Source organism: Aegilops tauschii, chromosome 7, assembly GCF_002575655.3.
Source record: "Aegilops tauschii subsp. strangulata cultivar AL8/78 chromosome 7, Aet v6.0, whole genome shotgun sequence".
Taxonomy (NCBI): Eukaryota; Viridiplantae; Streptophyta; class Magnoliopsida; order Poales; family Poaceae; genus Aegilops; species Aegilops tauschii.
In genome coordinates, this window is record NC_053041.3 from 617,177,870 (window position 1) to 617,249,194 (window position 71,325).

The 71,325-nt window shown below is 46.5% G+C and overlaps 2 protein-coding genes, 6 non-coding genes and 1 pseudogene across 8 annotated transcripts; 8 read left to right on the forward strand and 1 right to left on the reverse strand.

The window, feature by feature from the left end:
• Nucleotides 1-13,836: 13,836 nt before the first annotated feature.
• LOC120970044 (U2 spliceosomal RNA) lies at nt 13,837-14,006 on the forward strand (annotated as a pseudogene).
• A 4,130-nt stretch (nt 14,007-18,136) lies between these two features.
• Nucleotides 18,137-18,334, forward strand: LOC120970034 (U2 spliceosomal RNA). The gene has a single exon (XR_005764805.1). It is a non-coding gene; the product is annotated as a U2 spliceosomal RNA (small nuclear RNA).
• Nucleotides 18,335-22,308: 3,974 nt separating this feature from the next.
• LOC120970036 (U2 spliceosomal RNA) lies at nt 22,309-22,509 on the forward strand. Its single transcript, XR_005764807.1, has one exon. It is a non-coding gene; the product is annotated as a U2 spliceosomal RNA (small nuclear RNA).
• Nucleotides 22,510-23,048: 539 nt separating this feature from the next.
• LOC109784324 (protein TORMOZ EMBRYO DEFECTIVE) lies at nt 23,049-29,046 on the reverse strand. Its single transcript, XM_020342920.4, has 14 exons — nt 28,537-29,046; nt 27,844-28,026; nt 27,505-27,654; nt 26,956-27,161; nt 26,580-26,865; nt 26,368-26,502; nt 26,131-26,249; nt 25,485-25,641; nt 25,152-25,398; nt 24,989-25,065; nt 24,387-24,506; nt 23,907-24,037; nt 23,655-23,829; nt 23,049-23,557 (listed from the first exon to the last, which is right to left on the reverse strand). The coding sequence occupies exons 1-14, from the start codon at nt 28,861-28,863 to the stop codon at nt 23,222-23,224; spliced, it is 2,649 nt and encodes an 882-aa protein (XP_020198509.1). The 5' UTR covers nt 28,864-29,046; the 3' UTR covers nt 23,049-23,221.
• A 4,306-nt stretch (nt 29,047-33,352) lies between these two features.
• On the forward strand, nt 33,353-33,552 carry LOC120970035 (U2 spliceosomal RNA). The gene has a single exon (XR_005764806.1). It is a non-coding gene; the product is annotated as a U2 spliceosomal RNA (small nuclear RNA).
• Nucleotides 33,553-38,107: 4,555 nt separating this feature from the next.
• LOC120970033 (U2 spliceosomal RNA) lies at nt 38,108-38,307 on the forward strand. The gene has a single exon (XR_005764804.1). It is a non-coding gene; the product is annotated as a U2 spliceosomal RNA (small nuclear RNA).
• Nucleotides 38,308-43,460: 5,153 nt separating this feature from the next.
• Nucleotides 43,461-43,658, forward strand: LOC120970038 (U2 spliceosomal RNA). Its single transcript, XR_005764809.1, has one exon. It is a non-coding gene; the product is annotated as a U2 spliceosomal RNA (small nuclear RNA).
• A 4,780-nt stretch (nt 43,659-48,438) lies between these two features.
• On the forward strand, nt 48,439-51,015 carry LOC109784323 (receptor-like serine/threonine-protein kinase At2g45590). The gene has a single exon (XM_020342919.4). It carries the CDS (start codon nt 48,706-48,708, stop codon nt 50,818-50,820), a length of 2,115 nt encoding a protein of 704 aa, XP_020198508.1. The 5' UTR covers nt 48,439-48,705; the 3' UTR covers nt 50,821-51,015.
• Nucleotides 51,016-53,274: 2,259 nt separating this feature from the next.
• On the forward strand, nt 53,275-53,463 carry LOC120970029 (U2 spliceosomal RNA). The gene has a single exon (XR_005764800.1). It is a non-coding gene; the product is annotated as a U2 spliceosomal RNA (small nuclear RNA).
• The last annotated feature ends 17,862 nt before the right edge of the window (nt 53,464-71,325 follow it).

Below are 71,325 nucleotides of genomic sequence, written 5' to 3' on the forward strand. Positions count from 1 at the left end.
TTTCAGAATTCTCGAGCCAACTTTCCCTCTCTAGTTTCATTTTCACGAGCATTTTGTAAACCGAGCTAACTGAAAATCTCCCGCGGGGATCAGCACCCCAAGCCCAGAAATCAGCAACCCTACGAGTACACAGTGGTATCCTCAGTATACTATGGGCGTCATAAGGATTAAAGGTTGCCCGAATCAGATCTTCTTTCCAAGTGGCTGAAGTGACATCAATTAATTCTGAAACTAGTTCAGGCGGGTGAGCAACCATCGCGTTCAAAGGTCGTTTTACTCCCTCTCGGGGGAGCCAGTTATGCTCCCAGATCCTCGTTTCTTCTCCAGTTCCAACTCTTCGGATGATGCCCTGGGACAAGATATCCCGCCCGTCTAGGATCGCGCGCCATACCTGAGATGGGTGACCGCCGAGGCCTGCTTCTAAAATGCTCGTGTCGGGATAATAAGCTGCCTTCAAATTTTTTGCACTGAGTGTCATTGGCTCCTGAAGGAGCCGCCACGCCTGCCTTGCCAAAAGAGACAGGTTGAACAGCTCCATGTCACGGAAACCTAGGCCTCCCAGATATTTCGGTTTCGTGCACACGTCCCAAGCGACCCAGCATGGCTTTCTCCTTCCTCTCTTACTGCCCCACCAAAACTGTCTGATTAGAGATGTTATGCTTTCACAAACTCCTCTTGATAATCTGAAACAGGCCATCGAGTAGACCGGGATAGCTTGTGCGATTGCCTTAATCAGAACCTCTTTGCCAGCATAAGATAGCAACTTTTCCATCCACCCTTTAATCTTCTCCCAAACTCTATATTTCAAATATTTGAAAGTGCCATTTTTGAGTGTCCCACATCAGTGGGCATACCCAAATACCTCTCGCTAAGTTGTTCATTGTGAACGTTGAGTTTCCCCTTTATGCCATCCCGCACTGTTTGAGGGCACCCCTTACTGAAAAAAATAGAAGATTTGTCATTGTTCACCCTTTGGCCAGACGCATTACAATAGATATCCAACAAGTTTGACACTGCAACTGCTCCATCATTACTTGCCCTGAATAGCAGCAGGCTATCATCAACAAAGAGAAGGTGGTTGACAACCGGGGCTGTCGGCGCCACCTTAACTCCCACAACACTAGATGACTGAAAACTGAATTTCAAAAGGCACGAAAGGCCCTCCGCTGCAATCAAGAAAAGATAAGGAGAAATTGGGTCTCCCTGTCGAATCCCTCTAGAAGGTTTAAACTGATCAAGTTTTTCACCATTGAACAACACCTCAAAAGAAACTGATTTCACCATTCCCATCACCAACTTTATCCATTCTGGGGCAAAACCCAGTTTGCCCATTATTGCTTCCAAATATGTCCATTCCAGCCTATCATAAGCCTTCATCATGTCCAACTTTAGGGCACAGTGGCTATTGACCTTTGACCTGCTTCTTTTCATAAAATGTAAACATTCATAAGCAGATATGATGTTATCAGTAATGAGTCTCCCTGGGACAAATGCTGACTGCTCCTCTGATATGATGTCTGGAAGGCTACCTTCGAAGCTATTTTGTATAACACATTGCATAAACTTATTGGTGTAAATTGAGTCAGGAGAGTTGGATTCATTACCTTTGGGATCAAGACCAAAAAAGTGTCATTAATGCATTCGGGGCTCTCTTCCCCTCTCACTATTCTCAGCACTGCCTTCGTTACCTCTTCCCCACAGACGTCCCAATGCCGCTGGTAAAAGTGTGCTGGGAACCCGTCCGGTCCTGGTGATTTAGTCGGAAACATTTGAAATAAAGCTGTTTTTACCTCCTCACCCGTGTATGTAGCACATAAGATATCATTCATATGATCCGTGACTTTCCTTGGCACATGCTCTAGTACTCCCTCCATGTTTGTAACTCCCTCTGAAGTGTATAAATCCTTATAAAAATTTGAGACCAGAATCTTTAATTCAGCCGGATCATCAACCACAACTCCAAGGGAGTTAGATAGTGCTTTTATCATATTTTTCCTTCTCCTCATACTGGCTCGGATATGAAAAAAATTTGTGTTTCTGTCCCCCTCCGCTAGCCAGTTGATTCTCGATCGTTGCCTCCATAGCATCTCCTCTCTATGGTATAACTCAACTAGTCTTTTATTTATCTGCATCTCCTCCTGACTCGGTCCCACCCTCTGCGGCGCATTTCTGAGTTTTTCAAGCTCTTTCTTTAAGCCTTTGATTTCTTTGCGGATTGACCCAAAGGTGTCGACGTTCCAGCTCTGAAGTCTAATCGCGAGAGAGGAGAGATTTTGCTTTATATCTTCCACCCTCCCACTATGTTGGTTTGCATCCCACTCTTCCACTATAGTTTCTTTCAGATTTCCATGAGATTCCCAGGCTGTCTCATATCGGAAAACAGGAGGAGCTCTGAACCAGTTGCTCTCCCCCTCGAGCTGCAGTAAGATAGGCCCATGATCTGAGGTCGCAGCTGTCAAATGACTGAGACAAGCCAAAGGAAACTAGGCGCCCCACTCAGCCGACCCTAGAGCTCGGTCAAGTCTAACTCTAGTGTATGTACCTCCTGTAACTTTCTTTTCGAAAGTCCAAAACCTGCCTTTGAAGCCAATATCCATCAGGTTGCAGCTATCCACCATGTCTCTGAAACCTTGCATTTGTGCATTGCTCCGCTGCCCAACCCCCTCGTGCTCATCAGGCCTCAACACCTCATTAAAATCTCCCATACAGAGCCATGGGAGGTCATATAATCCACATATTGCTCTGGTTACCCTCTCGATTAGGGTTTAGGCGACTCCGCTGGCGACTCCTCCGCCGGCGGGAGATCTCGTCTTGGAAATTATTTACCGAATCAGGGGATCCCGAGGGAGTAGGGAGAGGGCTCACACTGTGAAGGACCGTCGTTTCATTCGCCATGGCGGTTTCGAGCTCGGCAACAGCGCCTGGGGCGAAAGAAGAGATAGATCTGGAGGAGATGCTCAAGAACATGGAACTGATGGATGAGGAACTAGACGACGTTGTGATTGGGGCAGAGGAGGCGAAGTCTTTCAACGAGAAGGCGGGGTGGATGGCAATTGCTAGGGTTAACACCAATCGGAACTTCAGTCCGACAGCCTTTTCAGATAATATGAACTTCATATGGGGATTGGCTCAGACTCCGGAATTCAGAGAGGCTGGAGAAAACTTATTCATCTTTAAGTTCTTCTGCCTAGGGGACTAGAAGAAGGTAGTCCATAGAGGGCCATGGCTGTTCAGAGGATTGGCGGTGGTAATCGAGGACTACGATGGGAAGGTGGATCCAGAATCGGTGGTGCTAGATGGATTGTATGTTTGGGCACAGATCCATAAGATCCCAGAAGTTTACCGCCATGAACCGGTGGTGGATCAGCTTGCCCGGAGAATAGGGAAAGTCAAGGAGGTTCAGATGAAACCAACGCTCTTCTACGAGGGGGACTATGTGAGGGTTAGAGCTAGGGTTCTTACTGATAAACCCTTGACTCGTTTCACCCCTTTGACTGTGGCGGGAGAAGGAACCCGGATGCTTGTGGTGAAGTACGAGAAGATTCCGTTTTTCTGCAAGGTGTGTGGAATCATGGGGCACAGTCATGAGGAATGTGGCAGGGGTATTTGGAAAGAAGAGGACAAGAAGTGGGGCTCTTGGATGATCGCAAAGCGCAGGACTGTCACATACTCGCAGCCTTCTGGGAGAGGTTTTTTCAGAGGGGGAGAGGGTATGGCAATGGTGGTACATCAGGTCAATCAAGAGGTGGGGGTAGAGGAGGAGCTGCGGCAGAATTTCAGCAGGACAAGGAGGAAGAGGGTGCAGACCCGAAGCAGCAACCTGACCATACTGGAGTAAAATCAAACTTCAAGAGATCATCACAGGATAACACTTTGTTGGTGGCTGCGGCGTCCCCTGCCGATCAGCGTCCCATGGAAGGCGGAGAAAACAATGCTATGGTGGTCCTCCCGAATCCATCGGGGGTCCCTCCGTTGCCCCCTGTTTATGTGTCACCAAGGAAAGTAAACAAGAGGTTGAAGAACTCGCTGACTGAGCGGGGAGAAGGCACCAACGCAGGAGGGACAGATAACACAGTTGCACAATCGGCGGGCTCCCCCGAGGAGCACCGCCGGGCACAATGAATATCATATGTTGGAACTGTCGAGGTGCGGGTAAAGCCTCGACAGTTCGCGAACTTCATGAGTTAGCGAAGATATTTACCCCTACTGTGCTTTGTATTGTTGAAACTCAATTGGAGAAAGCAAGAGTAGAAGGTTTAGCTAGCTCCATAGGTTATGATAAAGCCTATGCAATAAGTAGTAGTGGTAGGAGTGGAGGTATTGGAATTTTTTGGAATAACTCAATAAATGTGGAGATTTTGGGCTACTGTGTGTATCATGTTGATTGCAAGGTAGATGGTGGGTGGAGGCTAACAGTAGTATACGGGGAGGCGCAGACTCACCTTCGATCAACTGCTAATTGTGATGCTCAGAGCAGCCCGCTCTCCCAACGCCCACACCCCGGAGGGTGGCACAAGCGGCGGGATGTAGCAAGCAATTGGGCTAGCAGTCAACCGGCTAGCTGAAGAAACAACCGGCGAGCAGTCAACCTGCTAGCCAACTTGCAAAGGTATATTTTTTCTGAATTATTGTGTTCGCGTTGTGGATTTTCCAAAACTATTTTGGTGAATTTTATGTTGGAAATATGCCCTAGAGGCAATAATAAATGGTTATTATTATATTTCTTTGTTCATGGTAATTGTCTATTATTCATGCTATAATTGTATTGTCCGGAAATCGTAATACATGTGTGAATACATAGACCACAACCTGTCCCTAGTAAGCCTCTAGTTGACTAGCTCGTTGATCAACAGATAGTCATGGTTTCCTGACTATGGACATTGGATGTCATTGATAACGGGATCACATCATTAGGAGAATGATGTGATGGACAAGACCCAACTTAAGCATAGCATAAAAGATCGTGTAGTTTCGTTTGCTAGAGCTTTTCCAATGTCAAGTATCTTTTCCTTAGACCATGAGATCGTGCAACTCCCGGATACCGTAGGAGTGCTTTGGGTGTGCCAAACGTCACAACGTAACTGGGTGACTATAAAGGTGCATTACGGGTATCTCCGAAAGTGTCTGTTGGGTTGGCACGGATCGAGACTGGGATTTGTCACTCCGTGTAAACGGAGAGGTATCTCTGGGCCCACTCGGTAATGCATCATCATAATGAGCTCAATGTGACTAAGGCGTTAGTCACGGGATCATGCATTGCGGTACGAGTAAAGAGACTTGCCGGTAACGAGATTGAACTAGGTATTGGGATACCGACGATCGAATCTCGGGCAAGTAACATACCGATTGACAAAGGGAATTGCATACGGATTGATTGAATCCTCGACACCGTGGTTCATCCGATGATATCATCGTGGAGCATGTGGGAGCCAACATGGGTATCCAGATCCCGCTGTTGGTTATTGACCGGAGAGGCGTCTCGGTCATGTCTGCATGTCTCCCGAACCCGTAGGGTCTACACACTTAAGGTCCGGTGACGCTAGGGTTGTAGAGATATATGTATGCGGAAACCCGAAAGTTGTTCGGAGTCCCGGATGAGATCCCGGACGTCACGAGAGGTTCCGGAATGGTCCGGAGGTAAAGATTTATATATGGGAAGTCTTATTTTGGTCGCCGGAAAAGTTTCGCACTTTATCGGTATTGTACCGGGAGTGCCGAAAGGGGTCCGGGGGTCCACCAAGGGGGCCCACCAGCCCCGGGGGGCCACATGGGCTGTAAGGGGTGCGCCTTGGCCTATATGGGCCAAGGGCACCAGCCCCAAGAGGCCCATGCGCAAGAGATAAGAAAAAAGGGAGAGTCCTAAAGGGGGAAGGCACCTCCGAGGTGCCTTGGGGGGGAAGGACTCCCCCCTGGCCGCACCCTTCCTTGGAGGAAGGGGCAATGCTGCGCCCCCCCTCTCCCTTGGCCCTATATATAGTGGGGGGAAGGGAGGGCAGCAATATCACAGCCTTGGGCGCCTCCCTCCTCCCCTGCAACACCTCTCTCTCTCTCGCAGAAGCTTGCGAAGCCCTGCCGGAGAGCCGCTACATCCACCACCACGCCGTCGTGCTGTTGGATCTCCATCAACCTCTCCTTCCCCCTTGCTGGATCAAGAAGGAGGAGACGTCGCTGCACCATACGTGTGTTGAACGCGGAGGTGCCGTACGTTCGGCACTCGGTCATCGGTGATTTGGATCACGGCGAGTACGACTCCGTCATCCACGTTCATTGGAACGCTTCCGCTCGCGATCTACAAGGGTATGTAGATCCACTCCTTTCCCCTCGTTGCTAGTAGACTCCATAGATGCATCTTGGTGAGCGTAGGAAAATTTTAAATTATGCTACGATTCCCAACAGTGGCATCATGAGCCAGGTCTATGCGTAGTTACTATGCACGAGTAGAACACAAAGTAGTTGTGGGCGTTGAGTTTGCCAATTCTTCTTGCCGCTACTAGTCTTTTCTTGTTTCGGCGGCATTGTAGGATGAAGCGGCCCGGACCGACCTTACACGTACTCTTATGTGAGACAGGTTCCACCGACTGACATGCACTAGATGCATAAGGTGGCTAGCGGGTGTCTGTCTCTCCTACTTTAGTCGGAACAGATTCGATGAAAAGGGTCCTTATGAAGGGTAAATAGAAATTGGCAAATCACGTTGTGGTCATACGTAGGTAAGAAACGTTCTTGCTAGAAACCTACAAACCACGTAAAAAACTTGCAACAACAATTAGAGGACGTCTAACTTGTTTTTGTAGCAAGTGCTATGTGATGTGATATGGCCAGAAGATGTGATGAATGATATATGTGATGTATGAGATTGGTCATATTGTTGTAATAGGAATCACGACTTGCATGTCGATGAGAATGACAACCGGCAGGAGCCATAGGAGTTGTCTTTATTTTGTATGACCTGCGTGCCATTGAATAACGCCATGTAAATTACTTTACTTTGTTGCTAAACGCGTTAGCCATAGAAGTAGAAGTAATCGTTGGCGTGACGACTTCATGAAGACACAATGATGGAGATCATGATGATGGAGATCATGGTGTCATGCCGGTGACAAAGATGATCATGGTGCCCCGAAGATGGAGATCAAAGGAGCATAATGATATTGGCCATATCATGTCACTATTTGATTGCATGTGATGTTTATCATGTTTTAGCATCTTATTTGCTTAGAACGACGGTAGCAAGTAGGATGATCCCTTATAATAATTTCAAGAAAGTGTTCACCCTAACTGTGCACCGTTGCGAAGGTTCGTCGTTTCGAAGCACCACGTGATGATCGGGTGTGATAGATTCTTACGTTCGAATACAACGGGTGTTGACGAGCCTAGCATGTACAGACATGGCCTCGGAACACACGCAATACACTTAGGTTGACTTGACGAGCCTAGCATGTACAGACATGGCCTCGGAACACGGAGGACCGAAAGGTCGAGCATGAGTCGTATAGAAGATACGATCAACATGGAGATGTTCACCGATCTTGACTAGTCCGTCTCACGTGATGATCGGACACGGCCTAGTTGAACTCGGATCATGTTTCACTTAGATGACTAGAGGGATGTCTATCTGAGTGGGAGTTCATAATCAGATGAACTTCATTATCATGAACATAGTCAAATAGGTATTTGCAAATTATGTCATAGCTTGCGCTTTAGTTCTACTGATTAAGATATGTTCCTAGAGAAAATTTAGTTGAAAGTTGGTAGTAGCAATTATGCGGACTGGGTCCGTAAACTGAGGATTGTCCTCATTGCTGCACAGAAGGCTTATGTCCTTAATGCACCGCTCGGTGTGCTGAACCTCAGCGTCGTCTGTAGATGTTACGAAACATCTGACATACACGTTTTGATGACTACGTGATAGTTCAGTGCGGTTTAGAATTGTGGCACCAAAGATGTTCTTGAAACGTCGCAGAACATGTGAGATGTTCCGAAGACTGAAATTGGGATTTCAGACTAGTGCCCACGTCAAGAGGTATGAGACCTCTGACAAGTTCTTAAGCCTGCAAACTAAGGGAGAAAAGCTCAATCGTTGAGCATGTGCTCAGATTGTCTGAGTGCCACAATCGCTTGAATCGAGTGGGAGTTAATCTCCCAGATGAGATAGTGATAGTTCCCCATAGTCATTGCCACCAAGCTAGTAGAGCTTCGTGATGAACTATAACATATCAAGGATAGTTATGATGATCCTTGAGCTATTCGCGATGTTTGACACCGCGAGAGTAGAAATCAAGAAGGAGCATCAATTGTTGATGGTTAGTAAAACCACTAGTTTAAGAAGGGCAAGGGCAAAAGGGATACTTCATGAAACAGCAAGTCGTTTGCTGCTCTAGTGTAGAATCCCAAGGTTGAACCCAAACCCGAGACTAAGTGCTTCTATGAGAGGAACGGTCACTGAAGCAGTAATACCCTAGATATTTGGTAGATGAGAAGGCAGGCAAGGTCGACAGAAGTATATTGGATATACGTTATACGAATGTGTACTTTACTAGTACTCCTAGCAGCACCAGGGTATTAGATACTGGTTCGGTTGCTAAGTGTTAGTAACTCGAAATAAAAGCTGCGGAATAAATGGAGACTAGCTAAAGGTGAGATGACGATATGTATTGGAAGTGTTTCCAAGGTTGATGTGATCAAGCATCGCATGCTCCCTCTACTATCGAGATTTGGTGTTTACGTTGAACATGATTGGATTATGTTTACCGCAAAACGGTTATTCATTTAAGGAGAATAATGGTTACTCTGTTTATTTGAATAATACCTTCAATGGTCTTGCACCTAAAATGAATCTCGATCGTAGTGATACACATGTTCATGCCAAAAAGATATAAGATAGTAATGATAGTACCACATACTTGTGGCACTGCCACTTGAGTCATATTGGTATAGAACGCATGAGGAAGCTCCATGTGGATGGATCTTTGGACTCACTCATTTTGAAAAGATTGAGACATGCGAACCATGTCTATTGGTATATATGCATGAAGAAACTCCATGCAGATGGATCGTTTAGACTCACTTGATTATGAATCACTTGAGACATGCAAATCATACCACATGGGCAAGATGACTGAAAGACCTCGTTTTCAGTAAGATGGAACAAGAGAGCAACTTATTGGAAGTAATACATTTTGATGTACGCAGTCCAATGAGTGCTGAGGCATGCAGTGGATATCGTTGTGTTCTTACTTCACAGATGATTTGAGTAGATGTTGAGTGTATTTACTTGATGAAACACAAGTCTGAATTATTGAAATGTTCAAGTAATTTCAGAGTGAAGTTGAAGATCATCGTGACAAGAGGATAAAATGTCTGTGATATGATCATAGAGATGAGTATCTGAGTTACGAGTTTGGCACACAATTGAGACATTGTGGAAAGTGTTTCACAATTAATACCGCCTGGAACACCATAGTGTGATGGTGTGTCCGAACGTCATAACTGCACCCTATTGGATATGGTGCATACCATGATGTTTCTTATCAAATTACCACTATCGTTTATGGGTTAGGCATTAGAGACAACCGCATTCACTTTAAAAGGGGCACCACGCAATTCCGTTGAGACGACACCGTTTATAGAAACCTAAGTTGTCGTTTCTTAAAAGTTTGGGGCTGCGATGCTTATGTGAAAAAGTTTCAGGTGATAAGCTTGAACCCAAAGCGGATAAATGCATCTTCATAGAATACCCAAAAACAGTTGGGTATACCTCCTATTTCAGATCTGGAAGCAAAAGTAATTGCTTCTAGAAACGAGTCCTTTCTCGAGGAAAAGTTTCTCTCGAAAGAATTGAGTGGGAGGATGGTGGAGACTTGATAAGTTTATTGAACCGTCGCTTCAACTGGTGTGTAGCAGGGCACAGGAAGTTGTTCCTGTGGCACCTACACCAATTGAAGTGGAAGCTTATGATAGTGATCATGAAACTTCGGATCAAGTCACTACCAAACCTCGTAGGATGACGAGGATGCGCACTACTTCAGAGTAATGCGTGATCCTGTCTTGGAGGTCATGTTGCTAGACAACAATGAACCTACGAGCTATGGAGAAGCGATGGTGGGCCCATATTCCGACGAATGGCTCGAGGCCATGAAATCTGAGATAGAATCCATGTATCAGAACAAAGCATGGACTTTGGTGAGCTTGCCCGATGATCGGCAAGCCATTGAGATAAATGGATCTTTAAGAAGAAGACGGACATGGACGGTAATGTTACCGTCTATGAAGCTCGACTTGTGGCAAAGAGTATTTTCACAAGTTCAAGGAGTTGACTACGATGAGTTTTTCTCATCCGTAGCGATGCTTGGGTCCGTCGGAATCATGTTAGCATTAGCTACATTTATGAAATCTGGCAGATGGATGTCAAAACAAGTTTCCTTACCAGTTTTCGTAAGGAAAGGTTGTATGTGATACAATCAGAAAGGTTTTGTCGATCCTAAGGATGCTAAAAGGTATGCTAGCTCCAGCGATCCTTCCATGGATTAGAGCAAGCATCTCGGAGTCAGAATATACGCTTTGATGGAGTGATCAAAGTTTTTGGGTTTATACAAAGTTTGTTAGAAACTTGTATTTACAATAAAGTGAGTGGGAGCGCTACAACATTTCTGATAAGTATATGTGAATGACATATTGTTGATCCGAAATGATGTAAAATTTCTGGAAAGCATAAAGGGTTGTTTGAAAGGAGTTTTTCAAAGGAAGACCTGGATAAAGCTGTTTACATATTGGGCATCAAGATCCATAGAGATAGATCAAGACGCCTGATGATACTTTCAAAAGACAGCACACCTTGACATGATTTTGAAAGAGTTCAAAATAGATCAGCAAAGAAGGAGTTCTTGGCTGTGTTACAAGGTGTGAGTATTGAGTGAGACTCAAGACCTGACCACAGCAGAAGATAGAGAAAGGACGAAGGTCGTCCCCTATGCTTTAGACATAGGCTCTATAGTATGCTATGCTGTGTACTGCACATGTAGTGTGCCTTGCCATGAGTTGGTCAAGAGGGTACAATGGTGATCCGGGAAAGGATCTCATGACAGCGGTCGAACTTATCCTTAGCACCTAGTGGATTAAGGAATTTTCTCGATTATGGAGGTGGAAAGGAGTTCGTCGTAAAGGGTTACGTCGATGCGAACTTTGACACTAATCCGGATGACTCTGAGTAGTAAACCGGATTCGTATAGTAGAGCAATTATTTGAAATGGCTCCAAATAGCGCGTGGTAGCATCCACAAGATGACATAGATATTCGTAAAGTACACGGTTCTGAAAGGTTCAGACCCGTTGACTAATAACCTCTCTCACAAGCATAACATGACCAAACCAGAACACATTGAGTGATAATCACATGGTGATGTGAACTAGATTGTTGACTCTAGTAAACTCTTTAGATGTTGGTCACATGGTGATGTGACCAGTGAGTGTTAATCACATGGTGATGTGAACTAGATTATTGACTCTAGTGCAAGTGGGAGACTGTTGGAAATATGCCCTAGAGGCAATAATAAATGGTTATTATTATATTTCTTTGTTCATGGTAATTGTCTATTATTCATGCTATAATTGTATTGTCCGGAAATCGTAATACATGTGTGAATACATAGACCACAACCTGTCCCTAGTAAGCCTCTAGTTGACTAGCTCGTTGATCAACAGATAGTCATGGTTTCCTGACTATGGACATTGGATGTCATTGATAACGGGATCACATCATTAGGAGAATGATGTGATGGACAAGACCCAACTTAAGCATAGCATAAAAGATCGTGTAGTTTCGTTTGCTAGAGCTTTTCCAATGTCAAGTATCTTTTCCTTAGACCATGAGATCGTGCAACTCCCGGATACCGTAGGAGTGCTTTGGGTGTGCCAAACGTCACAACGTAACTGGGTGACTATAAAGGTGCATTACGGGTATCTCCGAAAGTGTCTGTTGGGTTGGCACGGATCGAGACTGGGATTTGTCACTCCGTGTAAACGGAGAGGTATCTCTGGGCCCACTCGGTAATGCATCATCATAATGAGCTCAATGTGACTAAGGCGTTAGTCACGGGATCATGCATTGCGGTACGAGTAAAGAGACTTGCCGGTAACGAGATTGAACTAGGTATTGGGATACCGACGATCGAATCTCGGGCAAGTAACATACCGATTGACAAAGGGAATTGCATACGGATTGATTGAATCCTCGACACCGTGGTTCATCCGATGATATCATCGTGGAGCATGTGGGAGCCAACATGGGTATCCAGATCCCGCTGTTGGTTATTGACCGGAGAGGCGTCTCGGTCATGTCTGCATGTCTCCCGAACCCGTAGGGTCTACACACTTAAGGTCCGGTGACGCTAGGGTTGTAGAGATATATGTATGCGGAAACCCGAAAGTTGTTCGGAGTCCCGGATGAGATCCCGGACGTCACGAGAGGTTCCGGAATGGTCCGGAGGTAAAGATTTATATATGGGAAGTCTTATTTTGGTCGCCGGAAAAGTTTCGCACTTTATCGGTATTGTACCGGGAGTGCCGAAAGGGGTCCGGGGGTCCACCAAGGGGGCCCACCAGCCCCGGGGGGCCACATGGGCTGTAAGGGGTGCGCCTTGGCCTATATGGGCCAAGGGCACCAGCCCCAAGAGGCCCATGCGCAAGAGATAAGAAAAAAGGGAGAGTCCTAAAGGGGGAAGGCACCTCCGAGGTGCCTTGGGGGGGAAGGACTCCCCCCTGGCCGCACCCTTCCTTGGAGGAAGGGGCAATGCTGCGCCCCCCCTCTCCCTTGGCCCTATATATAGTGGGGGGAAGGGAGGGCAGCAATATCACAGCCTTGGGCGCCTCCCTCCTCCCCTGCAACACCTCTCTCTCTCTCGCAGAAGCTTGCGAAGCCCTGCCGGAGAGCCGCTACATCCACCACCACGCCGTCGTGCTGTTGGATCTCCATCAACCTCTCCTTCCCCCTTGCTGGATCAAGAAGGAGGAGACGTCGCTGCACCATACGTGTGTTGAACGCGGAGGTGCCGTACGTTCGGCACTCGGTCATCGGTGATTTGGATCACGGCGAGTACGACTCCGTCATCCACGTTCATTGGAACGCTTCCGCTCGCGATCTACAAGGGTATGTAGATCCACTCCTTTCCCCTCGTTGCTAGTAGACTCCATAGATGCATCTTGGTGAGCGTAGGAAAATTTTAAATTATGCTACGATTCCCAACATTTTAATGGATCAAAGACATGAATTGCATATCATATAAATTATTAGTGTGTATAGACTATAGAATTATGTACTACTTTGAATTTTGCATCATTATTTGCTCGAGTTCGCCCCACCTCAATTTTTAATTTAAGAAAATGCATGCATTGCTCATGTGTGATGTTAAACAAAAGGAGGGTTAAGCCTAATGAAGTTTTTGATTGAATATATTCTTCATAGCATGACCTTTTTTTTTGACATCATTCTTAATATCATGACCTAAATATATCACCCATGCATACATAATATTTTCCCGATGTAACGCATGGGCACTTACCTAGTGATATAATATGATTAAGACCATCTTACCGGCGACCATAAATTAGGCCATGGAGGACATATATGGGCCATCACGTCCTTCTGACCCGCACACGCAGGTTCGGCTACCCAACCCGCATTGAGCTAAAAAAAACCTACCTAGGCCCGCGGCGCTAGTTGAGCGGGCCAACAATATAATAGGCTTTGACTCATCGGTGGAATGAATCCCACATCGCATGCCCAGGGACTTGAGGCGGCTCACCAAGAAATAAATAGGGAACCAAGGGCATGTTTTAGAGTATACTTTTCTTGGCATCTTGGCTAAGATCAAGTGTAGTATCTGTTTTTATAAGTTTAGTATCTGATATACATGGGTTTAATTTAATTTCTTGGCCAAAAAATGTAGCTTGCTGCATGGGTCCTCGTTTGTTGTCCAAGCGTTGCACTATTGTTTGGAACAGACACACCAAAACCAAAACATTATAAAATCTTTCTAGTTTCCTGCCCATGCAACTGGGAAACCTTATTTACTGCACGAGGCGGCAAATAATCGATGTTTCGCATAGGGCGCCAAAGATTGGGCGTGCCTGTTTTCATTTTTTTTCTCTGTTCTGTTTCTATTTTTCTTTTCCTTTCTCCTTTTCTTTGCTCTTTCCTTTTTCTTTTTTCTCCTTCATGTTTATTATTCTTTTCCCCTTTTTCCATAAGTTCACCTTTTCATTTTATTACTATTCCAGTTTATGTTTAAATTTTCATAAAATCTTCAGAATTTGTTCCAATTTTGAAAAATATTTGAAACTTTTAATTTTTATTCTCTTTCAAAATTTGTTCAAAACTAGAAAAAATGTCTGCATTTTTAAAAAAATGTTTGAGGTTTTCAAAATAAACTGCATTTTAGAAAATAATACAAATTCAAAAAATATTCATGTTTATTAAAATGAATTCAAAGTAATGTTTGTGTTTAAAGAATATGTTTTTGAAAATGTTTTCAATGTTCGAAACATGTTTCCATTTCAAAATTTGTTCACATATTCAAAAAAGGTTCGTTTTCTTATAAAAGGTTCGTGTTTTCAAAAAACGTTTGTGAATTTCAAAAAATCCGTTTCAAGTTTTGTTGGTCTTTTTCCAAAAGTTAACGAAATTTTCAAAAAAATGTTGGCATTCTGTAGATAAAAAATTGGGATTGCAAAATTTGTTCACGTTTCGAAGAATATTCAGAATTTCATAATTGTTACTTTATTTTTGAAAAGTTCAAAAAAGATCAGAAAAATCAAAAAATGTTTCGAATGTTACGCTACAGTATGTTCTTAAACATTCGCGCTGGCCATATTTTAGCAAGAGTTGTTTGTTCGAATGCCTAGCAGCATGTGGTTGAGTTTTTGAGGTCGTGAGTTTGTTCCTTTAACTCAACGGTTGTTTTGGATTTTAATTCCCGCCTTACAAACACATGTCGTTTTGGTGCCTACCAGTGGCCTGGCCCTTGTGCATCCCACACGCTATTTGACGATAAAAGAGAATATGTTGGTTGGCTATAATTAAAAGAAATTGTGGGCACATGCCAATAAAAGAGGATATACTGGTTTTGCTCTAATTAAAAAAATGTGGGCAAGTGAGCGCTAGAAAATTTGAAGAGAATAAACCCTGGTAAAGCAGGGACTACGTGGTTATGCGCCGGTTATGCCAGTGAAACGGGAATCACTACAATTAGTAATACATCCGGTTACATCAACATAGGAGGGAGTGGTCGAAGCAACTATGCCTCGAAGGTCGCCGTGCAGCCACAAAATAAGGAGGCAACCACTACCTAGACACGGAGGCGGACCCGGAGGAAAAAAAGGCACGAGTTCGGTGGTCGCCAACACTCCGACCAACCCCACAACTATCAGGATCTTGCGGGCCAAACATGATCCACGAGAACACCTCAGCTCCTCGCTCTGTCGCCCCACCGCTGCGGAGACCGTTTTGATGGACACAACAATTATCTCTCCAGATGCTTCTCGTAAAATAATATCTCTTCCGTTGCAACGCACGGGCATATGTGTTAGTATATTCTCATTTGCATAGTACGGAGCATAACTCTATGCGGACGAGAAGCCTCTCCTCCACACTCCCTGTCAAGCATGCTAGTACCACCTCTGTCAAAATGCGCTGGGAGTGGGTTGATGCCACTAAAAGAAGACCATTGGAGCTGTACCAAACGGACATCTATTTACGGGAACGCAACGCACACTAATTCTACCCACTTGAAGCAAGAAAAGAGAATGAGGAAAGGCCACAGCTGTGAGCGAAAACGATGGTGCTGATGTTGATGCGGCGGTGCCGGTAGGCCCGACAGGCGACAGAAAGATGGAACCTCGAACTATCCGACTAGCACGGCGTCGAGGAGGATCATGCTCATCAGGAGCCAAATGCCCATGGGTGGGGCTGCGTGCGGGCCCGTACTCAGGGATGGAGGGAGCTGGTGGTGTTGCCGCTCGCCCCAACATCTCCATTGGAGCGGAGCGGAGGAGATCCTGCTCTTTACCCTTTGCTTTGCCAGCTTCCTCGCGGGTGGCGCAATCATCGTCGTCGCCATGGTTGGACGGATGGATCGCCTTTTATTTTTTTCTTTCCTATAACGACCCCCGGAGGCCGGAGCAGTAGTATATTCGGGATGACTCCGCGCCGGCGATATACTAATGAGCACTGTACGATGTTGCCGGGAGGGCTCGGAGCGCGTATTGTATTCTTCTCGTTGGCTCTGGATTTTTTTCACATAGATTAAATCTTGCTTCCACTGTGGTTACGGTGCAGCAGGATTCGTGTGTTCCCAGCCGGGCTCAGATAGTCGTTCGTCGACAAGGAAAATAGACGAAGAGATTAATAATGTTATTTTCCTTGCTAATAATAACCTGACAAGGTGGTAACCGGAGGGAGATGTATATCGTCGAAAAACAGACCTAGCACTACCATCATAGTCTTTTTGGTAGAGGTTAACGTTGCTGGTTTAGTGGTGTTGGCACTGGTCCAGGCCGTGTGGCGTTAAGAACACATAGCATCTCCGGCCGCCCGGGTGCATGTACAGCGTCGCTGTAAGATTCCTCGTACACGGACGCACATTTTGCAGTTTCGTCGTCGGAGGAGGAAGAACTGATGATCTGATCGCCCTCCGTTGAGCCAGCGGAGTTCAGTTCAGACCGTTGCAGAAAGAAAGAAGGAACGTGCTGCATCTGCATGCATGCACGCAACGGCGGACGTGTCCTGCGCGCGAGGCTGCGATAGCTGACTGCTCGCCCGGTCGCAATCCCAGGCTGCGATAGCTGACTGCGTGTGCGTGCCTCCGTCCTCTCTAGATCATCGATCGCCCGGTACCAGTTGGAGGGAATCCAGCTCGCATAGTCGCAGCCTTGCCGCCGGTACTTGCGCCACCATGCCTGCTTGCATGGAACTCCCAACCCCATCAACGGCGGACTGCCCTCAACGGTAGCACTTCTGTAGTTCTGTAGTACTGCAGCTCCAGCTCGCCATTTTCTGCTTATCATACTCCCTTTCCTCAATGCTAGCAGTACCCTCGCCCCTTTCCCATGTCGGCATGCATGCATCCCGTCGACGCGCGCTAGTTGGATCTGCATGCTCCAGTTTTCTTTGTTCCCAGCATGCATGCGTCTTTGACTGGGCATATATATCTGGAGAACTATTTGCTGCTGCTGCCACTTGTTTTTTTTTCAGGTTTTGTGCGAGGATCTAGCGAGCGCAGTAGCGCTTGTGTGCAGTCTCCTTCGTGTCATCGTGTGGTCTCCTCCTTCGTGTATGGATTGCGCGCATTTACTCCGTTCCATGTGCGGCAGGAATGAGGCTTGCTACTTGTTTACCAAGAGCAGCAGCCTTTGGTTGGCAGGTGGAACTGCAACGCACGCAGATCTTGGCTCAGGTTCAACCGAATCTCAGTTTTACAGAGAACGGAAAAAAGCTTCTCTTTTCTCTTTTCTCTCAACGGGCTTCGTCTATGATTCTATATATGCTTCTGGGCCATGCATCATCTCCATAATCCTGCCTTGAATTAATAATATAAGCAAGCAAGCGCACTACGGACCCATTTGTGCCACCGCTAGTCGTAGCAGCCCATGAGGCGTTCGCCACCACCTCCAACCTATAGAGTACCAAAAAGGAAAACATGTGAAGATTTTCTATTTTTTTAGGATGGTCAAGAATTTTTATAATCTAGACTAGGGAAGAAGAAATCTCTCGCTTCCAAGCCCGAGAGCGTAAAAGGAGAATGAAACTGGATACTGTAAAAAAAAATTGAGGGGTAACTGGATACTGTAATTTATTTATTTTTTGAGACAAACTGGATACTGTAATTAAGACCATCTTAGCGACTTATTGGGCCATGGAGCACGTGGGCCGTCACGCCCTTGCTGATCATCGAAGGAAAAACCTACCCCGGCCGGCAGCGCTGGTTGAGCGGGCAAACAAACGCAGCTCTGACTTGTTGTATACAGAATTCTGAAACAGAAAATAGGATTTGACTCGGCGCTGGAATTAATCCCACATCGCGTGCCCAGATACCTAAGGCGGTTCAGGAAGAAATAAAAAGGGAGCCAAGGGCCCGATTTAGGGTATTCCTTTCCCGGCCTTTTGGCTAAGATCAAGTGTAGTATCTGTTCTTGTCAATTTAATATCTGATACGTGGATCTTCGGATCCACCCTATAAATTAATTTAATTTTTTGGGGGAGGACCTATAAAATGTAGCTTGCTGCATGGGTCCTCATGTGTCGTTCAAGCGTTGCACTGTTGTTTTGAACAGGCACACCCCAACCAAAACATAATAAAATCTTTATAGTTTCCTTTTTTGATGGATGAGTATTAACTTCAAGGTGAGTTTAGTGCCGATTAGAAACCTCTCCTCCACACTCCCTTCTCAAGCACGCAACCATCTTTGTTCAAAATATTCAGAGTTTTAATTTTATCCTAGCAAAATATTATGTAGATTTCTCAAAATTCTGTAGATTTGACAAGTCTATAAATAACATAAAAACATCCACAACATCAAATTAGTTTCATTAGATTTATCATAAAAGTATATTTTCATACTATATATTTTTTGAAGTTGTGGATATTAGTAAATGTTTCCATAGTCAAACATAATGAAGTTTAACTTATGATAAATCTAAAACTTACAACGGAATTTATAAATTCCGAACGTTCGGAGTTAGGTAGGGAATAGATCCGAACGATCTGATTGCCGTTCGATCCGGATTCCCCGCGCGATAATTTCTCCCTCGCTCGCCGCCCGATCCGTTTCTGGCGCGGGCCCAACCACCAGTTCTGCTTCCCGCGCGTGAAAAGATATGGCAGAGAAAAAAGTGCGCTTGTAGGGAGTCGAACACACGCGCTGCTCCATGGGATACCTGTGCACCACCACTTGCGCTAAGACTGGCTTTTGCATTTTAGGTACAGGTTAGCTGATATTTATTTATTCAAACGTGGGAAAACAGCAATGCTTTCCACAATGAGAAGAACCATCTGGACCAAGTTTTTTAAGGAACGATGTGTTGTGTTTGTACTTGTCTCCTTTTTGTACAGATGATCATTTTTTAGAGAAATAAATGTTTCGCCTCCTAGACTTACATAACTTCTTTCTGTAAATATGATGATAATTTACGCACAACAAGACTGATAACTTAGATACAAATATTGTGATAAACTTTGAACGAGGGACGGGGTGTTGTTGAAATAGAGTTGATAACTCATGTGTATTAGCATGGTAATGTACGCACATCAGAGCTGATAACTTACTTAGTCCAGACGTGGTAACTATTTTGACTCGTGGAAAAAAATTATTGAGAAAAACCCCGTGACTCATGTGTGCTAGCACGGTAATATATGCACAACAGATCTGATCATTTATTTAGCCCGGACGTGGTAACTATTTGACTCGGGAAAAAGTTATTGAAAAGCACCATCGATAACTCATGTGTATTAGCATGATAATATAAGCAGAGCAGAGCCGATAACTTACTTAGCCAAGGCGTGGTAACTTTTTGATCTGGAAAAAAGTTGTTAAAAAACATCATGACAGCTCACGTGTAAATAACATGGTAATATATGCACGACAAAGCTGATAAATTACTTAATCCAAGCCTGGTAACTTATTTACCAAAATAACTCATCGGGGATATACCAACATGGAACCTACTTTCGAATTTCCTGTCGCGTAAGATTTTTTATGTTAAAACGACTTTTTGATCAGACCAACGGTTTTTTGGGTAAAAAAATTGAGTTTCGAAATAGGAGAATGTAGGACGACATTAGCTTTTTATGTCCTCTGGTGTATGCATGCATGTGGGGAGAAGGTAAAAGAAATCATTTTTATGCCCCGGTAGTTTTTGTGGAAACAAGCTGATAACTTATGTACCACAGATATGATAATTTACGTAGTATAAGCATGGTAACTTTTTGTCCGAAAAAAGTCGTCGAAATATACCGGGGAAAAATGTTGTTAAAAAATACCTCCATAACTCATGTGTAAACAACATGATAATACACGCACATAAGAGCTGATAACTCATATAGAAATATCATGGTAATTTTTTGACCGAAGGAATGAAAATTGTCGAAAAATATACCCCGATAACTTTTGTGCAACATGGTAATATAAACAACAAAGCCGATAACTCACTGCAAACATCATAATCACTTTTAACCCTGAGATAAAAGTTTGTTGAAAACATATCACGAAAAACTTTTGTGTAAATGACACGGTAACTTATGTATGACAGAAGTGATAACTTGCGTAGTCCAAATGTGGTAACTTTTGGTCTGAAAAAAAGTCGTCAGAACATATCAACATGGGATCTAGTTTCGAAGATCTCGTCGAGACGTTTTTTTTTTGGTGAAGACGGTTTTTCAATCGGAGCAACGATTTGAGCTACAAAACATTTTAAAGTTTGAAAAAAAAATCTAGGATGACATCACCTTTTCGTCCTTTAGTGCATATTTGCATGTAATTAGAGGGAGGAGTGCACGTGAAAGAAAAATTAGTCATTGTAATGCATGCATGTATATAATTAAAGTGAAATAAGAATCGTTCTTGCCTATTGCTAAAATCCGAATGTTCGATAGTTATAAAAGTCCAACTTACAATATTTTTGAAGGGGGAAGTAGCTCCCCTCGTGTTGGTCAAAATCTGTGCGTGGCGTGTCCGTTTTCTATGAGAGCGGTGTCTTCGTGTTGCCCCCCGGATTGTCCGGATTTATAGAAGGACCAACATGAGATTTATCTACACGGTTGCACATGCCAGATGACACCCACGCCGCCATCAACCAACCACCACGCCGCCCGTCACTCCATCTCTCCGCCTCCCTCAAAGAGGCAATGGTCGATGACGACTACGCATACGGTCTGAAGAAGCAGAGAATGCAGGAGCCCCGGGCGGCCGCTAAGGCCCTCACCCTACGCCAAGTTTCAATCAAGGATGCACTGTGGTGACGCTAGACGGGGACGTTCGCCACCTTAGTGTCTGACACACCAAAACCAATCACATGCATTTGTGTGTCAGAGCATATCTACCAGTACCCATGTCGATGTATTGCAAACCTGTGGCAGAGCATATTTTTTAGGGGAAATAAGTATGGAAGAGTCTAGAATAGATGAGATGTGTCTATGATGTGAGGCATGTGCATATTGTTCATTGCAAATCGTAATAAAGTAAAAAAAAAGGACTGGCTATTTAGAAGAAAAAAGTTTGGATAGTTAAAGTATGGAAGTTTCCAGACCAACGAAAAAGAGTTAGTGTTTTGAGTCTTTTTTTGGCATAATCCGTTGGAGTGAATATGATACCCAGTGACCAGTAGTGCTCGAATATGCCACCTCTGTACTGTCGGATTGGCTTCATCGAACGGCCAACATTTAATATTATTCACACAATATATAAGGGTATAGATTACTGGAATTCAGTCAAAATCTCGCTAAAAATGAAAACCTGCACTATGGGTCATCGATCGCCTAGTTGGAATCCACCTCGCTCGAATAGTCGCATGCATGGAAATACTTGCGCCTCCATGGATGCATGGAGCACCCAACCTCATCCATCGCCACTAGCACTTGCGCTGTAATACTGCTTCGGCTCGCCATTTTCTGCTTATCATACTCCTCCCTTTCCTCAATGCTGCGCCCTCGGCCCGCTCCCATGTCGGCATCCCCGCGTCGACTCGCGGCGGCAACTGGATTTCCTTCTGTTTTTCTTTTTTATATTACCAGCACGCATGTATGTGGACCATCATCTCCCATCCCGTCTTGGACTAAGCAAAGTGCGTGCACTACCGATTCGTGTCGCTGCTGGTGGTACCAGCCCATGAGGCGTACGTGACCACCTCGAACTTAAAATACGAAAAGATGGACGCATCTGAAGAGCTTTTTTCAGTCTACGCGAGAAGAAAGAAAGCTCGAGAGTGCAAATGGAGAAACACATCGATAATTTATTTTCTCGACAAACAAATCGATAATTAAGGCCACCTCTGTGTGATGACAAATTGGGCCAAGGAGCACGTGGCCCGCCACGTCCTTGCTGGCTGGGCTCTCGACCCGCCGTCGCGCGGTCGGGTTCACCTTGGCAGGCCCGCATCGCGGGGTTGGACGAGCGCAGACGAACAAACATAAGATTCGGCCTCTTGTTTTTCAAACGAAAAAACGTAGCTTTGGCTCGTTGGAATAGTCCCATATCGCTTTTGCACCTGCTCATAGGCGGTTCGCAGGCCAACAAAAGGGCACGCACGGTCATCCTTCAAGGCGTACCTTTCTCGGCCTCTTGGCTAAGATCAAGTGTAGTATCTGTTCTTATCAGTTTAATATCTGATACGTGTATCTACGGATCCATGAGATATTAATTTATTTATTTTGTGGGGGAGAAACCGTCTATGTAGCTCGCTGCATGGACGGGTCTCGTGCGTCGTCCAAGTGTTGCACTTCTGCTTGGAACAGGCGCGCCCCTACCAAAACAAAAATAAATTGAGTATAATCTTGATCTCAATTCAATTCAAATTTGTGTTGAAAGCCCCTGCTGTTGGAGGTTCAGTCAAGCTGTGTTAAGATCAGGGGGAAGATTTTGACGCAAAATTAAGGCCAGACACGGATCTCACTACCCTGCTTCCATTTGATCTGATTAGTTGTCCTAATGGTGGAGTAGTTGTGCAGTCTGGATAGTAGCAGCGACACAATTAGCGCACCGCGCCTCTGTTGGAGATGCTCTAAACATAAGATGCTTTTCCCCCCAAAGGCTTACGTTATACAACTGCTATGGAATTTTATATCAGAACTTGCAAGACACAATTGTTCCACCTCACTTCCCACTCAGCCACAAAAAGAACTTCAAGATGACTAGGACGGGAATTATGAAGCATGTATAACGGCGTCCAGATCGCAGATCCAAAAATTGCAAGTGGAGCAAGCAACTTTGTGGCTGGGCGCACTGCCTCCGTGGAAGACAACCAAGGCGGCAAACCAACCCAGCGGATAAGATGGCCCGCGGCGATTTCTGAAACAAAAGCTTAGCTATGAATTCCATCGGAAATTTTTAACGGATTACTCCTACACGCCTCAAGCGAGCATGTCTTTTCGACTCGGCAAAGAATACATTATGTACAGTGTTTGTCATGAAGCTACAAAATTGGTGGTGCAAAGAGAGAACCGGTCAGTGTTAACTGTTTACGCCTCAACAGAAACAGCAGCGCTCGAATAAGAAGCCTTCACCTTCTTACTACTTTTCTTGCTTGATTGGGTTGTTTTGCTGGATTTTCTCTTCCTGCCCGGCTTCTCCGGGGTCTCCTGCGCAGGCTCTGCAGGCGCGATCTCAGCATTGTTCATTGACGAGTCGTTTGTAACATCTTTGGTTGCGCCCGCATCTACGTCTGGGTCTACGACAGACATTCGGGTCAAGGTGTAGTCCAATAAAAATGTGCTGCGCACTAGTCTATCGACTCTGCTGAAGTGCCTTTGCGAATATGGAATGAGGCCCTCGAGGAGCTCACTGATGCCTTTTGTCTGCACAAACCAATGAAACATCTCAGGAAAAGTCTAACAGTTTGTCATAGATAGATTATCATCAATACAACTCTTCAGAAAGCGAAAAAGTAATTACCTCCAGGATATCAGTGGGAGGCAAGCTCCTCAACACCTGAAAAAGTACAAACTGTGCAACATGACAAAACTTGGGCTTTGTGTTCCATTCACGTATATACTCAAGAAGCACGCGAAGCCCTTCCTTTGGGAGACCAACAAGGGCTTTTTCTATAGGGTCCTCTGGATCAGCTTTCCTGCACAGCCAATAATATATCAATCAAATTTATACAAGAAAAAGCAAAGTGACCTGACCACCTTCAAAGACGAGTACCTGCAAAGCTGTGAGAATAACTCAAGAAGCCTGCGTGGTCTTCTAAGCTCAAATGCGAGTTGAATTGCTCTTGTATAGTCAGAATCTGACACTGCATTTTCCAATTCCTGGCCTCTTAAAACTTCCTCCTCCTGCAACAATGGTGAATGCAGATAAGCACTGTACATAGATCCAAGGAGCCATAGGCACTCACACAAGGAAACATGTACGAAAAATGGCATCCATCAAGACTCGAGAGTATGGTAAATACATAAAACAAAATGACAGAAGCCAGGATCCAATTACCAGACCACTGACTGCAATTGTTTAATGGATTCGAGGTTACATCCATTTATAAGAACCAACGATCATGTTTCCAGTGTTGTTATATTCTGGAAAAAAGATGTATTCGGTGTTGTTTGCCAAAGAAATTATACAAAGACAAGCATCTCGCATGCCAAGCTTTTTTATCCTGAAAGTATAGTAGAATATTGCACTTGCCTTCTTAAGGAAATCCTCCTGCTTATCTTCCATCGTGCAATCGTGCCAAAGGTTAAGATCAGAATCAGTTCCGCCAGTAGCAAGCATTTCAGTTTTCTTGCCAACAGCCAGTGCCCAAACCTGTTGAATAACTGACAGTCAGCTGGGGAATCCTTACTAAGCATTCAGCAAGCGAAAAATACATGTATTGCCTAAAAATAGTATTCGGAATTTACTAATGAACTAACTTTCCAAAGTTTATGTTAGATAGTAAGGTGGATATTAGAAAGTTTTCATAAAATCATACATTTTGTCAAAAGATGAACTTCTTAGTAAAGCTAAGTAAGTCGTAAATTAACAAAAAAAATGATAGCAAATGACGAGGCTGATGAATCGCACAGCGAAACTGCACACTATCTCTCTAATGAAACGGAACACCGGCAGTTTTTGTTTGACTGAACACAAGTCAGGTTCATTACTAAACTCTCTTACAAACTGCTAACAGCAGGTCAACATAGTGTTTTAGCTGCCAATGCCCCATAAAGATTGCAATATCATAAAATGTGGATGATCTACTGAGCTCAGATTACAGATGATAAATAGAGCAGAGCTAGATAGCATACCTTCCCATCGTGCTTGTCATACGTAGCAATGCATTCATTCGTTTTTATCGTCCATAGCTTCACTAGACCATCGCTTCCTAAAGTAAGGACATCACAACAAGGGAGTCAGTGCCACCACCCAACACCCTAAAAATAATAACAATACGTGTTTATTTCTTATTACCACAAGAAACAAACTGAGTTCCACGTGAAAGGAATGAAGCTCTTAAAACACTTGACGTATGACCCTCAAATGTCTTCAGGCATGAGCCATCAGCAACATGCCATATTTTGACAGTTTTGTCACCAGATGATGTTATGACACATTGTTCAACAGGGGAAAACTCAACTGACCAAATGCCCCTTTTATGCCCTTTAAGGACAACAGAGGACACTAGGTTAGGGAGTTTCCATATGCTTGCAGTTCGGTCCTACAGAATCATGGTAATGAGATCTGACAGTTCAATGAGGCAAGTCAAAAGAGCCTTCAAGATAAGTAGCATATACTCAGTCTCACCTCCGAACCACTGCAAACAAGGCCGTCATTAGGTGAGACAGACAGAGAATTAATATCTTTATCATGTGCAGCTACACCAGCCTTTGCTTTGAGAGGAACTTCACCGCCAGCATCAATGAGTGTATCATCCCAGGTCCAAACCTTGATGGTTCGGTCACTAATGATAAGGCAAGACTTATTTTAGAAGAACATTAGCAAACGGATAGAGGGAAATGGACAAGGAAACTATCATTCTTATAAGAAACTGCGGTGAAGAAAGACTGAAAGTGTTGAATAGTTCCACTCATTCCAGAATTTGGACTTGAGCATTGGTTCACTTCGACATGTATGCATCCACAAGTAAAACTAGTGAGGTTCTCTAGTACCGATGAACGAATCACCAAGACAGTCTCGAGTTGCCTACATATATTCCCATGGCTAGTTGACTAATTGGGCAGTTCAATGCCTACACTGCTACATACAATAACTCAATATAAAAAGGCAAAGTCAATTTCCTTAGAACACCCACCCGCCCATAGACATGCAAAACCCACCCACCCGCTCAAGACTGACTGATAACTATACGTCTAGAAGAGTCACAATTGATCATTGAGGAATTGAATATCACTCAGCTCTGAAATGGAACAGTTATGATTTTCAAACTAACCTGCTACCACTTACAAAAAAGTTCTTCGACTTCTTTGAGAAAGCAACACAACCAATAGCTCCTAGATGGCCTTTACCAGTACCAATACAGCTTCTCTTTTCCATATCCCACAATCTTACCTGTGAGATACCAAATGTTACATCCAAAATGGGAAGAATGACAAAGGAGTAATAATAGTTAACCCACAAAAAATGTATGTTAATTCAGCAATATCTTTAGGCAGGAAATCACACTTACAGTATTATCTTTGCTCCCAGTTACAACAAGTGTCTTCCCAGAAGCAGACACACAAGTATCAAGGCAAACAACAATTTCAGTGTGACCCGCCAGCACATAAGAACATGACATTGATGCAACGTCATAAACACGGACCTGCAAATGCAGGAAATGATGTGAGAAATTGGTTACAAAAAGTCCACAAGAACCGTAATATAAAACTATTCACGCACCTGCTCCAAGTTAGTGGCTACGGCAAGATATTGTTCCTCTTCCCCAACAAACTTCAAATCAAGAATCTCATCATTATAACCTATTAGACGTTTATATAGGTTCAACTGGAAAGTCCCTTCATCAGTTCTTGTACAAGAATAGAACAAAAATTGTTGATCAGCAGTGACACATAGAATTCCTTGATCATCTGGCAACATATTAGTAGCTGTAAAGCCCCTTCTAGATTCCTCGTTTTCTGAGTTGATGGTTACATCAGATGACTGCTGCTCAAACACGCAGACAGCGCTGTGGAATGACCAGAAAAGCAATTGAGAAATGCATTCTAGATGGACAAGAATTTAGTATTTAAGAACTGTATATGCAAGACCAATGTACCTTTCCAAGCACCATATGCGCACGATTCCACGTTCACCAACCGTAAGAAAATAACCATCCGTTTTTTCCTTCAACTTTGCCGCTTCGACACCCAAACAAGCCAAGATGCCGCTCCCTGGTCCAATGAAGGAAACACCTTCTATCATTTCATATGCTGGTATTGTCTTCTTCGAGGCGTACTTCCGAAGATCCCACACATTCACAACCTACAGACGTTTCATCCACTCAAAATGTTGGTAGCTCAGGACAGAAATATGCATTGCAAATTTACAATTTTTATACTGATGAATATCGGAATGCTAGCCATGCAAAAGTATCTAGTCTAGATAAATAAAAAGCATGATCGTAACTAGCCCCATCCCCCATGAGGCCATGAAGATCATCTATTTTATGAATCAATTTCAAACCCCAGCTTTTCCAGTGTCTAGCAATGACAAACCAGTGGAACTCATGCATCATCAAAGTATATACTAGCACACATATAAATATGAAAAATCAACTTATAAACATAGGAGAAATTTAAGCCAGATTTCAATCCTCCCGCTATACCTTATCCCTTCCTGCACTGAGCAATGTTAGCCCATCTTCTGATAATGCCAACGAAGTCACTGTTGAAAAATGTGCGTTAAGCACTGCAATGCATTTTTTGCTTTCAAGGTTCCAAACGCGCACTGTGCCATCATCACTTCCTGAAAATAACTAGACATCGAGAAAATAATGAGGCTATAAATACCACGAATACAATGAGAAATAGAAGGCATATATCACTAAAACCAACAACAGCTCAGTGGGGCTAATGCTGAGTTACTTGCACCAACAAGAAAAAAGTTCGATTTCAACTGATCATGTTTTCACATGTAAGCAATTTATCTCCAAAATCATACTCACCAGAAGGCGCTTTGGATCTTTGTGGAACATTATGGTCGTGACAACAGCTGTATGACCTCTAAAGAAATGTGTGCAAAATCCACCATCCACATCCCACACGCAAACCTTCTTGTCTGCTCCGGCAGTTGCAAGCAACCCACCAGAAGCATGGCATGACATGGCCATAACAGGACCATCATGTCCCTGTAAGTCATAACAAAAAACAAATGAGCATACCTCAGATATTGAGGAACAAAAAGAAGGCAGTACTAATACGATCAAATGAAAAATTTATAGCTGCAGAAGATGTTAACATTTATATGTGTAAATCCTCCATTCTGTCACTGCTGTCGCCACTATTAAAGATGAATTGATGCACAGCCCTTCATGAAAGATGTAGCAAAAGCTATGTTTAAAAATATGCATGCCTTATAACACTGCAACGGAAAGCATCAACTAATAGACTGCCAGGTATCAGGATATGAAGCTCCCTGAGAGTCTAGGGCCTATGCTTGCAACATTATTGCAATACTTCCAAGAACACAAGCTAGGTAAATTTTCTAGAACAAACTATTACGACCTCGGGTTTGCTGTACGACCTCGGAGCTAGGCATTATTAGGATTAGGATGCAACATTTCAGTTCAGATTGGGGCAGCACGCACGCGGAAGCAAGCACCACAGAAGAGACGACGAAGATTAGAAAAAGCACCTGCCTTCCAGCTGCGGATGCAAGTGCGAGACGCGAGGTCCCAGACCCTAATAAGCTTGCTGTGGCCAGCAGCAAAGAGCAGGCGGGAGTCGGGGGACAGCGCAATCCCCGTGACGGCCTCGGAGTCGCCGTCGATGGGCTCCCCTATGGCGGAGGCGTCGGTGGCGGACACCACACGCAGCTCGCTGCCGCAGGCACACGCGAGGAACGCCTCCTCGCCTTCGCCTTGGCCGCGGGGGGCTCGCCCGACGGCGAAAGGCCCGCCCGTGTAGAACTGCTGCAGCGAGCGGTCGCAGCGGTAATTGTTCTTGGGCCCCTGCGACAGAGCCATGGCGTTGCGCGTCGGCGGCGGGTCGTCGGAGCTAGGGTTTTGCAGCGGTGGCGGCGCGAGAAGGGGGGGGAAGGGTTTAAGTCGGCGGCGTGGCCGCGTGGGACAGTGGGCGGCGGCGGCTTGAGGATGGGAGAGTGCGGCGGCTAGGTTCGGTTGGCTTCTCTGCTCGTTTTTTTTTTTTTTGAGACATGGCTTCTCTGCTCGTAAAACCTAATGTGCTGACTTACTGGACTGGGCCGGGGACGGTGGGCTGGCAGGCAAAGCTGGACTGCGGGAGGCTACTACTATTTTTAAAAATATAAAGGGCCCACATGTCAGCTAATCGGGCGACCCACCGAGTGACCCACGGGCAGGACCTCATGCCCATACCCACCCATGACCAATCGGGTTACCCATTCGGGTCGGGTGCCCATGGGTCGGATTGCCGGGTTGAGGCGGCAATGCGTTTATGCAGGAGGGAGAGAAGCCTAAGGCGTCGACACGTGGGTCCCTGACGCGGCGACGTTGAGGGCCGTGGCCCTATTGGGCTCACTTTTAATTTTGTTTTCAGCAAATATTCTGGGCTCACTAAGCGGGGTGGGTGTGTGGGCGGATGCTATCCCCGCATAGGCCGGGGAATAGCGATCAAAACACCAACCCCGCGTGCCTCGTCTTCAGTGTAGGCCGGCCCATTTTGGGTTTTTCTCCATCGATTTTGAGAAGCTTCTAGAACCTTCCTGAACCGGATTTCCTTATTCTTTCTCCGTTGCTTTTTCTCTGGTTTTCTGTCCTTTTTCCTTTATTTTATTTTATGTTTTTACCTCTTTCTTTTTAGTTTAAGTCATCATGTGTGCCTCATGAAACCTGATTAGTTAATTAGGCATGGGCTTTAAATTTTATCTTTGTTGAATATATTTTCTTGATTGTTGTATCCATGCAATACTAATCAAATATCTATATTTTAGCTAGATTTTTGTTTATTAGGTTTTAGATGGTTTCCCTGGTACCTTGGAACATTTTGAATGTTATCTCTTTAGGTTCTCATATTTAGCCCGCGGCTCCAACCTTTGTTGAAGGGAAACTCAAGGTTCCAACTTGATAGGCCCTCTCTTTCATGTGGTTTATTGGAGCATATAATTGGTAAGTTTGGTGACCTAAAAGCAGTTTTAGGTATAGGACATAGAAATTGAGGGGAATCTTTTTTCCTCTTCTCCAACGAATGCATTAATTTGGACCATGAACTAGGCATGTGCGCCCGAGGGAGGGAAGAGGAGAGAAACTCTGACATTTTTCATGCTTTGGATGAATATATCTATTCATAGCTTTCCTTTTCCATGGCAATGCATGAGCGTGGCGCCATCGTGGTAGAGCCCGGGATGAATGGTGGGTCCAATATATAACTAGGAGGTAGGAGAACTAAGATAGGAAGGCGGTTGTTGCCCCTGTCCCTTGTTTCCGGCCTACCATGCACTGTCGATTACTGGCTCACTTAGAACACGAGTTAGTAGATTTTTTGTGATAAGAGTAAGGAGGATGGTACCATAGAAAATGTGGAAAACTGCATTTTATTAGAGATGACTTCGCAACAAATTGCATGAGCGAGTGGTTTACATATTTTCTTCTTCAATTCGTACAACTTTTTGGTTAGGACAGAGGGGTAAATGCATTGGTGGTTGCTTCAAGAGTTAATAACGGACACGATGGCGTACCAGTTGCATGTTGAACAACCGGCATCATTTTTTTGTTTCATGGTAATGCACGACATTCAGCTATATGTTACAACGTGGCAATGTCTCAGGGGACATCAGGTCTGTCTTCTTGGGCGTCACAGGCGTTACACACCTCGTTCCCCCTGATGGCGGTGGCAGATAGCACGGACAGGGGGGAGGGGATCAGGGACGATTGGCAGGGGACTCTGCCTGGACATTCCATGGGGTAGTACGGTGTGAAGGAGAAAGGACGCCATGGCGAAGGTGAGGTGGGCGTCATCCGGTATTAAAGGAGAGGGCACCAGCAAGAAATGTCCCTCTATAGCGGAAAATTGAGCGAGAAGGGGGTGGTCCGGCAGGAAAAGGGAAGGGTGCATCGTCAGGTGGAGTTTTTGTGTTGAGACCACGTGTTGAAGGTAACATGGAGGATAATCTGGAAAATCACATATCTTCCTCACATATGGGCTGGATTTTGGTGAGCCCCGACCATCCAAATGGTTGGATTTTTGGCCACCCTCTACAGAAGTTCAGAATGAGGAAAAATGATACATTCTATTATGGACAGTAGATTAAAAACCGGTTTGGTCTATGTATCAAGAAAAAAACGCTGCTAGAGTTCAACAAGTAAAACATTGCTCAAGAACTGATGTGTGATTTATAATATTCTGAAGATTACGTGAAACAGAACCTTGCTGGAGCGACACTGTTCCGCATACAAATGGAAATACCCACCTTGGATAATCTTTCTGTGAAACCATCCCATAGCTTCTTATTTAATTCATATGTGCTGTCACTGAATTGGAATCCATTAACTCTCTCTAGTGTTCTAAGCCCCCAAAAGATGCATATATTAGAGTTTCAGAGAAGAAAATAAGTTTGTACCCATAATGACATACGTTGCAAGGACTCTATTGAACATAGAAGCTTCCACAAAATTTAATTTAAAAAGGGTGTCCTCTAAATCTAGCGTAGATGCATAACAACTGAAAGTGGAAAGAGTAACAAACATACACGCGCCATGATTTTACTAATAACTACTTGCCTAGACATAATGGGAGTCATTGACAAAGGAGATGGATCCAGATCTCGGTATATATGTATGAGAGGAACATCAACTATGAAATTTACCTTGGAGATACTTCCATCCTATACAAGCTAAAAATAAATACTCGTCGACACACCTTTGACTTGAATTAGCATGGCTCTTACAATACAGTGTTCACTATTTTTCCGAAACCTACTTTTCTGAACCAATTAATAATACAGAGTGTTCACTATTGAGTACTGAACTGCACATAGTTTGCAATTGACGAAAAGCTCATTCATCGAAGTATATCTGTATATGTAGACGCGGCCAAGGAGAGTACTCTGGCGAGAGCGTACGGCATGTGGCGAGCCGGCACGCGGCGCAATGGAGCTTGCCCCCGGCAGAGCTGATCTCCGAGTCCCACATGACGCCCTGGCAGACTACGATCTCGTGTCGCGTCGAAGAGGACGGACCATGGCGGTGGGGGGCTGGTAGGGCATGGCGGGGCCGAGACGTCCGCCCAGGATGCGGTTTCGTCGGCCGGCGAGAGCCGGTCGGAGGTGGCTGGCATCGACGAGAACGGCAGGGTGCCGTCCCGATCGGACCCGGCCGTCGAAAGGAAGGAACACGCCGGCAAGGCGATCCGACACGAAAGAAAGGAAGCATGGGAAGAATTTTTTGAGTCTACATTTTTTTAACGCTTTTAGTCTATACCTACAGATAAGGATGAAAATGGAGTGAAAACTTTCTGCTTTTCCGGCAGAAAAACGGAAACAGAGATGAAAAATGGAAGTGGAAATGAACATTCGCAAAACAAAAATGGAAACGGAATTTTTTTTATGCGAAAATGGAAATGAAAACGGAACCATGTTTTCCGATGCAACAGGCGCGGAAACAAAAATTTTTGTTTATGTTAACATGAAACTTTCTGTTTTGAACATGAGCACACGATTATTTTGCAGCCCAACAAACACACAATTAGGCCATACACACGATAAGTAGAATGACCCAGATAGCCCAATTTCTATGGTACTACTACTACATCAGCATGGCAACACGCGAGCCGAATCCCTAAGCAAGCACACCTCCGTCGCTAACATATCCTATTATATAGCCATGATATATCATAATATTTAGTAGTCACCTTTTAAATTGAACAACTTTGTTGGTTTCTTGTTTTTTGTCTTTGGTTCAGGGGTCGCTAATTCCAAGGAACACTCCACTTTCGCCTATGTGGATGTGCCGCATTCGCTTCGTTTTCATTTCCGGTAGTATTCATTTATGTATTTGTTTTCAGGGTTTCTGTATTCGTTTCCGCTTCCGCAAAAAAATATGAAAACAAATGTGGTGGCACCCACTTCCGTCCGTTTTCACTCTGTTTTTATGACTACCTAGAGAAGAATAAAGCTACTTAGTTTTTAGCACAAATAAAGCTCATGAGTGTAAAAGGAGAAACAGATCGGCAATCTTATACTCTCATTAAGGTCACCTTTTTTTAGCAACTCTAATTAAGGTCATGTCTGCTCTGTGGAGAATTTGGGCCATGGGTCACGTGGGCCATCACGTCCTCCTTGGGCTCCCGACCCAGACGGGACAGACAGGTTCACCTGCTCGGCTCGCGTCGCTGGTTGGACGAGCGGCACGCAAGGCCTTTTGTTTTTCTTGCCGGAATACGCATCTTCGACTTTTTTTGAGTAATCCCACATCGCCTTTGCAACTGAGCAGAGGCGGTTCGTAAAGCAATATAATCAGACGCAGGGTCACCGTCCAAACCATACCTTTCTCGGCCTCTTGGCTAAGATCAAGTGTAGTATCTGTTCTTATCAGTTTAATATCTGATACGTGGATCTACGGATCCATGAGATATTAAGTTAATCTTTTGTGGGGAAGAATTTGTCTATGTAGCTCTCTATATGGACGGTTCTCATGCGTCGGTCAAGCGTTGCACTATTGCTTGGATCAGATGCACCCCAACCAAAACAAAAGAAAATGGAACCATAATCTTGACCTCAATGTCCATAGCATTTGTCGTGGAGGGTTCATTCATAATTTTAAATTTGAGCCAGCAACATAGTAAGTCGCAATCTGTGGCTTCTTGATCCCCTGGATAATTCAATTTCAAGTGTATGAATCATAATTAACAAGGGTTGCTTTGATTCATTGGATTTCCATAGAATTTTTGTGGGATTGTGATCTTATGGATTTTTCCTTGTGGTAGGTGTATGATTTGCAGGAATCCAGCTCTTATGAATTATTCTAATTTAGAACTTTCCCTAGTGTATTTCATAGGAAATTTTCCATGAGGTCCCTTTGAAAGAGTCCTACGATTTTTCTATGCTGTCATCGAACACCCACTTGTGTTAGTTCCTATTTGTTCCAATTCTATATGATTCAAGTGAGCAGGTCATAGCAATCTAATTTTTCTTTCTATTCCTTCGTTTTTCTCTATAAATCAAAGGAGCTGTAAAGGTCTCAGAATTCCTAAACATAGAAGCAAGCAACACCCAAAGCTTGAGGGTTTAGACCTGAATACCCAAAAGCTTAAGTGTTCACACCGAAGTTACCTGAAAAATAAGACGAATTATAGGCTATAGTCTCATTTGTACGGTCAGAACGACATGGCAACTGCAAGTCTCCTCGCAGTCACGCCCTCCTCTCAAGCCCTAGTTCCTACCGCTGCACAAGAGCGCCGTGTCACATATCTGATTAGTATGGTACGCGTTCTTTTTAGTTTTTTTTTGGTTTTGCTATCCGTCAGGTACCTATTTTTACCGCTCAGTGAATACTGCACTTGCCAGAGCGGGTCATATATATATTTCCTTGTGTGTTGTGCATGTGGATTTTTTGTGTGCTCATGTGCGTGCGCGCCTGCGCATGCACCGGCGGTTACTAGTGTTTTTTAAAACGGGCACTTGCGCCGGCCCATGTAACATTTTTTTCTGTGATTTAAAATGCAAAAAAGCACGTTTAGAATTGAACCAGCAACCTCCCTCATCAAAGGTAAGCTGGTGTAAGTGTTGAACCACCTGGCCAACCAACGCGGATGTGCTAACCTTTAATTTTTCTTTCTTTTATTTGTTCTTTATCTTTTTTTTCTATTTTCTTTTTTGTTTTTGTTCTTCCTGGACTGATGAATTGTTCACAAATACGTGAACCTTTTTTCCAAATCGGTGAACTTTTTTCAAAATCCATGATTGTTTTGAATTTCGATGATTTTTTTCTCAAAATCAATGAACTTTTTAAATTTAGATGAACTTTTTTTTTCAAAAGCGTTCAACTTTTTGCAAAATTGATAAACCTTTTTTCTAAAATCTTTTTTCCAAATTTTGGTGAATGTTTTTTCAAATTTGATGGACGTTTCTAGAATTGATGAACTTTGTTTTTTAAATCCGTAAGTGTGTGTGCCCATGTGCATGTCCAATGTTTCTGCTCTCTTGCCAGCCCAATGTTTTTTGGTGGCTCTGCCACTGCATGTGTGTGTGTCCGTGTGCATGTCTATGCATGGGCATGCATTCGTGTGTATTCCCTCTGTTCCTAAATATTTGTCTTTCTAAATATTTCAACAAATGACTACATACGGAGCAAAATAAGTGAATCTACACTCTAAAATATGTCTACATACATACGTATATAGTAGTCCATTTGAAATGCCTAGAAAGACAAATATTTAGGAACGGAGGGAGTACATTTGTTCGTGCGTGCTTGCGGGGAGGAGCGACAGTATTATCAAGATGTGTTTTATTTTGGGCGTGTCGAGATAATTAATTGTAACGTAAGCACTAAGTATAATATCGCCATTACATACTCAAGTTATATGCAATCAATGTGACAATTATTCTGTTGCGTGAAAATTGCACTGCTATATACTTATTTTTTATATTATAAAACAATACAAATTTTGTACCAATTGTACCAGTTTTTTGTGCCATCATTTGTTTTATGTTTCTTATTTCATTCTTGTCACAATCTTTTTGTTTTTGTCTTTGCTTTTTAGTTTTTTATTTGTCTTTGTTTTTTAGTTTTGATTCCTTCTTTTTTTCAGTTGATTTTCTATTATTGTGTGTGTGTGCGCGCGCGCGCGCACGCGGCGGGGGGGGGGGGGGTATTAGGTATTCATTTCTCAAGTTCAGCCAATTTATTGTTCTTGTGTTCAGGCTTCGTGCATGTTCTTGTTTGCGCGTGCGTGTGCGTGCATTCGTGCATGTTCTTTTTTGTGTACGCCCGAGCGTGGCACGTACGTACGAACGTCTGCACGTGCGCATGCGAGAGAGAGATGGAAGATACGACACCAATAATGTGAGATTGAGTTCATGTATGGCATGCAGAGAGACGATTAGTTTCGATTGCTGTTGTCATGCTATCTGAAACACCCAATATAGCATGGTCATATACATGTAGTTTCATGCAATATGTGTGCAGATTGTAATGTCATTTTTTCCCGCAAAAAAAGGGATTGTAATGTCATTTTAAAATTGCACTACTATAGTTTCATTTTTAGATATTATGGAATAGTGCAAGTTCTACGAAATCTATGGGCAAGTTTTCATAATCATTTATTTTAAATTTTCTTTCTTAGATTTTTTTCTCTCCTTTAGGGTAATACTAAAATTCTGAATTCGTTTGACCTTAGAAAATAATGGTGTTGTTGTAATATATGACTTTATTCACTGACAAGGGAAAAATGTCTTGCATAAAAGTTATTTTTATTTTCTCCTATATTCTAATTTTAATTTTGCACTTTTTGTTGTTGCTTAGACGATTTTGACTGTTAGATTTTCTCATATAAGATAACTACCTGCCATGCTTGCAAATTCTTTAAAATAAAGTTGAAGCCCTAGAAAAAACTCTGAAAATTTGAGTCATCTTTTTTTTGGGAGAAACTTTCGATCTATTCATAATCAATCATGGTAGTGCAGAGAACAGTAGTTATAAAAAATTACAATCAGATCCGCGGACCACCTAGTGACAACTACAAACACTGAAGCAGACTGATGACACTTCGCCGTTATTGTCCCTCCCTCTCTGGAGCCAGGCAAACTTTGTTGTAGTAAATAATCAAAAAGCCGTCGTGCTAATACCCCACAGGACCAACACACCAGAGCAACAACCATCGATGATGAAGAAAGTCGTAGATTAGAAGGATAAACTTGTAAAGTCCCAAATGAAGATGAACGAAAACTGCATACAAACAAATCCACCGAATAGGAGTAGCGACCAAATCCCATGATATCTGGCGGAGACACACCTCCACATGCCCTCTGACGATGCTAGACACGCCATTGGGACGTGATTCAAATGTGGGAGACATTATTCCTACCGAGGGACATCGTCGCCGACACACGACCTCTAACCATGACATTGAACCTATCAAGAACAAGAGCGGCGTCTAGCTCCCACCGATCGGAGGCCGAGGTCCTTCCCACCTCCACGGCCCAAAGGCCATCAGAGATGGGGCGGATCGGCAGCGGTGCCGACGAGAGGAGGAGGAAACCTGATCGGTTGAGGTCTCGGGCCTGCTTGAAAGTGACGTCATCTTATACCCTCTCTCTATTTTTTTAAAAATTGGATGGGTTAGTTCATATGCGTCTGGACCATAATCATCTTTTTTTTTGCGTGTGGGGCCATAATCACCTTCCATCATGCCCTGATCATAATGATACGGGAAAAAATAAGCATGTGAAGATTTTTTTGTCCATATATTTCTTTTAGTGCTTTTAGTCTACAACCTCGAGAATCCCGCAAAAAAAAAAAGACTACATCTTGAGAAGAATAAAGCCCGTGACTTCTTTTTAGCACAAAATAAAGCTCGTGAGTCTAAAAGGAGATGTAGTTTAAAAAAAAACAGAATTTTTAGGGGATTTTGTACAGATCGGTAATACTTTTCTTTTTTGTAAAACAAATCAGTAATCCTTTTTTTTCTTTGAGGACTGATGGTCGAGTTATCTAAGCTTATATCAGTACCTGCTAATTGCTCCTGCGAGAGTTTGTGTTTCTGCTCTTTTGTGAGCTTTTGGGTTTATCTGAGCGTGATAGATCAATCTGTCCGCTATGTGGTTGGTTAGTTCTTTGGTGTCTTTGGGTTTTTGCCCCACGGTGAGCTGCTCGATGACAAGTGCTCACAGTGGGCTTCCCAAAATGTGTTGAACTCGCTATCTCCTTTCTAATTTCCAAAATGTGTTGAACTCCCAAAATGTGTTGAACTCTGCTGAAACTTATGTATTTCCGTTATGATAAGTAATGGAAAGGGGTTATGCATGGTTCAATAAAAATCTTTTTCTTTTTATAAGATCGGTAATCTAATTAAGGTCATGGGTCATGGGTCATGTGGGCCGTCACGTCCTGCTTGGGCTCCACACCCCAAATCACTCAGGTCCCGCGTAGCTGCTGGTTGGACGACGAGCTGATTCGGCCTTCTGGTTTTGTTGCGAGAATACGTCACTTCCACTTATTCGAATAACCCCACATCGCTTTTGGAACCCAGCTCCGTTCGTAAAGCAATAAAATCGGACATAGGTTTACCGTTCAAAGCATACCTTTCTCGGCCTTTTGGCTAAGATCAAATGTAGTATCTGTTTTTATCAGTTTAATATCTGATACGTGGATCTGCGGGTCCATGAGATATTAAGTTATTTTTGTGTGGAGGAGAATTTGTCTATGTAGCTCGCTGCATGATCGATTCTCATGTGTCGGCCAAGCGTTGCACTATTGCTTGGAACAGGCGCACCGCAACCAAAACAAAATAAAACAAAGTATAGATCATAAATCTTGACCTCGGTTTCGGTCCAAATCCGTATCTACAACGCTTGTGTTCATTTGTCACCATGGATTAAAATCGCGGGAGAAATGATTTCGCGGCGGCCTCCCCCAGCAGCTATAGCGGCCGCCATAGCGGGCAATAGCGGCAAATGGCGGAAAATTTTCTGGTGGGAGAGATGATTTCTGGAAGGTTTTACCGATTTTTTAGCCATTTAGAGGGATATGTTGAGGTTTTCGCGGCAACAGCCATAGCTTAGCGGCGAGGCTCCCAGGCAGCTATAGCGCAGCTATCGCGGCTATTTCGCGGGCTATTTTAATCTATGTTTGTCACACAGATGTAAGAAATCTTTGCCATTCAATCTGATTAGAATATCATAAAGTAAAAGTATAAGTGGCAGAATTTTTAAGAAGATTATAATGGGAGGAGGAATACCCAAAAGCTTCAGGGTTCACACCCGAGTTTCTTGAGAAGATAATAAACGAATTATAGGCCACGGTCTCATTTACACAGTCCGGACCGACATGGCTACTGCAGCGTTGCTTCAGGGTTCAGAGACCAGAAGTACTCATACAGTAGAGGGGCATGTCATATGTTCGGAGCGAGACGCCCGATCAGTCCAGTCCAGCTCGCTTGCTTTGCTGCACCCGGCCGGAGTGAAGTCTGTTTTAAACCTTGAATTCGTAGAGGTGGTCGTAATCAGACCCTGAACTCTGAATCCCTGAAATCGGTACCCTGTATTCAATGATCCCGGTCAATCTCAACCCAGAATCTGTTTGATGTTGTTTGGCGCACCATGAAAAAGGCGATCCCAGTCGGCATCCCATACTACCCTCACTGACTATTTTGGCCCACATGTCATACCTATCTTCTTCCCTCAGCGGCTCAGCCCGATAAATAACTCCATTAAGAGGGGAAAATAGGCCACGCTGGTCCTAAGAGGATGCGGCTGTAGCTGGTCTCTTCGCCCGCGCCCGCTTGCATCAGCCGTGCTACAGCCTCGGCGGCGAGACAGGACCCTGCACCGCACCGCACCGCACCAGTCTTCATCAACTACAGGGGACAGATAAGTAGCAGCAGTGTTGCCCGTGTCGTGTGTTCTCCAATGCGATCTATCGATCTACACCAGGCGTATATGTGCAGTTGGCTAGTGCAAAGCTAGCTACATACGTGTGCCTGTGTTTCGTAGCTAGGAAATCCATCCAGCTGCTTAGGCAGTAGGCACTACTCACTAGTTAGGCACTATGCAAAGGCGGCGGCGAGCGTCTGGTCCGAGCGTGTCTTGCGCCAACATCGGCGCTCGCGGCCAGCCCAAGCACACGCGCGCGCCCTTCGCTGCCCGTCGTCGTGCTGACCATAAAGGCTGAGACGTACACCTCGACGTCAAGCTGCCGCGGGGGCGTAGGGCGGGAAGCACGCCCCGACATTCCTCTCCGGCAACAGCCGCACCTCATCGGCGCTCTTTTCCTCTCTTCATCAGCGCTCCTCTCAGGCCACAGCCGCACACCGGCTCCCGCTGAGCCACCTCTCTAGCTACCACGCCCGCGCCAGACCCGAGCACGCGTGTACACAGCACACGTTATTCCTAATGTAGGAAGATTTTTAGATGAATCTGTTGTCTGGTGAGAGAAAAGGGGAAGAAGACGAATATGACGTGTGGGTCCGAATAGCCAGTGAGATAAGCTAGGTATCCCGGTCGGGATTGTCACTTTCCCGGTGCGACAAATAGGCCTAGGGTCGAAATTGGCTGGAATCGTTGAATACAGGGTGCCAAATTCAGGGATTTGAAGTTGAAGGTTTAATTCCGACAACGTCTACAAATACAAGGTTTAAAATAGACTTTACTCCACCCGGGCCGCAACCTCCGCCGGTACCCGTACCTGCACGCATAGATAATGGAGCTAGTTCTTCAGCTCACCATTTTTTTATTACAACACTTCCGTTCCGTTTCCGCACCGTCACGCCCGCATGTCGGCTCGGCGTCCCGTCCACCCACGCTAGCTGGACTTGCTCCGATTTTCTTCGTTTCCACCCAGCGTGCATCGATCTTCGACTGAGAATGTAAGATGGTGGGTTTTTCTGCTACTTTTTAAGTACAAGTTTTATTCAAGCTTTGTTTGGATCTTAGGCTGCATTTTCCTTCCACGTGCCATAAGGGATTGGGTCGCTCCATGCTTACCAAGAACAGGAGTTTTGGCACGGGAGCCCGTCAGATTTAACCGAGTCTCAGGCTCTCAGTTCATCGTTTCACAAAAGAAAATACCAAAAAAAAGAACAAAGTATGTGCCATGGTCTCATTTGCGCGGCAGTCGACCGGCATGGTTGAAAAAGAAATGGTTCAGGCAAATGGAGCGGCCGTTCAGATAGAGCAGAGATAGGCCCAAGCACACGAAAATAAGAGACAGAAGATAGGATGCCACACGAAAATTGTTCTGTATTGATCAGCACGAAGCACGAACGTGCAACTCTATCGTGGCTAACCAACCCCCTGTTAAAGGACCAGCTCATTAGCTGAAGACTAGATAGGGAGATTCTGTTACACTGTAGTACAACGGCTGCAGCAGTACAGTCAGCTTCGTTTACATTCAGGGTTCAGAGTTCAGACCGGAGTGAAGTGCAGACGAGAGACCTCTCCTGTCCTCAGTCGCATTCACACAACCCCGTTTCGCCTCGGTTCCTCGCCTCATATCCATCGCACATCTGCGCAAGAGCCGCCGCAGCCTAGTGTGGAGCGAGGCGCTCGAATCCAGCTTGCTTTGCTGCATCCAGCCGCAACCGCAACCTCGCCTGTACTATCTGAGAGTCTGGCCAGGTCCGCTCGTCGTCCCGTCCACCCTGGGGCCTGGGCTTGCTCCGGTTTTTCTTCGTTCCGATCCAGCGTGCATGTGCATCGATATTTGACTGGGCATATGTATAAGATGATGATTGGATTTATCTGCCACTACTTGGCACTAGTTTTACTCGGGCTTTTGTCTGGATCTTCCCGATGGTACCATGCTTCGAAAGAGCAGCCGTTTAGCACGTGAACCTACAAAGCTCGCGACAGATCCCAATTGAATCTCACTTTGTCCATGATGAGAAAAGAATATACTTCGGGACACAAGTACGATTCCCACATCACTAGCAGCCCGATGAAACGAAGCATGAAGGCGTTGGCTATCTACTACGAGGAGACGAAAGCATGAGGAGCTTGTTGGTAATTAATCTCCATGACAAGAAGAAATGTTCTTTGCTTATTTCCGAAAAATACTTAGGCTTACCTTTCGCAACTCTGACAAGAAATTTTTTCTACCCTACAGAAAAGATGGGTTGGAACCTCTAAGTTTTTTCTAGGGCGACAAGATAATCTTGTAGTATTTAGGAAAGGAATTCATCATTTTTTTCTGCCTAGCCTAGGACCCGCGTCGCTCCCATGGGTGGCTCGAGAGGTGAAACTCTAGACGCCACCATCGTCCCCTCCCCCGCCGTACTGTCCTCCGCATCCCCTTTTTGTTGCCGGAGGATGCCGGCCGACAAAGTCCTCAACTATGAACCGCAGCGATGGGAATCTCTTCATAAGCACATTTCGGGGGCGGCGACACATTGTTCGCGTGCTCGACGACAACGAGTTGGCTTCGCGAGGCGGGCGTATCTTGAAGGTGCGGAAACTCTTTTGTGTAGGTGTTGCGTGCCATGGCGACGAACGGGCTGTTGCGTAAGGAAGCGGGCCGATGGTGGTTTCTCCGTGCGGTAGTTGTTGTGTCGATTTTGGTGGCGTGGTGGGAATAGAGAGTGCACACAATATTTGTTTGTGATTTCGGTCCTTGATCTAGAGTAGCGTGGCGGTGCGTGGTGCATGGCGGCGCTATAGCATTAATCGAATATAGTTAAATGGCAATGCTCCGAAACATGCGGGGCTTGCTGGTGCAAGTGTGAGATGGTTCATTGGTTTGGGTCGATTACTCCTCTAGATTGATAGAAGCTTATTTTGTAGCCTGGGTGAAACTGAGTTCCACCATGGGCAATGCCGACGATGATGATGCCCGTGGGCATTGTTCACCTCATGGAGGTGTTGACGCAATACTCCTTGCACTCTTCTAGGTGCTCCGTGGGAAGTTTCATACATGGGGCATTCCCGGACATGTCAACATCGAAATCTTTGTATCATTTTCACCATTTGAAGGCACCGTTCTAAGCCCTTTACCAGTGTCGGTACCAAGCTTGTGCTAAGTTCCGCTCATGATCTACTGGGCAGCAGGTCTCCCAATAAGGCTAGGGATTAGTAGTAAACGACTCATGTAAAAGAGCGCAACATAAAACCTCCATGTCGTGTCTCTAGAATAATGCTCAACAGAGGAACAACGTTAAGGACACCATCATCGCCGATCTGAATCCGAATCTAGGCTTTCACCTGAAGACAACCAACCAAGTCAGGAAGAGCCAAGTGACGACACACCAGAGCAACGTCTGCAAGAAGGAAATACGACACCCACGGGAGCCGTTGCGAATGGCATCGACGAAATATATATATGCATCTGAGCCCACCTTTTATTGCGTGTCGGACCATCTTCCATCATGCCCGGATCATAAATAAAGAATTGCATGCATAACCTCTTCCTGTCACGACTAGTCGCATCCATGAGGCTTAGATCATCACCTTGTAATCAATACAGAAAAATGAAAGCATGCGAAGAATTTTTCGAGTCTATATTTTTTTAACGCTTTTAGTCTACATCTAGAGAAGAATAAAGCTCCTGAGTTTTTAGCACAAAATAAAGCTCGTGAGTGTAAAAGGAGAAACAGACCGGCAATCTTATACTCTAATTAAGGCCACCTTTTTTTTGAGAAACTCTAATTTTTTTTAGGGTATTTGAGAAACTCTAATTATGGTCATCTCTTCTCTGTGGAGAATTTGGGCCATGGGTCATGTGGGCCATCACGTCCTCCTTGGGCTCCCGACCACAGACGGGGACAGCCATGTTCACCTGACCGGCCCGCGTCGCTGGTTGGACGAGCAGTACGCGAGGCCTTTTGTTTTTCTTGCGGGAACACGCATCATCAACTTATTTGAATAATCCCACATCGCCTTTGCAACTGAGCAGAGGCGGTTCGTAAAGCAATATAATCAGACGCAGGGTCACGGTAAACCATACCTTTCTCGGCCTCTTGGCTAAGATCAAGTGTAGTATTTGTTCTTATCAGTTTAATATCTGATACGTGAATCTACGGGTTCATGAGATATTAAGTTTTTTTTTATGGGGGGGAATTTATCTGCGTAGCTCGCTACATGGATGGTTTTCATGTGCCGGTCAAGTGTTGCACTATTGCTTGGAACCGGTTAGGAGGGAATTTAGGAAGTATGAGACGGTCATCTTGTACATATTACGGGAGTAGAAGATCGATTAGGATGGAATTTAGGAAGACTGATGAGAGAAAGAAGACCCAAAAGGCTTCAGGGTTCACACCGGAGTCCCCTAAAAAAGATACGCAAATTCTAGGAAACAGTCTTATTTGCACTGTCCAGACCGACATGGCTACTGCAGCGTTGCTTCAGGATTCAGAGACCAGAGTGAAGCACTCGTGTAGAAGAGGGACATGTCCTCGCCGTCAGTCACGCCCCCCTCTCAAGCACGCGAGCGCCTTCCATTGCTGGAGAGCTCCGTGTCATATGTGATTGTTGTTTGGAGCTTTGCTTTGCTGCACCCGGCCGCAACCTCGTGCCTCCACGCAGCATAGATGATGGAACTAGTTCTTCAGCTCACCATTTTCTTATTACAGCACTTCCGTTCCGTTTCCGCACCGTCACACCCGCATGTCGGCTCGGCGTCCCGTCCACCCACGCTATCTGGACTTCCTCCGCTTCTTCTTCGTTTCCATCCATCGTGCATCCATCTTTGACTCGGAATGCGAAACTACTATGCGGACGACACTTCACGGCACGAACTTTGGACGACGGAGGAATTAACGGTGCTATCCACTGTTTGGTCTATGCATGGACGGCTTGATGTACTATGTCGTCTGAAAATCGTTCGGATTTGTTGTGTGTGTAGCAGCGTTGCTCGGAATGTAAGAGCATCTACAACCGCACACGCGTCGGACAGTGATCGTGCACGCTCCAAAAGTGCATTTCACATTCGGATATCTTAAATTAGAAACCTCAAATCCATATTATTACATGCAACGTGAAACCTAATCTAAACGGAGCTCGCCCGGCTTCACCCTGGCCATATCCGGCGGCCGGCTGCGCTCCTCGGAATGTTGGTCCGGTCGCCAGCAAGGTAGAGTAGGGCATGGGAGACGAGCCGGCTCACGGGACTCAATGCGTCGTCGTTTCCCACGCCCTACTCTTCCTCGTCGGAGCCCGAAACCCGCTGGGTGCCTTTGGACGTCAGATCCGTCCGGGGACAAGCTGCCGACGTCCACAACGATGCGATTGCGTCGCCCGGAGTGATGCCCCATACGCGGCGCCGGAGAATGGGGCTCCACCTCGCCGACATCTGCCGCCGCGAGGGCTGCTGCCGCCTCCCGCGCCCGACGCCTTGCACGGCGGGGCACGCCGTGCCATGGACTCGTGGGACGATGGTGTGTGCGAATATCGGCGCGCCAACGAAGGGATTGCGCGTTTGGACGCCAGACACCGCAGGGCCTCCGGCGAGGCAGCTACGATTGGCCTAGCGCCGGACTCATGTGCCATTTGGACAGAAGCAATAGATTCCCGACGGATGGAGTCCGAGCGCAGCCATGCACGGGCCTCCTGCCGGGTTCGGCGGAGCGGAAGCCGTACGGCCATCTCCTCCTCGGGGCCCACGTGAACGTATGAGGCGGGTTTAAGGTGCCCGGCTGTAGATGCTTTAAGACGATGGATTTATCTGCCAGTTGGTAGAAATTTCATTGACGATTCGTTTGGCTCTCGGGCTGCAGCTCTTGTACGTGCCAAAGGGACAGGAGTTTTGGCACTGAACCCGTCAGGTTTAACCGAGTCTCAGACTCTCGGCTGATCGTTTCACAAAAAGAAAGTACATGGACCATGGTCTCATTTGCACAGCAGTTCGACCCACATGGTTGGAAAAAAAGGTTCAGACAAATGGAGCTGCCGTTCATATAGAGCAGAGATAGGCCCAAGCACGTTGGTTCAGTGTAAGAGACAAAAGATAGGAGAAAATTGCACTGTATTGATCAGCACGAACGCGCAGCTCTATCGTGGCTAACCAACTCCCTGTTAAAGGACCAGCTCATTAGCTGAAGACTAGCTAGGGAGATTCCATGGCACATCTGCGCAAGAGCTCATCATCGTACGGCCGCAGCCTAGTGTGGAGCGCGCGACGCTCGAACCCCAGCTTGCTTTGCTGCATCCGGCCGCAGCCTCTCGTGTGTACTCGCGCCTCCCCTCACCGCCAGCGGTTCTAACGTGCTCCGGCTTTTCTTCGGTCCGATCCAACGTGCATCGATCTTTCACTGGGCATATTATTATAATATAAGACAATCTATGGATGGATGGATTTGTCTGCTACTACTACTTGAGAGTCGGGCTTTTGTTTGCTTCTTGGCGATAGTACGATGCTTGGAAAGAGCAGCCGTTTAGCACGTGAACCTACAAAGCTGGCGACACATCCAATTGAATCTCCCTTTGTCGATGAGAAAAAGAATATACTATGGACAAGAGTACGATTCCCACATCATCATTAGAAACGAAGAGAAAGCATGGGGAGTTTGTTGGTAAATATGAATGACAAGTTCGTGACAAGTGATGCTTTCTTTTCTTTCCGTAGTAAACTCTGAAACATCCCCGCAAAAAAATAAAAATAAAGTAAACTCCGAAACAAGAAATTAAGCTCACATTTCGCAGTTTCGAGTGTACAGGGGAAACAAAAAAGGGGTTGGAACCCAAGTCTTTTTTAGGGCAACGAGATAATCTTGTACACTACTTAGGAAATGAATTTGTCTTTTGTTTCGGCCTAGGCACCGCGACACTCCCATGGGTGACTCCGAAGGTGGAACTCTAGCTGCCACCATCCTCCTCGTTTCCTTTTTGTTGTCGGCGGATGCCGCCCAACAAAGTCATCAACAATGGACCGCGGCAATGGGAGTATCTCCACAAGCACATTTCGGCGGGTTTCCTTTTTGTTGTCGGCGGATGCCGCCCAACGACGTCATCTACAATGGACCGCTGCAATGGGGGTCTCTCCACAAGCACATTTCGGCGGGCGGTGACACTATGCTCGAGTGTTGGGCGACGATGAGTTGGCTTCGCGAGACAGACAGATAGGCTCCGCGGATCATCAAGGTGCGACAACTCTATGTGTATGTGTTGCGTGCCATGGCGACAACCGGGATGCTGCGTAAGGAAACGGGTCGATGGTGGTACCTCTGTGCATTATGATCACCTTTTACAGACCATCGCCCGACTCCTCCCGTGTCGCCCCTGCGCGGCGATTGAGGGGAACCCTAGCGCCGCCGCGTCCTCGTCCCTCCCCCGACCTCTCCTCCTCGCCGCCGCCAGGCAAAGCCCGGTCGGCGTCGGCGGCGGCGGATCTCTTCTCCCACGACTCGCTGGATTTGGCGCGGGCGGATCGCGGCGGTTGTTGGCGGCGCGCTGGAGGCAGGGCGCGCCGGCGCTGGCTTGGGGGCGACGGCAGGGCTCACGCTCGCGGTTTCCCCTGGTGTGAGTGGGAGTCCGCTCGGGGCGCGCGGCGGCGGCCCTCGGCAAGCGGTGGCGGGCGCTGGGATCTCGGCGGCGCTCCGGCGGGTGCAGGCGGCGGCGGTCCCTGTGCGCGGTTGGTGGCTTCCTCTCTGACCCGGACGACGCGGAGAATGGCGGCGGCCCGGCGTGACCGCCTATCTGGATGCGGTGGTGCTGGCAGCTCGCTGATCTGCCGGTGCTCCGGGGCTGCCTGGTGGTGACGGCGGCCCGTGCACGAGAGTTGGATCCCTTCGAACTGATCTGGGTGAAAACTTGCCTTCGGCGTCTGCCAAGACCGGCGGTGGCGGCGCTATCTGCGTCGTTCCCTTCTTGAAGGCACCGCCGTGGAGAAGTTCAAGGCCGCTCTCTGCTTCCTCCGGGGGAAACCCTAGATCGGATGATCGGATGACAGCGGTGCTCTGGTGTCGTTCCTCCCTTGGGGGTGTCATTCTTGGAGGTACACACGTGATCGAGGGACCAGAGGACGGATTCTTTGGTGGAGCGGTGATTCATCCTACACACTGATGGCGACGGATCTTGACGGTGTGGCGCAGTGCAGATTCGGAGTTTGCTGTGGGAGGATGGACTCGTGCAGGAGGACGACGCTGTCGGGCGTCGTGGTGGCGTCGATGGCAGAGAGACCTGGCACGGTACATGCAACAGTACAGTTTTGAAGATGGATTGGTGGCAGGTGGCTGCGGCGGCCTCATACCCGGCAGGCGTCCTAGTTGAGGAGTGCGCCGGACTGTTAGGTGCCCCATACCCGGCAGGCGTCCTGGTTGGGACCTCAGGTCTTAGATGTTTAGGTTTGGCTGCGATATCTGTTTGGTATTAGGCCCAGGCTATCTACGCTCCTTCATCAATTGGATAGGTGTAGCGACAGTTGTTGCTTAGACGGTGGCTTTAGTCTTACTGTTGTATGACTTTATAAGGTCTTGTGAGAATAATTAATAAATTGGCCGTATGTGCAGAGGCCGGAGGTCATTCTTCTTTAAAAAAAAAAAGAGTTGCGCCAGTTTTGGTGGTGTGGTGGGGATAGAGGGTGTACACGGCAGTCAGCGTGATTCCGTTCCTTGATCTGGAGTGGAGTGACATAACAGCGGGCGGTGCATGGCGACGCTACAGGCTTATGACATGATTGTTAAGGTGGTGGATCAGGAGATAAAACCAGTCGGAGACGGTTAGACGGCAATGCTCAACAACATGCGGGGCTTGCCAGTCTAACTATGAGATTGTTCATTGATTTGGGTAGATTACTCCTCTAGATCGATAGAGGTTTAATCTGTAGCGTGGGTGAAACTTGTCAGTGTCAGCATTTTCATGTCTCTCAATATATTCATGTAGTGCAATGGAGGAGTCCCCGGTCCTACTTGTCAGTGTCAGCATTTTCTATAGGGTACAGCTGGATCATTTTCTATAAGAAGGAGCAACGCGAGTCCGAAGCGGTAGAAGCACGGAGACGGAGGAGGGGAGCCAGGTCGCGGGCTTCCGTTGGGTCACCGCAATCGCTGGAGAGTGGTTGAGAGTTAAGAGAGAGCGACAGCGCATCTCGCCATCACCCATCACAGACTTCCGCCATCCCCAAACCCAAACCCAAACCCAAACCGAACCAGAAAATAATATCTCCGTCCGCCCAAGACTTCCAGCTCGGCGACCAAGCCCCCATGGTGGGATCGCAAGATCAAGAAAGGCGCCCCGCTTTACGCCCCCGCCGATGCCCTCCCGCCAGCCCCCGCTCCCCTCCCCTGCCCCTCTCTTCTCCCCCCGCGGCCACGCCCACGCCCACGACCGCCAGCTCCGCCGCCTCCACTCCGCGGCCGTCGCCGCCTCGGCCGCCGCCGGCGCGCTCGTAGCCGTCGCCATGGCGCTGGCCCTCTTCCTGCTCTGGCTCCGCCGCAGGAGGGCGCGCCGAAAGGAGGCCAAGGAGGGGGCCGCGGCCGGGGCGCTGGAGCGGCTGTCGTACCGCAAGCTGCGGCGCGCCACGGGGGCCTTCGCGGCGGGCGGCAAGCTCGGGCAGGGCGGCTTCGGCCCCGTCTTCCGCGGCGCGCTCCCGCCCCCCCGCGGCGCGGGCGGCGGGTGCGGCCGCCCCGTCGCCGTCAAGGTCATGGACGCCGCCGGGTCGCTCCAGGGCGAGCGCGAGTTCCACAACGAGATCGCCGTCGCCTCCCACATCCGCGCCGCCGCCGAAAAGGCCGCGTCTTCCCCCGGCGCCGCGGCAGACGACGGCGAGGGCAAGGCGGCCGCGGCGTCGGCGTCGGCGTCGGCGCGCGACTCCATACTGCTCCCGTTCGCCTACTCGATGCCGAGGCGGGGGGAGGGGCGGGCGCGCCGGATGATGCTGGTCTACGACCTCATGCCCGGCGGGTCCCTGCAGGACGCGCTGCTCGGCCGCCGCTGCCCCGAGCTGGTCGCCGGGTGGCCGCGCCGGCTCGCCGTGGCGCGCGACGTCGCCGCCGCGCTCCACTACCTCCACTGCGTGCTCAAGCCGCCCGTCGTGCACGGGGACGTCAAGCCCAGCAACGTCCTGCTCGACGCGGGACTCCGCGCCCGCCTCGCCGACTTCGGCCTCGCGCGCGTCAACTCCGACCCCGACCCGGACGACAAGCTGGAGAGCGGCGCGATTGCGGAGGGGACTGATGCGAATGAGAACGCTCTCGATGGGGGGTGCGACGATGACGTCTCTGTTGTGGCGGAGAGCACGGTCACCACGACGGTAGATGGGGAAGGGAACGTCGCCCCCAAGTCGCCGGAGGTTGACGACGGCGGCGGCTTCACGTTGCCGTCGCCGGACGAGGCTGCATCCACCTCCGGGTTTGACCAGACCAGTCTCGACAGTGGTCTGAACAGCCGCAGCTGCAATGGCGTCGGTTCACGCACAGGTGGCGCGTCGGGGACCGGGAGCGACTGGTGGTGGCGGCAGGACAATGCCGGACCCAGCCATGGCGGCGTAAAGGATTATGTGATGGAGTGGATCAGATCGGAGATCAAGAAGGAGCGCCCCAAAAATGATTGGATTGCAGGGGCAGCTGCAACCAACCCGGGGACAGAGAGGAAGAAGCAAAAGCGCAGAGCACGTGAGTGGTGGCGCGAGGAGTACACCGATGAGCTTGCCAAGAAGCAGAAACGCAGGGCGCTTGCCAAATCGAGGAGCCAGCAAGCTGGGCTGCAATGGTGGGAGCGTGATATCGATGACGACTTGGATGGCAAGGGGCGGTCCAAGTGGAGTATGGTGAAGAGCTGGAGCCGAAGAAGCAGCAGCAGCGCTAGCAATGGCAATGGCAGTGGCAATGTCAACGGGAGCATCAACTGGTGGGTCAATGGCGCAAGAAGCAGCCGTGATTGGGCAAGTGGGGACTTCGTGCCCAAGAGCGGTGGCGCGGTGAGCAGCACGCCGAGCATGCGTGGCACCGTGTGCTATGTGGCTCCGGAGTACGGCGGTGGCGGTCCTTTGTCCGAGAGATGTGACATCTATAGCTATGGTGTCCTGCTGCTGGTTCTTATCTCTGGCCGCCGGCCATTGCAAGTGTCGGCCTCACCCATGTCGGAGTTCGAGAAGGCGAGCCTCATATCATGGGCAAAGCACCTCGCACGCGTGAGCCGCCTTATTGATCTCGTCGACCCGGCATTAAAAGATGTTAACCAGGAGGAGGCGCTGCTCTGCATCACCGTCGCGCTCCTCTGCATACAGAGGTCCCCTGCTCGCCGCCCATCAAGCGAAGAGCTGCTCCGGTTGCTCTCCGGCGAGGGAGAGCCGCCTCACCTCCCGCTAGAGTTCTCGCCGTCCCCACCTGGTGGGTTCCATTACAAGTCCCGGAAGAAAGTTCGGTGAGTTTGTTTTAGGTTCTTGCTTAGATGCAAAGGGTTCTGTTAACCACCTAACCTTGTGCCCTGAGATATGTTTATCGTTCCGTCCGGTACACGTTCTAGTCTACGCCTTTGTCACTTGCTAATAATTATGTATAAAAAGCTCTCCGTGGAGGAAAGAAAAAGGTGATGGCAAATCTGAATTGACATTTGACAAGAACTGTCTTGCACTCTACTCACATGCGCAATCATAGGCGCTTAGTCAGCATGATTTGGTACTAAATAGATGACCTGAGTTTGAGTAACCATGTGGTAGGGGATGTCTGCCTTTTGTGCCGGTGCTTCTTCAGGCATCACTTCTGGGTTAGAATGGTAGTGCTTTACAAGGGGGGCCTGGATCCTGGTGCTCTCCTGGGAAAAACCTCGTGTTGGGCTACTGTGGAGAGTCCATGGCCAACTTTTTATGATGGATCCAAGCTTTTGATGATCGTATGTGCTTTTCTGCTCTTTTTTGTATCCAAGTGGCACTGTCACTTTTCAGTGCCAAGTCCACTCTGCCCGGGTTGCAACTGCTGCTTTAGAATCTCAGAGTCAATCGGGCCATTATGCTCCCTTGAAAGGGCTTCATTAGACTGGATGCCTCACTCACCTGGTCTTGCCAAAGTGCTCCATTTTGACACACTGAACTGACATGTTAGTTGTCGTGAACTTGATGTTGGTAATCTTAGAGTAGAATCTGTGCGCTGTTTGGCGTGAGTGGTAGGAAGCCTGTCAAAATTGAGGCGATGGGAAGTCTGCATTATAGCGATTCAATAGCCCGTACTTTTTGCTTAAGAAAATGGCTTCATAAAGTACTATACCAACTGATAGCTAGCCACCTGCTTACTTGTACCTTTTTGTTCTTAATGCATGAAAGCTTAGCCTCCTTCTTTAAGTTACATACTGTATTATTTTTCACCCTATGATATAAGTCATGTGAGGATAGTACTGAAATGGACGAAATGGTTCAATCATCCAGTTATTTCACAAAATATCAGGGCATGTCTCCTGCCCGACTTCGGCCATTCTTAGTTTGGCACTCCCAAGTTTACTGGCCTACAAATTTAACTTACTCACCACAAAGAATTTTAGTTTACATGGATTCTGAACTCAACATCCCATGTAAATCCATAAAGACGAAAGATAGCAAAGCCCCATCTATTTGATTATTTATAAATCAGGATCAGAGTGGTATAGAAGAAGAACAGGTATCTACACGCATTTGTTCCTCTTCCTTTTGCGCGACCAGCATGCTCATGGTTAGTTGCCAACCCATCATATACATGTAATCAGGATAAGATAACCCTTGCCGGGGAGCAAGTAGCTGGAAGGTGGCCTTCCATAGATTTGAGAATGACCTTTTAGTTCCCAACTGCCAACATAAATTTAAGGGCAAATCTGTCTGGTGGTACCCATTCTTATGCATGGATCTTTCCAGATTGCTTGCTCATTTGTTATTGCCCGACAGCGACACGGCACCTTATGAGGCGTCAGGTCAACAAGAGTGGACTTTTACCTCATTGGCTAACCGAAAGAAAGTTGGAATTTGGTGACTAACCATGTATGTTTTCAGCAACTAAACAAACATGTTGCGGCAGATCCTTTGAAGTGGCAATGCGTAAAGAATGTGGACACTGGTTGCGACGGCTTACAAGCAGGAAAACGGTATGTTGGCATTGCGTCGACGCTGCATATTGTTGCTTCAGTCTTTTTTTTTTTTGAAGCGGTGTTGCTTCAGTCTGCTTTGTCTAGCCAGCGTGCATCTTTTCTTTCACTGGTTGGATCTTCAGGTTTTGGTTGGATCTTAGATAGATTGGACTTCTTCCATGTGAGAGAGGAATCAGGGTGCTTAGCTACTTGTTTACAGCACGCAGTCGTTGGCATGTGAAGCTACGAATCTCACATCGGTTTTTTTTATCATCTGAACCTCAGCTTGTTGTCTGAAAGAAAACAAAGTTACTCTGGGGATTGGGAATCTCAGGGTTTTTTTTGAGAAAATTTGGGAATCTCAGCTTTTTCTTGACAAAGAATGCTTTATTTAATCTCAGTTTTTTTTGAGACAAATTTAATCTCAGTTAGTTCTTTATTTTTGAACTAGGGAACCTCTGTTGTTTTAGGAGAAAAAAAATCTCGGTTTTTTTTGGCTAATCTGGTGCGCCAATTCGTTCAAGCCGAAACAAACTGGGCCATCGATGCCTGTGGGCCCCGACCTTGTTCACGGGCTTCTTCGAAGGCTCCAAACGGAAAGAGGCCCAGCAGGCGTAGAGCCGAGGTTAACCCGCGGATCTCTTCGGCTGAGCAAAGAAACGAACACCCCTAAAAAAAAAGCAAAGAAACGAACACAACTAACTCGTTGGTGGAATAGTCCTGTATCGCTTTTGCACTTGAGCGAAGGCGGTTCATAGTTCAATAAAAAGGGGCACACGGCACGGTTTAAATCATACCTTTCTCGGCCTTTTGGCTAAGATCAAATGTAGTATCTGTTCTTATCAGTTTAATATCTGATACATTGATCTATGGATCCATGAGATATTAAGTGAATTTTTTGTGGGGAGGGTTTAGTGGCTTGCTGCTGAGCCCTCAAGCGTCACCTGGGCGTTGCACTATAGCCTGGGCTGATGCACCCCAACCAAACCAAAATCAAATAAATTACTCCCTCTCTAAACAAGATGTTTTAGGTCACCCACCAAAATTATTTTGAGTACTACGTAACTTTGTCTTCCTGCAGAAAATATCACATGTTTCAATTTGTTCAAAAAATTAAAATAACTAGAGAAGTGTTGAGAGCCGACATTTTGGCAAATGTATTGTTTATATATCCCAAAAGATATTGCGGTTGTTTGATAAGCACATATTTTGCGGGACAAAAAGGGTGCAACTGTTTGATAGTTTCTAGCATAATCTACTTTGTAGGCTACAGATGTTGATTGAACGGAGAAAAAACATAGTGAACTGGTATTAACTATTTGATTGAAGAATTCGATAGATGTGCACAAAGATTATAAGTCACCTGGGAAAAATCTTTCATCAATCCACAAGCAATCGGATGACTTACATCGCCATCATTCTATACACAACAATATCTCATGGGTTGAACATGCCTGGTTCACCAAGAACCTGAAAATACCTAAAGGTTGGCCAAAAAATTAGCAAAAAGCTAACATCAAGCATTTGAGATCACAAAATTAAATGGCGTGAACTTTGCGATCATGTAAAAAACAGCAAGAGGATATACATACGACCATGAGGTGCACACATAAACTAAAAAAAAGGTCCCCACAACATTCAACATCGTAAGAGAATCTCCAATAGACGATGTAGATGCAAAAATAACTAACTTTTGCATCTCCGAGGCCTAAAAACCCATCTCCAACAGATGTTGTAGATAAAACAAAATCATCATCACCGCCTCCCGGAGATGTAAAATACAACACGTTGAGATGCAAATATACATCTTCACCTAGATGTAAAAATAACTAACTTTTGCATCTCGGAGACCTAAAAACCCACCTCCAACAAATGATGTAGATGCAAAAACAAAATATCACCACCTCCCAGAGATGTAAAAAACGCTTGGTCGCGTGCCAACCGTCAAACTGCCACTAGTAGAAAAAGAGGCTTCCATACGCCCCCATTAGTCCCCAAAATAATCGAACCGCGATTAAAGGGGTCTTTAGTCGCGGTTCGGGAGGAGGCCCGCGACCAACTATCTGGGCCCAGCGCGCGCTGGCGGACGGGAGGGGCTTTAGTCCCCGTTGGCCTGGCCAACCGGGACTAAAGGTCCTCAGGCTGGCCCGAAGGCCTTTAGTCGCGGTTGGCCAGGCCAACCGCGACTAATGGCCCGAACCTTTAGTCGCGGTTGGCCAGACCAACCGGGACTAAAGGAGGCCTCATTTTCAAACTCTACCCCCCCCCCCCCCCCCCCCCGTGGATCGCCTTTTTAGTTTTAGAAAAAACAAAAGAAAATGATGGAAATGTCAAAAAAATAAAATAAAATAAGTTTTCCATGTGATATGTGGTCTAGTTGTTGGGAAAATTAACAAATATGAATTTCGACTTTATTTGCAAAATCTCTCTGGAAATTCTTAAAATGGGCATAACTTTTGCATACGAACTCGGATGAAAAAGTTTTTTATATGAAAAATCATCTACTCGAAAAGTTACATCCGAATTTAACTGGGGAACCCTGTTAAACATTTTTAGAATCCTCAAAAACCTAACAGAAAAAAAGATACGGGGCTTTTAAGATCTAGAGTGGAAAAAAAATTCAAAAAATTTCAAATTGTGGTCAAACTGTGGTCAAACAATGGTCAAAATAATTATTCTAGAATATTAGTGTTACTAAATAATTATTTCATTTTTTTAAATTTTGGTCAAATCTGGTCAAACTGTGGTCAAACTGTGGTCAAACAATGGTCAAACTAATTATTTCAGAAATATTAGTGTTACTAAATAATTATTGTTTTTTAAAACAATAGTTTCAAACTCAAACAGTGAAATGTGTCACTTCATGCTCAAGCTAAATTCCTGAGGGTTAATAGAATTGACATCCTATTATTGTCAGGAAAACAACAAGTGCAGACTTGGAAACGAGGGAGAATAGAACCCGGAAGTTAAGCGTGCTCAGGCTGGAGTAGTGAGAGGATGGGTGACCGTCCGGGAAGTTAGATGATTTGGAATGATGAGGGGTCATTAGAGATTAGAGGATAAATTGAGCAGTGATGAGGGGTGGCAGTGATGAGGGGTGGTGATTAGAGATTAGAGGTTAAAATAAATCAGAAATTTGAAAATAAAAAAAATTCACAAAAAAACCAGGTTTAAACCTACGGAGGAGGCCTTTAGTCCCGGTCAGCCACGAGAACCGGGACTAAAGGACGGGCCTTTAGTCCCGGTCAGCCACAAGAACCGGGACTAAAGCCTTTAGTCGCGGTTCGTAAGAGGCGCGACTAAAGGAGGGGGGTCTTTAGTCGCGCATATTTAGTCCCGGTTGCACAGCCGGGACTAAAGGCCTTTGCGAACCGGGACTAAAGGCCTTTTTTCTACCAGTGTGCATTCATTCGGCTTCCACATGCCAGTCTGCCGCCCGCCCGTCGCCCGCCCGCCTCCCGTCCGCCGACGCCATGGCCGACGCCGATGACCCTGCCGTGTCTTCGGCACCACCACCGCTGGTCGGACCCACCTCGCCGCAGCCGCCATCGGCGCCACGGTCCCCAATTCGGCCTCCGCCTCCATGCCACCGCCGCCATGCTGCCGCATTGGATTTGCCCCACCTCGACTGGTCGCCGTCGCGCCGGAGCCGCCTACGAAGAAGCAGCAGGCCGCCAAGCCACGTGGTGGAGGCGTGAAGCGGCCGACGGTCGACCAAAATTTCGAAGCCGAACGCGGCTGCGGTGGGCGATTGACTTCCGCCGGTGGCCGTGGCTTCCTCCTCTGGCCCAAGAGGCCCTCCTCCACCATCGCCGGCCATGGAGGATGATGTGGTCACGCCGACGGCCACCGCATGCAACGTATTTGATGAAATGTCCCAAAGGTAAAAAAAATTGTCGATGATGATTAAAACATCGACAAAGAAGCCATTGACGATGATCATACCACCGTCGTCAATGTCACTAGTGACAACGGAGAGGATGAAAATTGTGTGCTTTTGATGTTTATGTGCATTTTAATTTGTTGGACCATGAACTTTGTTTGAGACAATGCAATTTTGGTTGTAGGATTTCAAACTATGAATGATGATGAACTTGTGTTGATAGAAATTTGATGCAAATTGCTATTCCAATGTTGAAATGCAGCTCTACATCAACCGCGAGGCAGGACGCCGGTTTTTTACATCTCCATTTTGCATCATCTACTGGAGTTGCACTTTACATCTCCAATATACATCATTTGTTGGAGTTGACTCTTTTTTGAAGATGTAAAAACACTTTTTAGAGATGTAAATTATATCTTCAAATTTGCATCATCTATTGGAGATGCTCGAACAATGATAGAACTTTAGATAGTACTAAAGTTTAACATAATTTACTCCTGGTTTTACTTTACTTGAAAATACGTCTTTCAACGTTAAGATAGTAATCCAAGTGACTGCAAGTCTATTTTTTTTAAAAGGGGAGTATATTCAAATCCCTTGTCAGATACACCATTCTCTGCCTTCCGTTGCAGCAATTCCAGTGTGGTACCCAGCTTTTTTGTCATCTTCGCAATTTGGGTACAATAATTTCTTGTGATCCTCTAACATGTGCTACAACTCCAACTTCTCCTTTTCACTTGTGCAGGTTCTTTTTTGCATCAGCAATGGCCCGACCAAGATCATCAGCGGGCTCATCTGATGCCTCTTCTTCAGCTTCTTCCCTCATTGTAGTACCATCGTATTCAGGAAACCCATGGCCAGAATAGCTGTCATCATCCTCTTCTTCTTCATTCTCTTCCATTAGAACCCCTCTTTCTCTGTGCTTGGTCCAACCGTTATAGCCGGACATGAAACCGACGTAAACAGGTGGACGTGAATGGTTCTTGAGTTAGAGTAGTTGCTATCATTCTTACAGACGCCACATTGACAACACATAAAACCATCCGGCCGCTTGTTTGCCTCAGCTGCAAGCAGAAAAGTACGCACATCATCAATGAACGCGGCTGCGGTGGGCGATTGACTTCCGCCGGTGGCCGTGGCTTCCTCCTCTGGCCCAAGAGGCCCTCCTCCACCATCGCCGGCCATGGAGGATGATGTGGTCACGCCGACGGCCACCGCATGCAACGTATTTGATGAAATGTCCCAAAGGTAAAAAAAATTGTCGATGATGATTAAAACATCGACAAAGAAGCCATTGACGATGATCATACCACCGTCGTCAATGTCACTAGTGACAACGGAGAGGATGAAAATTGTGTGCTTTTGATGTTTATGTGCATTTTAATTTGTTGGACCATGAACTTTGTTTGAGACAATGCAATTTTGGTTGTAGGATTTCAAACTATGAATGATGATGAACTTGTGTTGATAGAAATTTGATGCAAATTGCTATTCCAATGTTGAAATGCAGCTCTACATCAACCGCGAGGCAGGACGCCGGTTTTTTACATCTCCATTTTGCATCATCTACTGGAGTTGCACTTTACATCTCCAATATACATCATTTGTTGGAGTTGACTCTTTTTTGAAGATGTAAAAACACTTTTTAGAGATGTAAATTATATCTTCAAATTTGCATCATCTATTGGAGATGCTCGAACAATGATAGAACTTTAGATAGTACTAAAGTTTAACATAATTTACTCCTGGTTTTACTTTACTTGAAAATACGTCTTTCAACGTTAAGATAGTAATCCAAGTGACTGCAAGTCTATTTTTTTTAAAAAGGGGAGTATATTCAAATCCCTTGTCAGATACACCATTCTCTGCCTTCCGTTGCAGCAATTCCAGTGTGGTACCCAGCTTTTTTGTCATCTTCGCAATTTGGGTACAATAATTTCTTGTGATCCTCTAACATGTGCTACAACTCCAACTTCTCCTTTTCACTTGTGCAGGTTCTTTTTTGCATCAGCAATGGCCCGACCAAGATCATCAGCGGGCTCATCTGATGCCTCTTCTTCAGCTTCTTCCCTCATTGTAGTACCATCGTATTCAGGAAACCCATGGCCAGAATAGCTGTCATCATCCTCTTCTTCTTCATTCTCTTCCATTAGAACCCCTCTTTCTCTGTGCTTGGTCCAACCGTTATAGCCGGACATGAAACCGACGTAAACAGGTGGACGTGAATGGTTCTTGAGTTAGAGTAGTTGCTATCATTCTTACAGACGCCACATTGACAACACATAAAACCATCCGGCCGCTTGTTTGCCTCAGCTGCAAGCAGAAAAGTACGCACATCATCAATGAACGCGGCTGCGGTGGGCGATTGACTTCCGCCGGTGGCCGTGGCTTCCTCCTCTGGCCCAAGAGGCCCTCCTCCACCATCGCCGGCCATGGAGGATGATGTGGTCACGCCGACGGCCACCGCATGCAACGTATTTGATGAAATGTCCCAAAGGTAAAAAAAATTGTCGATGATGATTAAAACATCGACAAAGAAGCCATTGACGATGATCATACCACCGTCGTCAATGTCACTAGTGACAACGGAGAGGATGAAAATTGTGTGCTTTTGATGTTTATGTGCATTTTAATTTGTTGGACCATGAACTTTGTTTGAGACAATGCAATTTTGGTTGTAGGATTTCAAACTATGAATGATGATGAACTTGTGTTGATAGAAATTTGATGCAAATTGCTATTCCAATGTTGAAATGCAGCTCTACATCAACCGCGAGGCAGGACGCCGGTTTTTTACATCTCCATTTTGCATCATCTACTGGAGTTGCACTTTACATCTCCAATATACATCATTTGTTGGAGTTGACTCTTTTTTGAAGATGTAAAAACACTTTTTAGAGATGTAAATTATATCTTCAAATTTGCATCATCTATTGGAGATGCTCGAACAATGATAGAACTTTAGATAGTACTAAAGTTTAACATAATTTACTCCTGGTTTTACTTTACTTGAAAATACGTCTTTCAACGTTAAGATAGTAATCCAAGTGACTGCAAGTCTATTTTTTTTTAAAAAGGGGAGTATATTCAAATCCCTTGTCAGATACACCATTCTCTGCCTTCCGTTGCAGCAATTCTAGTGTGGTACCCAGCTTTTTTGTCATCTTCGCAATTTGGGTACAATAATTTCTTGTGATCCTCTAACATGTGCTACAACTCCAACTTCTCCTTTTCACTTGTGCAGGTTCTTTTTTGCATCAGCAATGGCCCGACCAAGATCATCAGCGGGCTCATCTGATGCCTCTTCTTCAGCTTCTTCCCTCATTGTAGTACCATCGTATTCAGGAAACCCATGGCCAGAATAGCTGTCATCATCCTCTTCTTCTTCATTCTCTTCCATTAGAACCCCTCTTTCTCTGTGCTTGGTCCAACCGTTATAGCCGGACATGAAACCGACGTAAACAGGTGGACGTGAATGGTTCTTGAGTTAGAGTAGTTGCTATCATTCTTACAGACGCCACATTGACAACACATAAAACCATCCGGCCGCTTGTTTGCCTCAGCTGCAAGCAGAAAAGTACGCACATCATCAATGAACTGGGGAGAGCATCGGTCATCGTACATCCATTGCCGGCTCACCTTCATTACACAACACCGAAAAGACCAAATTAATACAAGTTCATACATAAAGTTCATACACACGTATTCTCATAAAACAACATACAAACTCTCTAGCTAAAGCATTTAAATGCAACAACAGATGCGATCAAGATCGCAACTAAGGTAACAATTGATCCAACAGCATAGTGATACCAAGCCTCTTTATTAACGGCATATTTTCTAATCTTTCTAATCTTCAAGCGCATTGCATCCATCTTGATCTTGTGATCATCAACGACATCGGCAACATACAACTCCAGTTTCATCTTCTCTTCTTTAATTCTTTTTAATTTTTCTTTCAAATACTCGTTTTCTTTTTCAACTAAATTTAACTTCTCGACAAGAGGGTCGGTTGCAATTTCCGGTTCACATACCTCCTAGATAAAAATATCTATGTTAACTTGATGGACATAATTGCCATAAATACGAAATGCAACAAATAGTTATAAAAGAGAATACATATACCACATCTGAATCATAACCCGGACGAGGACCGACGGGGACGGATATCAAAACCATGCCACTATGTATAACAAACAACCATACAGGTAAGAAAATTATACAAGTAACTATCTAAATCATAAAACATGATTTTTTAAATAAAAAGGATAAGAACAAGAGGCTCACGAAGGTGGTGCCGGCGATGGGACGGTGCGGGCGATTGACGGTGGTTAGGACGGGGACAGTAAGGCACTAAGTAAACCACACCTACATGTGCAAACTAAGAAGTTAATTTGATCTCAAATTGCATATAAATTAAATAAACTCCCACATATAATTACTCCTAAACTAAAACCCACAAATCACTATACTTATAGAGCATTGCACGAGCTAATCTAGCAATGAGAGATGAAAGGATAAAGTTGCTAACCTTTGTGAACACTTGGATGGATAGGGTGCCTTCAAATCTTGACAAATCTTGGCAAAAATGGAGAAATGAGCTCGAGCAAAGGGAAGAACAAAGGAGAGGAAAGGGGAAAACAGAGATAATGGGCTCGGGCTGGACGAAGGGTTTATATAGGGGCATCTTTAGTCCCGGTTGGTTATACAAACCGGGACTAAAGGTGCTCGTGGGGGCCCCAGCCTGACGCCAGCCTGCCATAACCCATTTAGTCCCGGTTTGTGTCACAAACTGGGACTAGAGGTGCAAAACGAACCGGGACTAATGATGCTTGTGCCCTAGCTGTTGGAACCGGGACTAATGGTCACATTAGTCCCGGTCCGTAATCAAACCGGGACTAATGATGCGAACGTAAGGTCATTTTTCTACTAGTGTGCATCCAGCCTATGCACCTACAAGATATCGAAAGACATTCAGGATGCACACAACAAAGAGCAAAATAAAAAAATAGAGAAATATAAAAACAAAGACCCCGTCGCAGTGATGAAACACTCGCAACAGCAACAATCTAACCACAACCAAAGACAACACTCGGACCGCAAAAGAGGTTCTCCAAAAGCGACGTCTCCAAGAAAGGAAACAATGCACAAGCGTTGTCGTTGTCTGATACGTCTCCAACGTATCTATAATTTTTGATTGTTCCATGCTATTATATTATTCATCTAGGATGTTTTATATGCTATTTTATATGATTTTTGGGACTAACCTATTAACCTAGAGCCCAGTGCCAGTTTCTTTTTTTTCCTTGATTTGAGTTTTACAGAAAAGGAATACCAAACGGAGTGCAATTGACGTGCCAATTTTTGACGATTTTTTATGGACCAAAAGAAGCCCCCGGAGTAAAAGAGTTGGGCCAGAAGAATCCCGAGCCGTCCACGAGGGTGGAGGGTGCGCCCACCCCCTGGGCGCGTCCCCCTATCTCTTGGACGACTCGGAGACCCCCCTGACGTGAGACCGACGCAAAAAATTCCTATAAATAAAGAAACCTCCAGAACATAACCTAGATCGGGAGTTCCGCCGCCGCAAACCTCCAGAGCCACGAAAAACCAATCGGGACCCTGTTCCGGCACCCTGCCGGAGGGGGGATCCCTCACCGGTGGCCATCTTCATCATCTCGGCGCTCTCCATGACGAGGAGGGAGTAGTTCACCCTCGGGGCTGAGGGTATGTACCGGTAGCTATGTGTTTGATCTCTCTCTCTCTCTCTCTCTCTCTCTCTCTCTCTCTCTCTCTCGTGTTCTTGATTCGGCACGATCTTGATGTATCGCGAGCTTTGCTATTATAGTTGGATCTTATGATGTTTCTTCCCCTCTACTCTCTTGTAATGGATTGAGTTTTCCCTTTGAAGTTATCTTATCGGATTGAGACTTTAAGGATTTGAGAACACTTGATGTATGTCTTGCATGTGCTTATCTGTGGTGACAATGGGATATTCACGTGATCTACTTGATGTATGTTTTGGTGATCAACTTGCGGGTTCAGTGACCTTGTGAACTTATGCATAGGGGTTGGCACACGTTTTCGTCTTGACTCTCCGGTAGAAACTTTGGGGCACTCTTTGAAGTTCTTTGTGTTGGTTGATAGACGAATCTGAGATTGTGTGATGCATATCGTATAATCATATCCACGGATACTTGAGGTGACATTGGAGTATCTAGGTGACATTAGGGTTTTGGTTGATTTGTGTCTTAAGGTGTTATTCTAGTACGAACTCTAGGATAGATCGAACGGAAAGAATAGCTTCGTGTTATTTTACTACGGACTCTTGAATAGATCGATCAGAAAGGATAACTTTGAGGTGGTTTCGTACCCTACAATAATCTCTTCGTTTGTTCTCCGCTATTAGTGACTTTGGAGTGACTCTTTGTTGCATGTTGAGGGATAGTTATATGACCCAGTTATGTTATTATTGTTGAGAGAACTTGCACTAGTGAAAGTATGAACCTTGGGCCTTGTTTCCTAGCATTGCAATACCTTTTATGCTCACTTTTATCAGTAGTTACCTTGTTGTTTTTATATTTTCAGATTACAAAAACTATATCTACCATCCATATTGCACTTGTATCACCATCTCTTCGCCGAACTAGTGCACCTATACAATTTACCATTGTATTGGGTGTGTTGGGGACACAAGAGACTCTTTGTTATTTGGTTGCAGGGTTGTTTGAGAGAGACCATCTTCATCCTACGCCTCCCACGGATTGATAACCCTTAGGTCATCCACTTGAGGGAAATTTGCTACTGTCCTACAAACCTCTGCACTTGGAGGCCCAACAACGTCTACAAGAAGAAGGTTGTGTAGTAGACATCATCGTCCGATCAAGGATCTTGAGTTTTATTGGGCTTTCACCCAGTAAATCGCGGCTCGGTACTCGACAACAACACCATAAATGCTTTCCACCGGTGTTGCCGGCCCCTCCTACCAAGGCCGCTGCTGCAAGTACTCAACACCCGACACACAGGAAAACCCTGTGCCACAAGTCTTCATCTTAGCCAAAACTCCTATCTGCCATTACAAGCCTCGCATCGTAGCCGCCATGACTTTCTTCACCACTGTCAATGCATGGAAATCTACACTTAGACGTGTCCCATGGCACCAAAAAGATAGCAGAGCTTCGCGCCACACCCTCATGAAGCCTCTCTAGCCGAAAATAAGGGGACCCCCGAACAGATCAATTCCGATCTAAAATACCAGTAGTGCCAAGCGCCAATAGCTGAGATCTCCGAGAGGAAGACCGGAACTCGTCGGTGTCCAGATCAAGGAGGCCGGCATGAAGCAGATCGACAAATTGGAACTTGAAGAACAACAAGGCCAACTACCTTTATTCAAGCCGAGCCAGTAGCCCTCACGCCACTAGCCGGGTGCAGAGGAGAAGACGAACCAGAACGCCGTCAACCTTGTTGGATTCGGCGGAGATCAGACCCAAAAAGACCTGTGCCACCGCCTCCCGTGGACAACAAGCTGTCCGGCCAAAGCACGCGGCGGCCGCCGCAACCCGCCAGCCCAGATTGGGCCCAGAACGGGCCCGCCGCCGCCACCGCCCTGTTGGAAATATGCCCTAGAGGCAATAATAAATTGGTTATTATTATATTTCCTTGTTCATGATAATCGTTTATTATCCATGCTAGAATTGTATTGATAGGAAACTCAGATACATGTGTGGATACATAGACAACACCATGTCCCTAGTAAGCCTCTAGTTGACTAGCTCGTTGATCAATAGATGGTTACGGTTTCCTGACCATGGACATTGGATGTCGTTTATAACGGGATCACATCATTAGGAGAATGATGTGATGGACAAGACCCAATCCTAAGCCTAGCACAAGATCGTGTAGTTCGTTTGCTAAGAGCTTTTCTAATGTCAAGTATCATTTCCTTAGACCATGAGATTGTGCAACTCCCGGATACCGTAGGAATGCTTTGGGTGTACCAAACGTCACAACGTAACTGGGTGGCTATAAAGGTGCACTACAGGTATCTCCGAAAGTGTCTGTTGGGTTGGCACGAATCGAGACTGGGATTTGTCACTCCGTGTAAACGGAGAGGTATCTCTGGGCCCACTCGGTAGGACATCATCATAATGTGCACAATGTGACCAAGGAGTTGATCACGGGATGATGTGTTACGGAACGAGTAAAGAGACTTGCCGGTAACGAGATTGAACAAGGTATCGGGATACCGACGATCGAATCTCGGGCAAGTAACATACCGATAGACAAAGGGAATTGTATACGGGATTGATTGAATCCCCGACATCGTGGTTCATCCGATGAGATCATCGTGAACATGTGGGAGCCAACATGGGTATCCAGATCCCGCTGTTGGTTATTGGCCGGAGAACGTCTCGATCATGTCTGCATGGTTCCCGAACCCGTAGGGTCTACACACTTAAGGTTCGATGACGCTAGGGTTATAGGGAATAGATATACGTGGTTACCGAATGTTGTTTGGAGTCCCGGATGAGATCCCGGACGTCACGAGGAGTTCCGGAATGGTCCGGAGGTAAAGATTTATATATGGGAACTCCTGTTTTGGTCACCGGAAAAGTTTCAGGTGCTATCGATAACGTACCGGGACCACCGGGAGGGTCCCGGGGGTCCACCAGGTGGGGCCACCAGCCCCAGAGGCCTACGTGGGCCAATAGTGGGAAGGGACCAGCCCCTAGGTGGGCTGGGGCGCCTCCCACCAAGGCCCAAGGCGCCCTCAAGAGGAGAGGGGGCAAACCCTAGGAGCAGATGAGCCCTAAGGCCCACCCTAGGTGCGCCCCCCTCTCTCCCCCTTGGCCGCCACCCAGATGGGATCTGGGGGCTGCCGCCACCCCTAGGGAGGGAACCCTAGGTGGGGGCGCAGCCCCTCCTCTTCCCCTATATATACTTGAGGTATGGGGGCTGCCCAACAGATGATTTGCTCTCCCTCTTGGCGCAGCCCTATCCCCCTCTTCCATGTCCTCCTCCTCTCCCGCGGTGCTTGGCGAAGCCCTGCAGGAGTGCCACGCTCCTCCATCACCACCATGCCGTTGTGCTGCTGCTGGACGGAGTCTTCCCCAACCTCTCCCTCTCTCCTTGCTGGATCAAGGCGTGGGAGACGTCAACGGGCTGCACGTGTGTTGAACGCGGAGGCGCCGTGGTTCGGCGCTTAGATCGGAATCAACCGCGATCTGAATCGCTACGAGTACGACTCCTTCATCCGCGTTCTTGCAACGCTTCCGCTTAGCGATCTACAATGGTATGTAGATGCACTCCCCTTCCCCTCGTTGCTAGATTACTCCATAGATTGATCTTGGTGATGCGTAGAAAATTTTAAATTTCTGCTACGTTCCCCAACACGCCCACCATGACAGCAATGCCTTGAGTGGTGCCGCCGAAGACCGGCCTCGCTCAATCCGCCCACCCCCAGTGCCACCACCATAGCGCCTTGTCCTCCACATCCCACCATCCGCACGTGTCCGCCACTATGCATCTCCGCCCCGATGCACCGTCCTTGCGTGTCTCCTCACCTCTGCCTTTGGCGAGAGTGCCGCCACCGGTGCCGGCGGCGGCCAGTGAGGCCGACCTAAGGCTGGTCCTGGCTAGGGTTGAGGGGGGGGGGGGGGGGGGACACGGGAGGAAATTGCTTCGACGTCTATGGGTTCAACAGACTAAAAAAAACAATTTTTAAGGAATTCTATGTGGTATAAAGTATAAATTTTTTTTTCACAAAGTTAATCACTGTATGTATGTAACCATTCAGCTATGATGAATCCAATCTTTTTGATATTTGTATGTGCTTTGCTGCGCCTTTTTGATTCTAAGTGGCACTGTCACTTTTCAGTGCTAAGTCCACTCTGCCGGGGTTGCTACTGCTGCTTTAGAATCTCAGTGTCAACTAGGCCATTATGCTCTCTTAAAAGGGTTTCATTGGACCGGACGCATCACTCGCCTGGTCTTGCTAATGCGATCCATTTTGACGCACTGGACTGACATGCTGCGATGCATGACTTAGGAGCATCTGTACGATGCATGACTTAGGAGCACCTAAACTTGATATTGGTAATCTTGGAGTAGAATGTGTACGATGTTTTGGTAGGAAGCTGTCAAAATTCATCGTAGCGGTCCAATAGCCCGTACTCTTTTGCTTAAGAAAATGGCTACATAAAGTACTATACCAACTGATAACTAACCAGCTGAGTACTTGTACGCTTTCGTTCTTAATGCATGAAAGCTTAGCCTCATCTTTTGTTTTAAGTTAGTATAATTCCCTGTGTCCATTTATTCATCCACCGAAGTTTACAGGCCTGCAAATCAAACTTGTTCACCTCAAAGAATTTTAGTTTGCCTGAATTTTGAATGCAACATCCCATGCATGTAAATCAGTAAAGACAAAAAAAAAACCATCTGTTTGGTTATTTATAATTTTATAAATCAAGATTTCAGAGTGGTATAGAAAAAGAGCAGGTATGTACACGCATTTGTTCCTCTTCGAGTTGCCAACTGAGAATGTATGTGTAAAGAGGATAACACTTGCTGGGAGCTAGTACCTGGAAGGCGATTCATAGACTTGAGGACGACCTTTTAGTGCTCAACTGCGAACATAATTGTAAGGGCAAATCTGTCTGGTGGTACCCATTCTTACGCACATCCACCCTGGATCTTCCCAGATTGCTTGCTCATTTGTCATTGCCTGTTCACCGGCCACACTTCGCTATCTACTGTGTGCGGCGAGAGCGACCCGGCAACACTTTATGATACGTCAGCTCAACGACAGAGGACATTTGCCTCATTGGCTAACCAAGAGCTGGACTTTGGTGCTAGCTAACCATGTACGTAATACGTTTTCAGCAACTAAACAGACATATTCCTCCTGGCAGTACACACCGCCAGGCAGATCCTTTGAAGTGGCAATGTGTAAAGAACGTGGACACTGTTTGCGACGGCTTACAAGCAGGAAAACGGTATGTCGGCATTGCGTCGACGCGGCATATTGTTGCTTCAGTCTTCTTTGTCTGGCCAGCGTGCATCTTTCCATTCACTGGTTGGAACTTAAGGTTTTGCTTGGATCTTAGTTTGCTCTTCTTCCATGTGAGGGAGGAATCAGGGTGCTCTTGTACTTGTTTACAGCACACAGAGTCGTTGGCACGTGAAGCTACGAATCTCGCATCAGTTTTTTATCATCTGAAGCTCAGCTTCTTGTCTGGAAGAAAACAAAGTTGCTCTGGGAATTGCGAATCTCAGTTTTTCTTTTGGTGAGAAAAATTGGGAATCTCAGTTATTTCTTCATATGTTTGAATAAGGGAACCCTCTGTTTTTTAGAAGAAAAAATCTTGGCTAGTCTGGTGCACCAACCCTTTTTTTTTCTGAGGGAAGTCCACCAGCTAGTAAATTTTTTTTTTGAGTCTACCAGCTAGTAGTAGCAGCCCAGTTGGTCCTATCCTAAACAAACTGGGCCATCGGTGCCTGTGGGCCGCGGCCTTGTTGACGGGCTTCTAGGAAGGCCCCAAACGGTAAGAGGCTCGGTGAACGAACGCATCTTTGGTTAGTGGTGTTGGGAAACCGGGTCACCCGGATGGGGTGGCGGCGGCCGCGTGCAACGCGGGCCGGCCCCTCCCGTTTTTTCCTCTTTTTGCTAAGTGGGTACTTATCCCTTGACCACCTACCCCCTATATAAAGCAACGAGGAGCCATCATTGTAACACCTGATCATTGATTAATAAAGCTGGTCTCCTTCATCTCTCTGTGTCACTTTTACTTTCGCATACTTCGACTACTTCGTCTACGACGCTCGCTCTCGCTCCGCAACCTCGGACCGGACTCGCCGGCGGAGTTGCGGAACACGTTATCAGCACGCTTCGCTCCATCAACTCTCCGTCAAGCCTGCGTCAAGCCTGCATCACGCAGGCTTTCGTCGATCCCGCGGAGGTATAAGATCCGATCCCCACTTTTTGCAAAAATGGATCCCTCTCGTTCCTACGTTTCCGTTTTTGCGATTAGATTATTTTTCGGATTTGATCTACCTATGGTGCGGATTTTTCCTCCCAAGAACCGAGCGGACGAACACGTCGCCGACCAATGTCGATGTTCTTGGACTAAGAGGAACTTGTTGACCGCACTATAGGGAGTCGGTACAAATCGCGATCCAGATGATCGTGGTACCGCCGCAAAAGCACCAGATGTGTCATGCGCCGTCGTTTTTCCGGATGAACGCGACGAAGAACGCATCCCGAGGCCGGCGTCCGGATGGCGCCGCGCTGGCCGCGACCCTGCTGGTCGCACGCGCCCCGTCGCGTCCCGCTGACCCCGCCGCCGCAGCCGTCCCGCTGGCCAGCTCGTCGCCGAGCCCCGATGGCCGGCCTGGCAGCCGCCGCCGCCGCGTGCCCAGCTGGCCGCGGCTCCGCGAGTCGCCGCCCAGCTGGAGGTCGCCGCCGCGTGCGCGCCGCGCCGGGGCCTCGCGCCTCGCGCCGTGGCCGGGCGCCGCGCGCCGTGGCCGAGCGCCGCGCCGGGGCCGAGCGCCGCGCGCCGTGGCCGAGCGCCGTGCCGGGGCCTCGCGCCTCGCGCCGGGGCCGGGCGCCTCGCGCCGGGGCCGGGCGCCTCGCGCCGTGGCCGCGCCCCGCGCCGTGGCCGTGCGTGCTCTGGCCGCCGCCGCCGCTCCCACACTGCGGGCGCTAGGGGAAACCCTAGCGTCGCCCCTTGGCGAGCAGCGCAGCGCCTGGGCCGACACTGGCGCGTTTTTCACTGGCCCCTGATGGGCCCTGGCCATGGGCCTTCGGTCCTCTAAAAAAAAAGGGGGCAACGGCGCTGGCTGCTGGGCCTGGATGGGCCGCGCGCCCTGGGGATCTCAAAAAAAGAAAAAAATGAAGAGGGGCGCCGGCTGTTGCGTAAAATTGCGGTTTAGCCCCTGTATTTTTCAGTTTTCGCGTGATTTTTTTTATTCATGCAGCAATTTTTCGCGTAGCCCCCTGGGACTGTCTGTTTTCGCTGAAAATGCGTATTTGGGCTTAAAAATACCTCGGGAATTCAATTTTTGGGCTAGTTTTCACATACTAGATGCGCTTAACATGCTATCTTTTGTAACATGATATTATTGTATGATTTTACTGCTGTAGATTAATTGTTTAGCACTCTTAATCATTTAGTAAGTCATATAATAGCATGTTTTAAATATTGGAACGTCATTTTATTGAATAAGTTTATCAACATCGCTTTGTGCAAAAGATTACCTGCTGTAATCTCATGATTTTTGCATAAATCGCAGATGGCCGGAATTGCCCACAAGGAGTTTCCTGAGTTGGCCCAGACAGGGTTGAACTACCTGTCATGGTCCTCGGACTGCGAGATCTTTCTCCAGGGCAAAACCCTCCTGAGGGCGATCGGTAAGGGGGCCCAGCTGGCCGTCACTGATCCCAAGTTCGAGACTGAGAATGCGCAGGCTCTGCACTTTCTCCGTCATCACCTGTCACCTACTCTGAAAGATGAGTATATGGCTGAGCGCAGTGCTTCTGGCCTTTGGACCGCTCTTAAGCAGCGGTTCGAGCGGCTGAAGTACACTGTGAAGCCACGTGCAGAGGCAGAGTGGATCCGTCTGAGGTTTGCGGACTTCAAGACGGTTGGGGAGTACAATTCGGCTCTGCACCGGATTTGTACGACTCTTCGGTTGTGTGGTACTGAGATTACCGACTCCCAGAAGATTGAGAAAACCCTATCCACTTTCCACCCCGACGCGGTCCAGTCCTCACGGAACTACCGCCAGGGGAACTACACGAGGTATTCAGAGTTGATTGACGTCCTCCAGGTGGCAGAGGCGCAAGACGAGGTTCTCAAAAAGAACTTTGTCGCGCAACCACTTGGGGGGAGTTCTCGCCAGGAGGTGAACGCTCTCAAAGTCCGCAAGCCTCAACAGAAGAAGAGGGGCCGGAAGGGCAAGAAGAAGGGCCCTCACCCCCCGCCCCGGCTAAGCAGAACAAGCCGGGCACGGGAGGGCAAAGGCCTCAGGACTGCTTCCGTTGTGGCTCGGTGGAGCATTTCTCCCGCCAGTGCCGCACACCACAGGAGGTCGTTGCTGCATATAAGGCTCGGAAGGCGCGTGAGACGCACCTCGCCTTGGTTCAGGAGGGAGCTCCACCGGCGCCCATGGCGGCACCCGTGATGATTGCTACTCCCCCTGCTGTGCCTATAGAGGCGACCCCCGTGGTGCCCATCGCGGCAGCTTTGGCGGCCTCTACCGAGGCCCACGTCGCCATGGAGGTTGACCACATGGCCGCCTCGGCGGCGCCGCCACTAGACATTGATGCTGCCCTCCAAGATAATTTCTGAGGAGGATCAGCTCACTAGTATGGAGATTGCGGCGGAAGTGAATGGCTTCTTCACCGAGTCCACTTAGCATACCTCTTTGGTTATCACGATTCCGTGCTTTGCTACAATAAAATTGAATAAATTCGATTTGGTTGTAAGCTCTATGAGAGCATAAACTTATTCTTTACTTTAGCGATTGGATGACATTTATTCATTTATTCCATTATTTATACATGATATCATGTTATGTTCTAAGATGTGTGCATTTATTTTTAATGTATTTTCTTCCTCATTACATTAATTAGATGTCATATTTTAGAACGCGTGTGGCGCCCGAATGGAGGAAACGTGCCTTGCCGATAGCGCCACCACTCATACCATTTTACGAGAAACTAAGTACTTTGAGTCCATTAAAAAATCTCCGGGAAGTATTATGACAATCGCCGGCTGCGGTTCTCACATAGTTGGCTCCGGACGAGCCACTATTATACTCCCCATGGGAACAACTTTGCTCATTAATGATGCGTTGTTGTACCCGGAGTCGACTCTTACTCTATTAAGCTTTAGAGACATCCGCGCTAATGGTTTCCATGTTGAGACCGATGATGAAAACGGCAAGGAACGCCTACTCATC

Coding starts and splice junctions, on each gene's coding strand:
- LOC109784324 (XM_020342920.4), bottom strand. CDS start 28,863: ATGGCTCTGTCGCAGGGGCCCAAGAACAATTACCGCTGCGACCGCTCG. Junction 28,027..28,536: donor CTTGCATCCGCAGCTGGAAG/GCAGGTGCTTTT, acceptor TATGACTTACAG/GGACATGATGGTCCTGTTAT. Junction 26,250..26,367: donor CTGGGAGCAAAGATAATACT/GTAAGTGTGATT, acceptor GGTATCTCACAG/GTAAGATTGTGGGATATGGA.
- LOC109784323 (XM_020342919.4), top strand. CDS start 48,706: ATGCCCTCCCGCCAGCCCCCGCTCCCCTCCCCTGCCCCTCTCTTCTCC.